Genomic DNA, 70277 nt, shown 5'->3' on the forward strand with positions numbered 1-70277 from the left:
GGACATTTAGCGACAGGAGATGGAGAAGCTGCATCACACAGATCTGATGCAGCTTCATCTGTCTCCAGCAGTGTTTTACACTGTCATTTAGTCTCTCTCACACACACACACACACACACACACACACACACACACACACACACACGCAGAGACACACACAGAGAGGCACCTTAACACAATTTGCTGATGTTGTCATTACTTTTCGAGCCACAGCCCGTGTGTTAGATGTTGTTTTAACTGGAGCGTTGGGACTGACATGTGAGGAGAAGTGGCCTGAGTGGATCGTTTTGCTGCACCTTTGATTCACTGCAGTGTTATGATGTGGAGAAAGGATGGATTTTGCAGCTCGCTACCTCAAACCTGTGAAACATGTTCAGGAGAAACCGATCCATCTTCAGCTCTACTCGACGGAAATGACTGATATGTTGTACTTATGTTGTGTGAGCTGGTGGTTTAATAAATTTAGATTTTTTTTAATCTGTTTTACTGTGAGTGTGTTAATATGAATGTATCTATGCATGTACATATTGTATTATTTACACCTCTTGTAATCTTTGTGGCATATTTTGTGTTGACTTTGGAAAGCAGTTTTATTATTCAGTTTTATTATATACTCTTATTATTATTATTATTATTATTAGTAGTAGTAGTAGTAGTAGTAGTACTAGTAGTAGTAGTAGATTTAATGTTACTCAACAGTCTGTAAATTAGGATTTTGGTAAAGTGATGCAATGTTGCAAGTGAAGAAGAGAGGTCACCTGATGCTTGTTCTACTGGCTTTATAATAGCACCACCTGCTGGTGAGTTTAACTTATTACACTAGTGTGGTAAATACCTGGACATGCAAACAGAAATTTATATAAACAAAACAAACCGGATGTAAGAGGAGGAGGGCATTGATATACATAAAGTGTTATCAGTTAATAATGATATTCTTTTGTTTAGCTTGCATGGACCCATATTTCTTTGACCATTTTGGATGTATGTGAATCTCATCATTTGGATTTAGTCTTTATTCTGCTGTGAAGCCTCACACTCTTCAGACTTCTGCCTCTGCGACAATATTCATTGACAAATGTACATCGACTTGACGACCTAGATTCAAACCTCTGTGTCAGTAAACATCTGGCCTGCTGAAGGGTCCTTGAGCAAACATGACAACACTATAAGGATTTATTTTCTGTGGCTACAATTTGACCTGCAAGTGAAAATTGACAAAACAGAGAAAATTCAATATATGACAAAATGTATTTATCAAAGAAATTGTATGTAAATATAAAAAGGACAACTGGCATAAACTTATATAATGTTCTTACTTTTGCTGCTAGAAGAAGTGTGGTCAGGGTGACTAGGGGATAAGGGGCCTCTCTGTTTGGGGGTTGCAGAAACATTGTACTACAGCTGCTTCTTTTGGAATGTCTTGTTTGTCTTCTAAAAACTAACAGATCACTTCTACTGAGTCTGGATGATCTGGGACCTGCTTGTTCTTCCATCATTTTCCAAGGAGTCTCCTGAACATGAACTGTGGCCCTCTGTGATCTAACATGTGACCTATGACCTCCTGTAGGTCTTTGTTTGTCTGAGCTGACAATTTGTTTTCTTGTGAATTATTATTGTTTACACGACGGGTGTTTGACCCATGTTCATGTGCAAAATAAACATAAATTGAACTCTTATTTGCCGGTGAACAAGTATTTAAAACCAATAAACAGAGATGGAAGTGGGTCTTTCAATTTTTTTTAACATTGATGTGTCAAACATTTTATTGCTGATTCGAGAACAGTATACTGAAGGATGTTTTACTAGCAAAGGTGTGGTGACCCCCTCCACCCTCACCTGGACACTAGGTGTGCCTGTGAAGTCAGTCAACTCGTGTCTTCTCCCTCCTTGGCACAGACATTGAGCCGGGCTGTGACAAAGGTTTAATGTTTAAAAGTATCATAGATCTTAAAGTGATGGTTGTGGATTTGCTTTGGTGTTTCTTGACCATTTTTTGTGGTGAATTGTCAGGCAACTTAAGTGTGAGTCTCGACCTAAAGTAGATTCAGTGATGCCTCTTGAAACAAAAAAATCCAGTTTTTGAAAGATTGCTTCCCCGAATGCTGAATGACACAATAGGAAAGTGTTATACATCACACAACTTCACATATCTCTGAGAGAGCACAAAGGTTTGGTCCCAGTGTGAGACAACTGTTGACCCAGTATGACAAATACAAATTGAAAAGCTATGCTGCAACTATTATGTCCAGATAGGTAACACAAGTTGCTGGTTGAGTCACAACCTTAACTGTGTTGAAATTACAAACAGGAAATAGCAGGTGGCGCAAATAACTTACAATTCATACAAAGCCAGGAGCATGGGTTGCCTTGTATAACTAAAACATTCCCCAGTGTGTTAATGTTACATCAGCAGCTATAATGATACAGGAAACAAATATGAATTACTGTATATGCTGTTGTTGTTTTATTAGGGACCAAGCAACGAACAGAGTGAGATAAAGTAAGGCTCTATTGAAATTGTAAGGATTATTATTGTTTATTTATTTTTTCAGGAAAATGATTTGGGTTTTTGTGGGGCTTTAACATGCTGAAATTCTTACCGAAATTTGCAGAAAATTAGAAAGTGGTGAAAATGTACGTGTTCTGGAGTAATTTTAATCATTATTATTACTATTAGGATTATTCACATTATTGTTGTGAATATTATTATTGTTTTATTGTTCTTATTGCATGAAACATATTTTAGAAATCCCCTGCTACACTGTTGAGCTGCGATGATGAGTATAATCTGTATAAAAACTGGATTATACTGGATTATGTTGTGTTATGAAACTAGGCGTTAAGCATTAGTGTGTGTTTCCTGTAACATGAAGATGGTGTGACCTTCATCACTGCTTCAACCTGCTTGACTGACTCGTGAACACTGGAAATGATGAAGAGGAATTCGCGCTGGAAAAAAGAACGAAGCATGATGCGCACACGCTCCTCGCGCCACATCCGGTCTGAGTCCAGACGGGACGTGACTGGCAACATGCGCCGCCGTGGCCTCAGGCCCCGCCCCCTCAGCTCATTGCGTATGCGCGCACGTAGTGCTCGGCGGAGGAGCCTTTAAAGAGCCTCGCCCCCTTCCGCAGCGGCACTTCTTTCTGCGGAGACAAGCTGCCCACCGGGAAGAGGAAGACCCACAGTCCGGATCCAGTTCTCACCCGCTCTGCTACTCGAACCTCAAGGTAAGACCGACACGACACCGGGCTGTGAGCTGCGTGCGGCTCGCTCGGGCTCATCCGGGACTTTATCCCCAATCCATTTCCTTGTTCAGGGATCCGAGCTGATAAAAGAGACTTCATCAACCTGATGCGCATTTTTTAGGATCATCCCGACAGACCAGGATGCCAGGGGGGATGTGGCGTCCATGATTATCGATTGATTGGTTACGGAATCACTATTTTTTTTCCTGCTCACGCCTTTTTCCACATGGGTGTAATAATGTGTGCACTTTTTTTGTTTTAGAGCGATCACTTCAAAATAGTCGAGGCGGCATGACGCAGGCCTCCTACCCCCCCGCAGTGTCTCATATAACACGAGATGGATGGAATCTAAATAATGGACATGCGCCTAGAATAATCATAGAGTCACTGCCTAATAGTATCCACGCGTAAAAATGCAAAATATCAACATTAGCTGCTAATATGATTATAATAAGTCGATATAAGAGCCCTTAAGTGATCGATCAGTACATCACAAGGTATTGGATCAGTACGTCAGAGGATCGTGCTGATGTAATAGACCGAATTCACGCGCTGTTACACAAGTGCACGTCCGCAGCTGGTGTCGAGCTGGAACGTGAGAATGAAACGCGATGTACCCACCATCATGGTCTGTGGGTGGGGGGGGGGGGGGTGGGGGGGGGGGGGGTGGGGGGGCAGGTCTTATAGTGAAGCGATGCTGCTGGTGATATAATATCAACACTGGTGTTTTAGTGCTTTGCCAATTTTTTTATGATCACATCAATTATTAAAAAATATGGCTGATCATTTCATTTTTTTTTTTTTTTAGATTAGGCAGCTGGAAAATTACATTAACAGAAAAGACAGTTTTCCCCCAACATGTGGAATCTATGAAAGAAAATGCAAGTTTGGATGAAGTCATATTTTTTGTAAAATCACATCATCCAAATAGTGACTTGAAAGACTAAAGCACCGCTGTGATACCTGACACCCTATCAGAGCTCAGTAAACCCTTAATAACTTACCCTGCTGCTGGGGTCTGATAAAGTAAATATCATTATGTGCCGGGAAACATGATCATATGCAGAAAGCTGTGATAGTCGTACAGTTGTGTGACACAGTCCCAGAAACTCATATAATCCAAGGACTGGCATTAAACAGCCGTCTCACTCTCACTCCTACCAAACACATCACATTAAGTTCTTTCAGCTCCTAATAATCCTTCTTGTAATCCTCATTCAGTGAAGTTAAGTGGTAATATGGCTGTTTGTACAGGCAGTGGTGAACATGTGCTGTAATCCTTTACTGTACGTTAACAAAGGGTTTTCTTATCACTCAGCTGACCTCAGGGTTCACGTCCTGCTATGTAATAAGCCTTCAGTTCGCTCTGAGTGAGAGATAATTGGATAGAGGGACATATGGTATGACTGTCCCACCTACCATGTCCTACTGTTGTGTGCAAACTCACCCTGGAGAGGTTTTGAATATCCTCTTGTGGAAGGTATTACAAAGCACCACGCTGCCCCGTCAGGTACTCCACATGTCCTGTGTGTCACGTGACCTGCGTCTCTACATCAGAGACACGACGCCATCACGCTGGTGATGTAAGAGCCTGCAAAGCGGGGCAGCCCACCCGCCTAGTCCTAGCCCAGCCCAGACAGGAAGCATAAATGGTAGAGTGTGTGAGAGTGACGTCAGCTGGGGACGGTCTGTACCGCACGCCAGTGGAATTTTCCCAGACAGTGGTTGCTGTGGAGACCTGGAGAGGGGTCTAAGGAGCAAATACTATCAGGAAACCATATAAGGAAGTAAACATAATGAGGAGTGTCAGACTTGGGAAGTTTATAACAGGAACTTGCGGTTGATAGAAGTTGTGTTGTGTGGTCATGAAAGAGGGAAACTTTCACGACCCCTTTACAGAAACTCCCTTTTCTGTGATGACAAAATAAAGTGAATCCAAATCGTCATGGGATGAGAACGTGCTCATGCGTCCCAGCTTGTGAGGGAACTTTAAATAACCACCTCATACATGATGCATCTCTAACCCTCCCTCCTTCTCCGCCTATTACACTCTGCCTACCTGCTTTATTTCTACGCCCTCTCACTGACCTTGTCCTTTCCCTTTGACTATTTCTTCTTCCCACCTTCACTGTGCCTCTTTTATTTGCTCTCAGATGTCCACCAAGGAGAAGCTGATCAGCCATGTGATGAAGGAGGAGCCTGTTGGCAGCCAGACCAAGGTGACGGTGGTGGGCGTCGGCATGGTCGGCATGGCCTGCGCCATGAGCGTCCTGCTGAAGGTGAGACGGGAGAGAAAGAGTTGATTTTATGTGACATATCATTGTAGTGTAGTGGAGCCAAGAGAAAACGTAGATGGTATGAACACTGTGAAGGTAAATCTATGAAGGAGGCTACAGAGTTTTTAAAGTAGTAACTAGAATGAACCTCCTCCAAGGCCCAACAGTCGCCTTATGAAACCACATTTAAATTCACTGGATTCTGGTTTTTATTTGGATCTGATATAAATTATGGCTATGGAGTAGATTAAATTAACCTGAATGAGAGCAAACCCTCAGCATTATAGATGGAATAATAAGGTTATGCAAACTAGTCCCTGACCTGAGAACAGCCAAACCTCTCTATTGTTTGGTAGAAGGAGGACGAAGGAGTGGAATCTTGGCACTTCCCTTCTAGTGTCCGGTTCCCTTCACACTAATATAGCCTGATCTTAGCGAGCCGAGGAAGAACAGAGGCCAAGAGAAGCCAGGGGTCATTCATATTATAATGCATCTTATGAGCCGATACATGGCTCCATATTTATATTCTGTAAATAGATATAAAAGTGAAAAATACCTCTGGGAATAACAGAGATCCTCCACATATGGCACAGGTCTCAGTGTAGCTCCAGTCTTTACTAGATTTGCTGTAACACACGGTACAAATTGTGCGTTGACTTGTCAGAATGTCTTACTCTTTGTCATGTGTACCATCAGGACTTGTGTGACGAGCTGGCTCTGGTTGACGTGATGGAGGACAAGCTGAAGGGTGAGGCCATGGACCTGCAGCACGGCGCCCTCTTCCTCAAGACGCACAAGATTGTGGCCGACAAAGGTGAAAATTAACAAATATTAACCACAACTTTTGCTGGGAACCTTTTTTATTTTTTGCTCACTTCAGTGGCTGCATCAGAACACTCTCTCTATCCATTGTTTAGACTACAGCGTGACAGCCAACTCCAAGGTGGTGGTGGTGACTGCCGGCGCCCGCCAGCAGGAGGGCGAGAGCCGACTCAACCTGGTGCAGCGGAACGTCAACATTTTCAAGTTCATCATCCCCAACATCGTCAAGTACAGCCCCAACTGCATCCTGATGGTGGTCTCCAACCCAGGTGAGGAGGGAGTGAGCGTGAATGAGGGGGGGCCGGAACGTGTGAGAGGAGAAAGTGCGGTACGGTTTGAGATGTTGCTGATTCATTCTTCTCCCTCCCAGTGGACATCCTGACCTACGTGGCCTGGAAGCTGAGCGGCTTCCCCCGTCACCGTGTCATTGGCTCTGGCACCAACCTGGACTCCGCCCGCTTCCGCCACCTCATGGGAGAGAAGCTCAACATCCACCCTTCAAGCTGTCACGGCTGGATCATCGGAGAGCATGGAGACTCCAGTGGTACGAAGATTCAACGATAAACATCATCCGCTGTGAATGTTTGTTGGTCTACAGCAAATCATTTCATATAGCTTCATCATTTGCACGTTTCACAATCTCATGTGTGTTTCTCATAGTGCCCGTGTGGAGCGGCGTGAACGTGGCCGGAGTTTCTCTGCAGGGCCTCAACCCAAAGATGGGGGCTGAGGGTGACACCGAGAACTGGAAGGAGGTTCACAAGATGGTGGTTGAAGGGTGAGGACCCTTTCTTTTCTTTTTTTTTTTTTAAGTGAACCGGCATGTAGCTGAAACATTTCCTGCTCACACTCTGCCACCTGCACGGACGATATCTGTCCAGCAGCTTTATGGCTGTAATTGTATAAAGTCGGAGCCATAAAATTAAAACAGGTCTGTAGGGCTCAATGGGAACTGATCACCACTATTCATAAACATAAAGACTAAACGTCCCAGCAGGCTCAGTTGAATCCAAGCGCGCAGACTTGCTCAGGTGAGGAATTTTAACATGGAACTGAGCCCAGAGACAAGCAGAGGCAGGCATTTCTTTATTATCATTACAGCCGGGCTGCCACAACACACACAATAGATCTGCTGCTCTCTGTTACACAAAACTACATGAACTCACTTTAACATCCAGGTTCTGCCTTAATGAAAGAAATTACTATATTAATTCCTGACTAAAGAAAGGTTACTTAATCACCACTGATTACTTAAGTTGTATCATTCCTTTGATTCCAGTGTCAGCCACTCTTCACTTGATTTAGGTCAAGAGGGAGTTTGTCTTTTTCTTCAGTTAATTCCAAGGCTTACGATGCTGAACTTTATATACCGGATTTTAGTTTTTGGTGCACTGCCTTCCTCATAAATGATTAACAAGAACCAGATATAGTTACAGCATGAGCTGCTGTGTGCACAGCAGAAATTCAGGAGTGGCAACTACAAACTTTCCCTACAAAACAGCATTAGAACCTGAATAAACAGGAATTCAGACAGAGTAACTTTGTTCTTAATACCAAATCTGACTGAAGCTTGATTGTCTTATTCGTCCATGAGACATGGCCGTTCTTCTCACTTCAAATTGTTTTATTATCCTTTTGTTTGTGCACTGCAGAGCCTATGAGGTTATCCGGCTGAAGGGCTACACTTCCTGGGCCATCGGCATGTCTGTGGCTGACCTGGTGGAAAGCATCTTGAAGAACATGCACAAAGTTCACCCCGTGTCCACACTGGCCCAGGTGAGGTGCCGGGCAGCAAGTCGGACGAATCCCAGATCATTGTATTCCCGCTGTTGACTCATTTACCAAACAGTGTGCAGATGAGTAACGGGTTGGTCCTCCTCTTCCTCTTCTTCCTCTGCTAGGGAATGCACGGAGTGAAGGATGAGGTCTTCCTCAGCATCCCCTGTGTCCTGGGCAACAGCGGCCTGACAGACGTCATCCACATGACACTGAAGGCCGAGGAGGAGAAGCAGCTGGTGAAGAGCGCTGAGACCCTGTGGGGTGTACAGAAGGAGCTCACCCTCTGAAGAGGAAGGCTCTGAATTCTCAGCTCCACCCGCAAGCCAAACCAAGCTCTGAGTGGTTGATCTCCACCTGTGTCCCGCACGGCAATGGACGAATGAGACTTTTGAGTATCTATAAAAATGTCCACGTGTTTGTAGCTAAACCAATGGAAACTAGATTTTAGTTGACATGGGTATCATTATCTGTTGCTGCCTTCCTTCCTCCATCACTAAATATTCAGAGCGGATCTCATACCTTTTAGCCTTCGACCTCAGTCAGTGATGAAGTGAGGGGGCATTTACATATTGTCCTCACTATACATCAATTGTAAGGCCTTTGCATATTGAGTGTAGTGTATAATTCTATGTACTGTATGTTTACGTGTACTGTTGCTGTTACTTCTGTGCACTCCTCGTTCGTATTCTGTGGCCGTTACTGGTTGTTTTTATTTCCACTTGGGAATCTCTGTTAAATTTTTAATTTGGAAAACAATGGAGATATTCCATTCTCTATGACTTAGGCTTCCTAGAGAGTCGATTTCAATCATTGGACTCCTTTGATACCAAAGTCACTTGAGACCAGCGAAGCGTAGCAGTTTACTGGTTGGCACCGAAGCCTTTGAAATCAAAATAAATCAAAAAAACACACAAGTGCACTGACAGAGAAATATATATATTTAAAAGGCAAGCTGTTACAAATGAAGGCCACACTGGAGAGACTTAGAGGGGGTGCCAACAAGGTAAACTGTCATAATGTAACAGAGACCCAATGGGAAAGATTCAGCTGGAATCCTGGTTATGAATCATAACGGAAGGTTAGAATCCTGAAGGTGTTGTACGTGTGCGCACCCTAAATACCCTCAAAGGGTGTCTGTATTTATTTGAATCCTGTGTTTTGGGAAATAAAGAACATTGAGAACTATACTATTATTTATGACGTAAAAATACAGATGAGATCTATTTATGTATTGATGTTTAAACATTGGATAGGGTTGATCGATCCCTCACAGACTCTTCCTGTCAGGGCAGCTGAATGTTGATTCTCATTTGCCCCGTAACATCAAATAAATCTGCCAGGATGACGATATTGACGTGTGCTTTGTCCTTTGCTGTGTTTGTCGTGCAGTCCAGCGAAAGGCAGCTCATGTTTACATGGCTGCTGAATCAGCTGCTCTCTGTGCAAATCTATGGGTCAATACATGCAGCGGATTAGAAGCTTCTGTGCTGGAGAAATCTGGTCACTGCTGCAACAACTATTCATTAATGCTTCTCTTGGTTGTTTGTCCAACAAGTGTGCATGACAGAGATATAACTATAAGAGATATGACTGTGATCAATAAGCCATCAAACAGTTATGAACTAGAAGTTGATTAAGTAGAGTGCATACTCCCACCAAGGCCCAACAGCTATACCAAATTCTCACACTCACAGATTAGTCCTCTAAATAAGGATTTTCATCCAGATCCTTAAATCAATCCCTGAGAAGATGGTGAATTATGAAAAAAAAAAAACAGTTGCAATCTGGCAATGTAAAAGAAAATAAAAAACAATTTCTGGATCTGCCCCTTTGTCCAGATCCAGGCTAAAATGAAATGGTTTTTCTTTGGCTTGTCTCCATTGAAGTTTCATTAAAACCTGTTTGGTATTTTTTCCACGATCCTGCTGGAAAACAAACTCAATGACTAAAAGGGGCAAAATAACCTCCTTTGCTTAAAGTAAAAAAGTTATACTGGAATAATGATCTCAGAGAGATGAAACTTGAAATCAGATTTACTTTATTTTTACTGATTTACATAAATCTACAGATATAAAAGAACAGGTGGTTGATTTGGAAACAAAGAAAAAAAAAACAACAGCAGATATTCTATCATACAATTCAAAGTGCATTTAGTAAAAGGCTAATTTAAATGAGACCTGTTTGCAAACTTTACATAAGTTAACTTTTTTTGATTAGTACATAGTCCTTTTTTTATTTGTTTTACCCTCCAACGTTCTGGCATATTCACAACTTTTTTTTTCTGAAAATCTAAACTTCTCATCAGGACTGAGAATAAGTGGACAGTACAAGGGAAATAGAAAAGTTAAAAAAAAAAGATTTCCTTTTAGAGTTAAGTTTGTCAAGACAGCCACCTGCATTAGTTAGAGACAGTGTACAGAGTGAGACGACCACTGTACGAGACTGACTGGTTAATGCAGTCAGAGGGTAGACCTGAGCAGCTGACATGCGATCAAACAGCCTCACTCACACCATCACGGAGACAAAACACAGATCAGGGGAAAGATAAAGTGTAGTGTGGGTAAGTGGATGGGTTGCTCACAAGAATTCAGCTCATTGATAGACCCAAGGAACACAGAAACAAAGTTCAGGGCCACGTTGATCATCACGTCTACTTGAGAGGAGATTAATTTGACTCCATGGCTACTGAACATGACCCAGACCCCAGGCAGAACTAAATCCTGAGGCTGAACCCCCGTCCTTCATGAAAGGTTGCCCTGGGTATTTATATCACAGCCTAACCTTTTTCATTATGAGGGGTGTGGGACAGCGGACACATGGGGCTCTCTACAAAGCCCCTCGCCGCTAGCCCCTGACAATTTGTGCTTACTAGCCAAACTACTTTGTCTGACAAAGAGCAAAAACCTGTGGACCAGGGTGTAATGCAGCATAAACATGTCGACACAATAACGCACAACCCAGCTTCACCACAAACACTCACACACATCATACACAGAATAAGCTCGCACCTCATTTTTACCTGTATGGCGAAAGTTTTTTGTGTCAACGACAGTCAATCATTTGTCTTGTCTGGTTCATGACTGCTGATGCATAATGATCCCAAAGAAGTATTTGGTCAGATCAAAATATAAATGATGTACAACTGTGGCCATACAGTTTGAAATTTCACTGTTTGACACACAACAGTCCAATTGTTGTTAAGCGTTGCTGTTCTGGTTTCTTTCAGATTTCATAGTGAATTTCTATAAAAAAAGGATCAGCGATTTAAAATAAAAGAAGACGTTAAAGGAGGGAATAAAACAAAAAGGGATAGAAGGGAAAGGACGAGAGATTGACGATATGAACGCTTCCAGGTAATGTGTGGGAATCAGTAGAGGTCGCTGAGTCCAGCAGTTTTGCGGGCTTTCTGCATGAGGGCACGAAGTTGGAACTGCTTCCTGGACAGGAGGCGTACGTGCTGTAACAGAAGAGAATAGGGGGGGAATGTAAATCTCAGGATAAAAACGTGCTAACACTTGTTTCTCTTTTTCATATTTCTGACACGGGTGGTCACCTTTAAGAAAACTTCCAGGTCGATGACGCCCCTGCGGAGAGCCTCTCCCAGATAGAAGATAGTATCTTCGATTGCGTTCTCCTCAGCGTACAGGTTCAGAATCTGTTTGTAAAGAGGAGCCGTTGGCACAATGACGTCATCAATGTCATTGTTCTCTGTCTGGTTCTCCATCTTCTCCAAGGCCTCGCTCAGCTCCTCGTCCTTTCTCTTCAGCAGCTCAATGTTTCTGTCAACCTCCGTCTACAAACAAAATTACAACCATAAAACCAATGGTCAATTTTGGTATTATGGAAAAGATGTTGATAGTGGACATATAAAATACATATATAACTCTCACCACTTCCTGATCCAGTCTTGAGACCATCTCCTCCAGTTTCTGATGTCCTTTCTTCAGGTCTTCCTCTGTTCGCTTCAGGGCGTCCAGTTCAGCCTGAGCTCTGTCCATCTCCTCCTTCATCCTCCAGCGAAGTTTGTCACTTACTGCTGAAATCAGAGATGCGCGGATGGTGTCCTCTCCAATGGTGCCATCCCGGCTTGGACCTTAAGATGAAGAGGTTAAGAAGCAATGAGACGCAGTGATTGAACAGTTGTTTATCGTCCAAAATGTCCTCACAAACCACTGGGCAGACGTAAGACAGGATGAGTGTCAGACTTTTCTTAAAACTGTAATTGACAGTAGATGCTCATGTTAAATGGACTGCATCTATATAGCACTTTTATAGTCTTGATGACCACTCGAAGAGCTTTACCTTATTTGCCCAATCACACATATATGTACAGTATTTCTATTTGCAGAGCTTTTCCGTTCAGATGGAACAGCTCTCAGGGACAATTGCACAATGACACTTTGGCAAGCGGAATCAAAGAGACGGGAATCAAACTACTTACTGGTTATGTGACAACCCACTCTACCTCCTGAGCCAATGTTCATTTATAAAGCTCATTACTTGGGTAATATCTACGGTATCAAGTATCATTTGAGTTCCCCTTCAGGTTGCGAAAACAGATGCACAAAGCTTGTGACACATCTGAATAATTCTGAATAAGTGAAAAAAAGGAAACTCCCGAAACTGGTGTAATCCAACAGAATGTCTGCAATAAATTGTACTTTTCTTAACTTTAAGGCTGTAGTTTAACAGTATTTTACCTGATTACCTAATATATTAAAAGGCATTCAACATTTATTAATGTTTTTTAGTGAAGCTTGATATTAAAGGTGCAATATTTTGTACTCTACATATTTACTGTAGATATAGGTTTTATAAAAGCCCATCGCAAAGTACATCTTCAAAGCTGCCATTTACCAGGTTGTGTAAGTGTAAAAGCACTGATGGATGTCTGCAGGGTCACGATCACTTCACGAGCAGTCTGGACACAGCACTACAAATGTCAGAGTTGATCTGCCTTGAGATCAGGGCGGTGGTCACTCAAACGCATTTCACAAAATGTAGGAGGGAGTTTAACTCCTCCTGCACGCTGGTCCCTAACCAGCATTTCAATGGTTCAAACTGGTGTTGGGGAGCAGCAGATGGGTTCCCTTATCAGAGGTCTGTCATTGTGATGCAGTTACTGTTCCAACTCTAAATATAGCACTGTGCTCTACTAAGGTTTAGAGTGTGGGGAGCAGGAGGGGGCTGTTCCATTTCCTTTCGGGTTCATCCTACCCTTTGGCCTTTAATGTGCCCCACTCTAGTTACAGGGATGACCTTTCAGTGGCAGCTCATCATAATCAGAAGGTGAGAGAGTCGGAGTCAGAAGGTCAAGTTTCTTGATTTCTAGTTGACTAAAGACCACGGAAAATGGTAAAGATATAATTTTGTCTGGTGTGAATTGAACCTTTGGTTTAATATAAACCATTGTAATACAATTTCACAATAACCCAGACACTGCTGTAAAATGAAATACTATCTACTAGTTTCTGAGTGGACAGATTCCTTAAATTGTTTCAATCCAGTGCAGATTCAGACCTTCAAATGCACCCTTGATATAAGGAAGAAATAAAGTTCCCCTGATCCTAAATGTAACACATACCAACTGTGGAGACTGGGGTCTGGGTGGGATAGTGTGCAGGGCCGCCAGTGGCTGGGTATGAGTTGCCCACTGGGAACTGGTATCCTGGATAGCCTCTGCAAATAGATACATGATCAACAGATAGCAGACGCTTTACATTATTTAGTTTCAAAAGGGTTTGAATTGAAGTTTAACTTTATGATGCAATTGGCCTGGCTGTACAGTTTCCCAGTAACAGATATGCATGCAGGTGCAATGTTACAGCAGAAACCAAACAGACAAGCCAGGACAGGTTTCTTTTAGAGAAATAGAGCATAGATGTGTTATCTGGATTGAGAGAAGTTAGAGAAGTGCTTGGCAAACATCTTACCCCGGGGTAGCGTTCGGACCGTATGGTGACGCTGCGGGCATACCAGGCATGTAGGCGGCTGAGATAGAGAGTGATATGGAAACAATCAGGTCCCTTGACATACCGAACATAAAGGACACTCACCCTAACAGACACATGAACTGTCAGATGTTTTAAGGATGAGCTAAGAGCGCCATCTGGTGTATAGAAGATTAAGTGTACATATTGAACCAGGGTTTTTAGGATGTAAATTCTCTGACGAGCACCATATGACTTTGTAGAAAAGGGGTCTGTGGATTACCCTGAAAACTTTTTTCTGTTTACAATTACAAAAAAAAAACAAGTCACTCACGGTTTGGGGGTCCAGCTGCCTGGAAAGATTGGTAAGGGGCTTGTGTAGTGGGGCGAGAGAACACAGGAGGCTCCTCTCCAAACACCACAATCATCACCTGAATGAGACCATACAGGTCTGACTGGGGCTGTAGGAGAAACAGTGATGGTTAAGTTTTCCTCACCAGTACAAAAAAAGCACTCATGTCGTAGGATCAACAGGAAAGTCACAGCTAACATTTTTATCTGGAGCTCAGTTACATTCATGGTCCTAGTCACTGCCCCATTTTAAAATCAGAGGTATGACTTACTTCTATACTTTACAGTAGTCTATGTTAGAGCCTACATCCATGGATTTCCAAAAGCCACTGCCACAATGAAACGAAATGTATCTATGCCTTTTTCCCCACATATTAGCATTGCCTGAATAAACTATATTTTGATATGATGATTAACGACCTCGCACTCACATGCTTCCACTCATGTAGATAAGGCAGGTAGATCTTGCCATTGGCATCGATGTGCTTGCCAGTCTTGATCATCATCGCGTTGGTGGGTTTGACAAAACAAATGGGAGGGTTGTAGGGGTATGTGTCAAGCATCCACAGACACACTGGGATGTTGTAGACATTGCCTAAAAGAAGCAAACTCACAAAGTAAATATTGACCCTGTCAAATCTCAACATTCTCTTCTTTCCCCCCTGAATGTTCATCCAAGTGTTTTTCTATTTTAAGCCATCCTTTTGCTGTCGGTTTACCAATGCAAATGGAAATTAGTCATGTATTATTACACAGCAAATATGATATGGTGCATGTGAATTTAATACATTTCACAGTGCAGCAGATCTCCTGCAACTTGTCTCAATATCAGACAGGGTAGCAATGCAATCAAACACAACCAAGAAATTAAGAACAACTGGATTCAATTTAAAGTGGAGCCAAACCAGTTCATCCCATATGAGACTTTCAGGCATTATAATATGCATTATTTCATACGTTTTATACAAAATTTATTAGTATTTTCAAGTTCTATATGTTTGATTGTAGTCGTGCTATCTTTTGCAAATTTCAAACAAACTTTGGCAAAAATACCAAGCCTCAATTGTATTTCTTTGTCGTAAGGGTTTGATCACAACCTCAGCATAACACATAACAAGAAAATACACAAAAATACAAAAAACTATCAAAGTCAGGGGTAGTTATTGCTCTGTATTTGTTAAGTGTAAAGTACGCCAAGTACTTTCGGTTTACGTAAAGTAAAGTGTAAGTGTATTGGTGAGAAGCTCACCAATACATGTTTCAGTAAAAAGACGCATACTATGTCCTAAGTGGAATCAAAAAACTTAATGAAGAACTGACTTTTATTGCAGATACATATGCTTCTACATGTTTATGTGTTTTGGTTTGGTCGACCTCACTTGTCCAATGCTTAAAGTATTTGGGCCAACGATTGAGAAGTTTTACAAAGAAACTAAATTTACTGATGGGACGATGTGCAACGAAATTTTTAAGAGAAACTGTTTTTGAAGAAAAGAAGAGTAACACTCTTTACCTCTGTAGCTCACTGGGACGGTGCCTGTCAAGCTCATCAGGTCTCTTGTGGAGCCGTCGTTAAACACTGAAACACAAGAACATCCCATGTCAACAACAAATTGAGCATCATACAATCATATAAGATGCACCCAGTATCATTTCATTTACCATAAGCATCCATAACTGGCTTCAGGTCCTTGTACTGGGAGATGACGTTGGTTATCTCACGAACAGTCAGATCCCTGTATTTGTATTGCTGGGCAATGAAAACACGGACAGAGAAAAAAACAGGTATGTCAGTACAAATTAAAGTAGAGACACAGATGCTGAAAAGCACAGAAACTTTAATATGGACGAAACAAATATTTAAACTTCAGACAAGTACACTTATCAAAGTGGAATTGTATTCATTAAGACGCCAATATTAGAAAAAAGATGTGTATGTTGTACAAAAGCATGACACGTTGTGGAGTCATAGTCAAAATCATGATTTTAATAACATTAGTGATGTTAGCAAATATGCTACACAGCCAGGGAATGTAACAGGTGATTATTGATGGTTCTTCCCCAAACCAATTACCATGACCTTAGCGAACCTTGTAAAATAAACTATTTAATATACTCAATCTGTAGAGAAGCATAAAGCAAGACTCACTCCAGGAAGTTTTAACTGGCTATCTAGCTAATAGCGCCGTGTTTGACGTCAGCAACTTAAGCTAACTTGCTAATGCTGTCTACATCAGTTTAGCTGCGGTCTTACCTTCAGCATTTTCTTCAGCGCAGCATCGTTGACAACCGCCATGTTTTCTAAGTATCTGTTTAACTTCTCCCACAAACGAGTTTAAGTGAGGACTGTCTTTACTCTGTGGGTCTGACAGCTAACACAAGCTAACGCCAGCTAGCAGGACTTGACTGAATGCTAGGCTAACGTTAGCCCAGCCTCGGGCCCGACTACAGCTGAGACAATGACTCGTTCTCTGTGTGGGATCCTCCTGTTCAACACGGGCTGCGGAGTGTTGAAGACACGTCTCAACGCAGTGAATCAACCGAGAACCTTTCAAACGGAAAAACGGCGAAGAGAGAAGCCGAAAACCAAACACACGATCGTCAACAGAAGGGACTTCCGGTGGAGCACCTGACTGCTTCCGGTAAGAATGATACGATGGGGCTGACTGCTTCCGGTCTGCCTGTGACGAGGTTACAGCTGTGGACATATGACCACACCTAGATTTGTCATGTTGTAAAATGTCCTGATGACTCAGAGGAGGTGAGACACTCCCCCACGTCACCTGTACCTTTATCTTGAAGAACACAATGTTTTCATACTTCCCTCGTTATGAAAACACAGTTAAATGAGGCGATGGTTAAGTTTTCTTTACCAGTACAATAAATGCAGAGTCATAGGATCAACAGGAAAGTTACAGACACATTCATGGCCCTTGTGACTAACCCTAACCCTATAATTTGTTTCTTTATAGTTTGTATAGTCTGTGTGAGAGTCTAGATCTATAGATAACCAAAAGTCACTGCTGAAATCAAACCTAAAAAACTTGCCTGTCAGTTTAGATCACCATCGTCACCCAGGGAAGACAGAAAGAATATATAGTCCCGACAGCAAACTTGAAAATGAAAACTTAAAAACACTTTTCAGATGCACTAATCACAGTGTTTACTCCAAGTGGAGAAACTAGACTAAAGAAAGAGTTCAGGGAGCTTTAGAAGTATAAATTGAAAAAATAAAACACCATTTAGACATTTGTAAATGTGAATTTGTTTAGCAGCCAAAGGAAGATATCTAATATTTAATTAAGGCATGGTAATATGGCCAAAAATACATATTGCAATAAATGTTTTTATGCAGTTGAAATCAATAATTATTAAAGTGAAATTTCGATTTCTCAGATTAAAGACATATTGTTGCTACTGAGTGAGAGAATGACCAACTTTTGATAAACAAGAAAACATTATTCAAATCTGAATATGATCAATTAGGCGTTACATCTCCTCACTGTGCTCACATAATGAACATAATGACACGTATTAAACTCTCATTGTATTACTGTTGGTGAAAATTATACGGTGATAATCGTTTTATTGCTCAGCCCTGAATATAATATGGAACCACAGCTGAAGCGTAAAAGAAAACTTGACCTTTGCTGAAAATGATTTGAATATCTAAACACAATGGGTTTATTTCTTCATTCCTATTGACAAGAATTAGACTTTATTTACAAGTATTCCTATAAACACCGTTTCTTTTTCAGTGCCATCCAAAGTGTATAATGAATTCAAAAAGTTGTTGTTGATGTGGATTTTTAAACAGAACATCTGGCAAATGCACAAGCCTGACTCTTCTGTAATAAACTGTCGTATGAGGCTTCACCTTGATTTGAATTACAGTCTCTTCTCTTCTCCGGTCAAAAGTCCACAAGATTTATGGCCGAGGTCACAGCAGGTGCAGTGAAATCACAGCTTTATGAGCCGCCAGTAAAGTAATTCACGTCTCTCAACACAGTTTTACAACTGCCAAAGTGATTCAGCTTTTAAAAACACACACAAAAATCTCAAAACATCAGATGCTTTTTACCCTCGTAATCGTACAAAATATTCACAGCATTGCAGTATTTGTCTTAAAAATCATGAACTATAAAACCATCAATGGATACCATCTGACACTGAACACGGGATAAGACACACAACCGGTTTTACACAAATGATCGTCACGTTCCAGAGAACACTAACAGTTGGTTTCATATGCTTGAAAGAAAGGTGGACCGTCGTCTCTGGGTAGAGACAGATACGAGCTCCCATCTTCCCTTGAGAGAACCTCTGCTTGTCTTTGATACTGCAGCTGGCCTAGAAAAAAGAATTCTTGTCAATCATAACAAAGTCATAAACACAAGGACAGGGGAAAGGGGATTTCAGTCATTCAGATTTATGAGGGGTTAAACTAATAAGAGGTGGCCTAGATATGGATCTGGGATCTGTCTTATCAACATGAGCTTGTATCTGGAGCAGGGATGTTTGTGTTGGTTTGAATCAACATGGCGCCTCACTTCTCTTCCGGTGTGAGCGTTACTTACACGAGGCGTGTCCAGGCTCGGAGGGAGGCTGCATGCACACGGGAGGGCAGTCTCCGAACGCGACCTGCATCACCTGCAGGAGGCTCATGAGGTCACACTCACCCTGACAGGAGGACAAGGAACATTCACACATCTGTAGCAGCGCCATAAAGTGTCACTCTGTAATCCTGATCTCATTGTCTGTTTCTTTTATTTTAAAATGCAGCTCTGTAAATGAATATGAGATCATGTTTCGTGTTCCTCACACTCTTCCAGTCCTCCAGGTAAGGCAGCTCCACTTCTCCGTTGCTGGAGGTGTAATTTCCTCTGAGTATCATCATGTCTTGTGTGGGCTTGATGTAGCAGAGAGGAGGAGTCTGAGGGTAGCTGTCCTCGAGCCACAGGCACACGGGGATGTTGTAGGACGCGTCTTGTGCGACAACAAGAGAGAGTTGTGTTTAACTTTACAAATCAAGTGATTTCAGTTTGAAATTTATCTCGTTTTCGTATCTGCCCTTTCTAGTGTTTGTGTGCTGTTTCGTTTTGCTGCTCACATTTGTCTCAGCATATATGTATATCTAAATACCTTATCTTACATAATTGATAAGGTCTATATAATAATAACTGTTTTAAATATGTAACTTGTTATTTGACTTCAGCCTGACAACTTTACACCAGGTAAAAGCAAGGGCTCTTTGTTTACTCTGGCATATTTACAGCGTTGTTATTAATATGCCAAAAAATGAACTTGTTTCTATTGAGTTACTAAATTAAAGTGATTGTTACCATTAAATTCGACAGGAAGGGTTCCAGTCAGACTCATCAAGTCCTTGATGGATCCATCATTATAAACTGTGCAAAGCAAATGAGAACAACGTGCATCGTTACGTATGAATTGAAATGATCTCACGTTTAATAAGATAAGAAACAATTATTTTGCATCTCACCAAATTCATCCATCCTGGGCACCAGCCATTTGAAGTTGGTCGTTGCAACAAATATGTCATGAGCCACATGCTTGCGAAGATAATTCTTAAAAAAAAAAAAGAAACTTAATCGTAAAGTTCAGTAATTATGTTTGACGAGAATTCATTCTGGCTTCAATTGATGATGATCATTCTTACCTTCGGCAGCATTTTCCTAATTGAGCCCTCGCTGTACGACATGATCACGATTCATCCACAGGGTTAGGGTTAGGGTTTTGACTTTGTATCCCTTGGATCATCGACACTCAACAACACTCGCCTCGCCTCCGTCTGTCTGGTTTATGGACAACCACTCGTCTTTTATGACTCTTGAAAGCCAGTGACAGAGCAGCTTCACCATCACACACGTCATCTGCCCTCAAAACTATTAACTGCGCTTCATGGATCAAACCAAACAGACTGGGACACAGTGTAATGTTGGAGTAACAAACCAACATGGTTTTACTTTGACTATATTCATGATTTATGATCTGTTTTCTTGGGACAGGATAAATACTAGGATCCCCCTGCTAATGTGTTTGTACCTTTACACTTAATCCAAAGTGATAAGGATCATTGCAAAGTGCAGATCAATAAGGATATATTAACCTTTAACCTCTATCAAAGTAATGCAGTCCAGTGGAACCATATGGGGGAAACAAAGTTGAACTAGTTGTTTTCATTTAATAACTCAGAAGTTGCTTATACACTAAAGTGAAGTGAGACAAATATCTACCAAATATTGAGCCAATACCAAGGCCCCTATTAAGTTGGATAAAACAAACTTTAGTCAATTAGGACGTAAGGGGAGAGAATCAAATTTTTTGTCCATATATATATAAATGTTTTGCTAAGTTTCAAAGTAAGATAGGTGGGCCCAGTTCAAATGTACAATCAACAGTAAAATCTCCTGTGATCATTGCTGCTGACGGTAAAACTAATGTGCAAACACAAGATTTACGAGCGTCCTCTGAACCTTCATCACGCCCTGTACCTCCCACATTGTGTTGATACAATTTAACCCGTACAATACGATCCTGCCAGGCAAGCAGGGACAATACCTTTCTGAATCTATTATTTATGCTGTATGGGAAATCAGTTAAGCCATTTTTGTAAAAAAAAAAAAAAAAATCAATAAATAAAAGTATCTGTCTTGGTTGTTAATACTCTCAAAAACAATACACAAAACAGCCTGTAGGTGGCAGCAAATCTTAAATTAGAGGGGAACTTGTTGTGACGTGTGACGGTTGAAAGTTCAAGACACGGTTTCATCTTTAACATCTTTATTCCTGTCCTGCAATACATTTGCCACATTTTTTTTTTAAAGAGTAAATACATCTTAAATAGCTAAACAGTTGACATTTTCACAAATTCCTTCCACGCCTCCACTCCACAGTTTGCAAGGGGGAGAAACGAGCCCTTGAGCACACTGTATTCCTTGTGCAAAACTCCCAGTGGTCCGTACAGTCGTTGTCATGCTCGCCAGGTTTTCTGACACATATACTTGTGGTCTGCTGGCTAGAGTATCACCGTGGAAACATGACGCTGATATTCTAATGTGATGGGAATTTGAATGCATAGATCTTTTTGGAATTCTATGGTTTTATTATGAATGTTTTGTTTAGAGGTCGACGGGGGAGAGGACAAGCCCGCTATTTGGACTGTCACTACATGTTATGGGTTTTTCTTCTTCTTCTTCCATTAAAAGTTTTGGATTACATCTGTTGAAAAATAAAAGTTGGGAACACAGCCCCAAAGAAACGGACCAACTCCTGCATTGTTTCAGTATTGTAATTTTTTTTTAACACAAGGCTTCTCGCAAACAATATCTAAATACTCCAACACATTCACAGTTCATATCTGTCGTCTAAGCAGAGAAATGAACCCATAAAAAACAACTTGACCACTATCATCCACACATCAACTAGACTGGTCATATTTTTAAGCAATGTTATGTATGGAAAAAGAATCACTTCACCTGTACAAAATCAATACAAAATAAAAGTTCTGTTCGAATGAGGCAGTGGCAAAATAACATTTGACATCTTCTGCCTCCAGTGTTTGGATCATTATTACACATGACCAATTCTCAAAACTGTGAAAGTTAAATGTGTATTAACTGCTATAATTTGTGTTAATTAACATCATATATTCCAACGGAACAGGAATAAAACTCCATGGACATGAGAGCAAGACAACTTGGCTTGTACTGGACGTTGTCTGAAAGAATTTGCTTTAATTTGTTTTGTTTTTCAGTCGTGTTAAACAGGATCACATTCACATGCTTTTTACAGAGAACCCCCCCCACCCCTCTATTTAAAAATAATAATAATAATAATCAGTGTAGTGTTTTTATGGGCTTGTCCTGTCTTTCAATTTCTGTACAGTGCATGTCTAAACTCAACACACCTCTATATCGTTTTTCAGTTGCACACAATAAAACATGAACAAAACAATGCAGCAACCAGAACATGGTAATCATCTCAGGTAGAGCCTGCTGCACACATGAGGTACAAACTAGATAACATAAGGCCAAGTGAACACAGAGCAATCTTTTTTTCATTCAGGCAGCAAGTTAATGCAGTTGTGGAGAGCAACGAGATAGTCAGTGTTAACAAAAAGGAAGAAGCAAAGCTATGATAACCCAACATCCACCGCTTACTATGCACAACAGCCCTACATATAGAGGATAAATATATGGTTGTGACATGATTAGCACCTGACTTGTATTTGTGTCTTTGAAGAGCTGAGGTTGCAGTGACAGAGGAGTAGTTTTGAGGATAGAGTGGCGTGAGGGAAAAACTGAAGTGAGGCAGGACTTGTGCATTACGCCCTGCGAAGCTTTCTGGTGACATCCGTAGCCCTGGTTTCCAGGACTGTCCCAGGACTGAGGAGACCCTTATCGGACCCCCCCCACACCCCTTATCCTGAGCCTTATTAACCACAAGGAGCGATCCTTGGAAAATCTAAAAACTAACTGTAATCATCATGTTGCAAATAAGTTATACACGCTCTGCAGTTGCTGGAAAGAAAGCTGGAAAGAAAGTCACCCAACACCACAATCTGCGTTTATCCATATCTACAGGTAGCCTCTCCTGCAACTGCAATGATGACAACTACACTTTCATGCACTGTACCTCTCGCCCCCTCAACCGAAGTGAAACAGGAAAATAAGTAGTCATGAGAGGTGGTTTATTCCCAATACTTTGTGTTCATTGGACAGTTAAGAATCCTATTGCACCAGAACCTACGTACACTAGCTGTTACTATTATTATTAATTCACAAAGACAACTCTTAGCAAAGAAACATCTGCGAGGAGAGAGGGCAGCTGAATTCTTGAAATTCATCTATCTCTATATTTTCCATTTGAGATATCTACCCTGAAAAAGAACTTCTATGTCAGGCCAGTCTTGGAAAAAAAAAGTCAAACCAGGCATTGTTGGAAACGAACACCCTCGCTCACATAGTGCTCAGGGACTTTCAAAATCCTCCAATCACCAAAAATGTTCCATATCAAAAATCAAAATCAAAAAGACTTTTACCGCTAGGCTAACTGTTAAACAACAATGACAAATAATAGTCGTTCCCATGTCAACCTCCACCCCCGGTAATCAGTATGACGAAGCCAATCGGGGGAAACCAGAGGCAGTTGGAGTCAGGTGGAGATGAAAAATCTTGTAAGAGCTGTTAGGGTAACTAATTGTCAATTCCAGTCCTTTCCATTTCAGTCAGTCGGTCCTTCCAGTGGTCAGGCAAAGGGGAGCGGGATTAGGCAAATGTAGGAGGGCGGTTGGTGACGCCCCCTTTAAGACCAGTGTTGAGACTGAAAACAATAAGTTAGCAGAAAACGTGTGGAGCTACCCAGCGAGGCCGCACTGGAGTTGACAAAGAGTCATTAGTGGTGTTGCTCACAGGTCGACGAGTGGACCAAAAAGAAACAAAAAAAGGGAGCAGACCAGGCTTGTTCGGCCAGCCACTTAATAGGCAACAATCCCAAAATCCTCCTTTCCATAACAGGGTCTATGGTTCAGTCAGCTCTGGTGGTTTCCTCGAGAGCGTTTTTGCTTCAATCGTCCTCTTTTTGAAAAAGTTTATATTTCATCATTGAGTTGTTTTTATCTTCCTGCCTTTAAGTCCATGCTGCCACTACGCGCTGTAGCATTTATTCTCAACGTCCAACTGTCAGCTGGGGACACAAGAGGCGGACAGAAGTTAGTTAGGTTGTTGTTACTGAGGTGCAACATGTGTATAAAGCTTTAACAACAGGAGCAACGAATGCATGATTCTTCCTTAAGTGAATGATTAACGTAATTTCATTGTTTTCAAGAATGTGACCTGATGAAATACGTTGGGATTCATTGAAAACCCAAATGCAATCAGAGACGTTTTAAAAGTTGCGTTTCAGACAATTACAGACAGACTACATTAGTGTTTTATTTACGAGGATGTGCCTGCTGACCAAGGCTCAGTGGGGAAGAGACATGTTGGTGGAGGAATTTCTGCAAGATTGTCAGCTTTATTGGTTCTTTCAAAACATTTCCACAACTTAAGGGAAAAGGCAATGACTTACAATAAAAGCCAAATGTTTGAGCTAATTTGTCTCTATCTGCTTCAGTTTTTTTTAAACATTGGCAATCTGACAGCTCCTGAGAAATCACAGGTTTTAGGTGGGTGTTTTCAAATGATGCTTAGGTTTTAGACTTTTGATTTGGCGCCCGAGATATTAAAGGTTTTTCTTTTTACATGTGATTTATACGATGTTTAAACAAAGACATACTGTACAGAAAACTTTGAGACAAGGCACACAAAAGGTTTTTGGGAGAAATGTCTCACCTGCATCACGATACCACACAGCGACAGCTCATACAGTCCTGACCGCTCTCGTCAGGTGGGTTCAGCTTCCTCAGTTTATGCTGTCTGATCTCTCTGACCAGTGTGTAGAAGGCATCCTCCACTCCCTGCAAACACACACAGACACAAAAACAAAAAACAGCTTCAGCAAGATCTGGACATTTTTGGTAAATCACAGGTCGAGCACGCTAACAATCCAGAGTTATCGCAACATTACGATGGCAATCCTGATAATTTCAGACACCCTCAATCAATAAATTATATCTTGAAGTTATCGCCTAGTTCTTTTGTGTAATCTAGCTTCTGAATGAATGAATGACTGTATGTACCTACAAGTGTGAGAGTGGGAGCTGTGCAGTGACTTTACAAGGCCTTTCAAATACTGTAGCTCTGTTCTCAAACCAAGGTAACCTGGCTATGAGTCACTGCCTGCGGCATAATAAAATGTTCCCAGCAACACAAATCACATCACACCGTGGGGCCTTTCTCTGCTCTTCATGTGCGTGGATACATAACTCAGACAGACAAATGGACAAAATAACATATTTGACATGGCTTATACCAGGACATTTATTGAGTGGAGTATCCATAAAATCTGGATATTTAGAATTTGTGAGGGATGGTGGGAAAAATTGGGCAAATTTGGAAGTTTATAGCTTTGTTTGTGTGTGACGGAGAAAGAGTGAGATGCCTCCATGAGTGTGCTTCTGGTTCACCACCTACCTGTCGTGTCTTGGCAGAGGTCTCGATGTAAGGGATGCCGTAGGAGCGGGCGAGTTCCTGGGCTTGCCTCGTGTCCACCGTGCGTGCTGGGAGGTCACATTTGTTTCCGACAAGCACCATGGGAACATCATCTGAGTCCTTTACACGTTTAATCTGTTCTCTGTGGTTTTCAAAAACAGGAAAATGTGATGAGGAGTTTCATTTTGCAAAATGAATGCAATTTCCTTCGCCTATCTTGGCGCTGGATTTAATCACAGTGACATCTCTCTGGGTTGGAAACCTCCCAGTTTCCTAAACAACAGCAGCTAACCACCAAGGGAGCTCTAGGACCCTGAGGAAGACCCAGGGCCCGCTGGTGCTGGGCTGTGCTGCACTGCTGAAGGAGGGAGCCGGAGAGGAAGGGAGGGAGGGATGGACAACAGGCAGGCTGCGAACAGCATTACCTCATCATTACAGCAGCCAGCGCCAAATGCCAGGCAGCCAGGGGGAACTGAGCGAGAGGAGTGGGTCAGATCAATCAGCTCAGTCCTTTCTCCCTCAGCCACAGTGCAGCAGGATGCATCCACCACAGCGAACCCAGCCCATCTGCAGTCAACACTGCTGATGCTGCTATAACCACCGTCAGAGCAGACATGATACCCTCTTCCAGGTGCACAAAATTGACGGCAGATATTTAAATAACTCCAACTGGGCCAGCACTTATTCTAGCATTCAGCCCAAGATCCATGAATGCTTTCACAGACTGCACAGAGACACTAAAAGTTGTGTTAAAGCTGTGGCCAGAACAGGCTAAGCTGCAATGGCAGAAAGTCAAACAACTGGTGTGTAATAAACACTGCAAAAACTGTAGAGGAGATGGCAAAGTAAATACTCAGCGTCTCACTCGCCTTGTGCATGACTGGCAAGTGGGTGTCGGATGTGATGAGAGAGACAGAATAAGGCAAAGATAGAGAACACACTGTCATCTCCATCTACACACACACACACACTTCTCCTTCCCTGTCCTTGGGAGTGCTACCTCTCCCCGCTCTTCTAATTGAGTCAGGATCGATTTCATTGGCTTCATGCTGTAATCCTTCAGTTGGGGGCTAAGCCGTGTTAAACGCTACAGCATGACATCAACCCACTGCTGCAGAGAGCTGGCACACACACGGATACACACCCCTCTCCCTCCAGAGCCTAACGGGAGTCCCTCTGACACACACACACACACACACACACACTCTGCACTGAACCTTACAGGAGAACAGAAAGGATTCTGTGTCTGAACCCCATCATGACTGGTCTGTTACCTCGCCAGTAGATCACATCCTGCTCAATAACAATGTTTTGTCTCATAACTTGTGACGGCTTCTGCTCTGCGTCTTTCTTTCGCACGTACACACCTGTACTGGTGAATGTCCTCAAAAGACTTGGTGTTGTTGATGGCAAAGACACAGAGGAAACCCTCCCCTGTCCTCATGTACTGGTCCCTCATGGCGCTGTACTCCTCCTGACCTGCAGTGTCCAGGATGTCCAACAGGCAGGTCTCCCCGTCAATCACAACTTGTTTCCGGTACGAGTCCTGCAGGAAAAAGACGGAACAACTTTTCCAGTTTGAAAAATGCACCAGGAGATTCTGCAGGTATCGATATCTTTTTCATGTATAGCTCCTGCTTTTTATCCTGAGATATTTGTATTCTTTAGTTTAGCATCTGTCATGTGTGACACTGGCTGATAAACTCTGGAGAATGTCAACTCACAGACCTTTGCATTCTCACATACAGCCCCTTTCAGAAATGCTCTGGATATCCGTCAGAAATTATCCAGAGTTCAGTGCATTTCTGAAAGCAGCTTAGAGGTGGTGAAGACAACAGTGAACTGTGTGAATTAGCAATCCTCAGAAATCTGACATAAAACAGATAAGGTGGGATTTGAGTCAACTGTGGGACCTCCACTGATGATCACATGTATTAGGTTTATATCTGTTTTCAACTACCTGTTCTCTTCCGGGTCAAATGACCATAAAGAGATCAGAGGATCAGGGTATCCGAGCCAATGTTTAGCCTTCCAACACACAGCCACAAAAACATGGAGTGCTGTCCCTTTGTTTGTTAGAGCATAGGGGCCAGGAATGCAAATACACAAAAAGGACATTGTCTGGCCAGAGGCAGGCGTGGTGAGAAAGAGAGGGAGAGAGTGGAGACAGAGGATATCCAGGAGAGAAAAGAGAGGGGAAAACAGTCTCACTGGATTCCCTCTACTCTCTGCAATGTCCTATTTTCATGAAAACACCAAAATGACAAAGAAGGGCAGTGTAAATACTTCGTCTTTAAACAAAATTTGAAATTGCATCCCAGCCTGACCATTTGGAAGAATTACATTTATCAAATTATATTAACTTAGTTTAGACTGAGCTGTCTCAGGGTTTACACAATATTGTTCAGCAGTGACATGGGTTTGGCAGGAAGGAACTTTTTTTTAAAGAAAATGCCCAACCCTTCTGAGGCCCTCAACAAGAACAGTGTGTAGAACATGCAGGAGAGGACCGCACCTCTATGGTGGGGTCATATTCATCCACAAAGTGGTTCTGGATGAGCTGGATGGTGAGTGCACTCTTGCCCACGCCTCCAGCTCCCACCACCACCAGCTTATACTCCGTCATCTTTTCCGCTGCTGCTCACCACACGCACCACTGCTGGAGAGAAGAAAGGGAGAAGGTGCAGGTTAGCACACTGACAAAAATAAAACATAGACACACACATTATCAGAACCACCCATACACACAGATATTTTCTGCCGTGATGCAGCTCAAAGCCACCTGTACCGACAACAAATATATGTAGCCATTATTGCCTAGTGGTGAGAAACATTAGTGGTTTATGTGTGTGTGTGTGTCTGTAGTGGGGGCTGAGGTTGAGACCCTCAAAGGGGAATGTGAAAAATGTGCTGAAGGTACTCAATGTTCCAATCCTCTCCCGCTCAGTGTTAGCAGCAGAGTGTGTGTATTTATGAGAGGGAATGATGGGGGGGAGAAAGAGAGAGAGAGAGGAGGGGCATGACACAGGCAGACTGATCCTCATCACTCAGGCTTCACATTACTCATGTCTCTTTTGAACCGAAGGTGATAGACACCAGAGCCAGTGCTGTCAGATAACAAGAAAACAAAAAACACACTGCTGTTACAAAATATCACTGAATAGAATTTTTTAAAAGCACTAAAACGATGTATACCTTGGAGTACCTGCACATCACCATTTCAATAATAATTTAAATAATGAATCAGTTCCCTATTGCCAACAACGTTGGGTTTTTGCTGTGTGCCATGTTAGTGGTCGCTTTTCCCCGGTTATTACAGAGGGATTGATCCACAGCAACAGAACAAGAGGCCTAAAAGAGGCCTCCAGGTGTACCTTCGGTTGCCCTCTGTGGACCCACTGAGCGCACTTAATAGGTCTAGTCAAAACCCCAAGCATAAGTCAAAGCATTTTATTAAAGAAACATGTCAGTCTCTTGAGAAACAATAAGTGATGTCTATTTTCTGAAGGTAAAACTTACACGGGGAAACAATACCTTAAACAGGAATGTATGGACCTTGGGTATTTGAAAACGATAACGATAAAGTAAAGCAGTTCCTACATTGAGGTAAAATTAACATTTGCATTTTGAACAATTTTGGAATACAAAGTTCTGCTAAATAATTAAAAAAAAAAACTAATAATGGGAACCCTTCTGATATATATTTCAGGAAATAGTTTTGTTAAAGCATTTAATATCAGCTTCTGACATTGGGGGATCACTTAGAGATAAACACAGCAAATCTTTATGTCTGAAATGGAGACACACAATCTCCCAAATTTAGTGACAACAAAATATTTCAAATGCTTTAGAGTCAGCTGTCATTCTAACCCTATTTACCCTGCTTTAACTTTTGCATTGAAATGCAACATTCAGCTAAGTAATGGTAAATTTGGGGCATTTCAGTTTCAGATGTGTATTCTTAAAATATATGACGTCGACGAGGTGTCCTGAGTAAATGTGGGAATTTTGCAGAAAAGCTTGTGGTATTTGTGTTATCATTTTAAACTGTCGAGTAAGCTGGAAGCACACAAGTATAAACATGCATGGACACAAGCCCACAAAAAGGTACACAAATACACCGAGCACCCCGCAACACTGCTGGCCAGTGAAATTCCAGGCATGTTGCGTCAACTGGTAGAGTGTAGTCATATGGGTGTTTCCACTACATACAGTGGCTAAGTGTGACTCAACTTATTTGCAGAAAAAAAACTATGACCTTAACATGACCGGACACCAGCAGCCCAGCGGAGGACACGATGAGTCATTGCTTAGGCGACAACAAGACTTTCACAATACTGAATTCAATGCAAGCCAGAACTAGTGTGACCAAACCTACAGCCAGCCACAAGTAAAGTAAGTTGGAGGCCCATAGCAACTGCAGGAACCTGCCACAGTTATTGTATTGGCCAAATTATTATTGAACAAATAACTGTGCAGCCTTAATATTATGTATTACCTCCAATGGCATACAGGAAATCACTGGGAATTCCTGTATCTCTAAAAATAACTCAAGTGGCAGTTGAATTTCACTTTCTGTTTTGACAGTAGCGAGCAAAGACTCTGCTCCAGATGTTTTTACACTACTCTATTTTGACAGCATGCGGCCATAACTTTAACAAGAAACCACCCTAACACCCAACACGCCCTACATTCCTCAAAAGCTGACTTTCTCATGTCTTACGGTTCAGAGTAATGAAAAGGTCACGTTGGGTTTAACATCACAGCTCATTGACAGTGTCTCACTTTGCTGAATGTTCCTGAGGTGAGCTGCAGAGGAAAAACACCAACCAGCACCACCTGCTACAGTGTATTATCAATCTGTCAGGATTTCATGAGCACCTCAGGTCACAAACGCTTTTTTTCTTTGAATTCTTCAGGGTACCAACTGTCATCCCAAAGATAAGATGCATCACATGTAGCTCACTCAAGACGAGCTGGAACTTTTGTCTAAGTAAAACATGCAAAGTAAACATATAAAGTTCTTTCAGTCCTGGGATTAAGTAACGGACTTGCTAGTGATTTTGTTTCTGGTTGTTAACAGAAACTGTGCGCACCTCTGTAAAAACCTCTGTTTGGGTTATTTGTGTGCAACTCTGCTGCAGCAGTCTAAGATTAGCCAAGACTTAGACTGGCTCACTTGTGGTAATGATTGACAGGAAAAGCAGACTGGTTAAGTGAAGACACGGCCATTTAGCTGCACACATTCAGTCACAGACACACATACGTGTTCCAGCGACACATCCTTGATCCCACAAACCTTTGCTTCATTCGCCTCAATGTAACAGGTAGCTTTGAAGGCCCTTCAACAATTTAAACAGCGGTTTGCCTTTAAAATAAACCTGTGTCTATAATTTTCAAGCACAACAGGGAGGGAAATATCCTGACCCCTCAATCCTGTGACCAAACATTTGGCTTGCTTTTCCCTCACTGTAAATAAATCAACCTGGTACACAGTGCTGCTTTCCCTGGCCGGAGTACAGAGACCGTGTGGAGCCGCAGGGCCAGCGTTGCCGCTCAGAACCTGCTCTAAACAAATAAACAGCAGCTGTGCGAGACTGGTGCAGGGCAGCCAGATGCTGGAACACCTTCGGCCACTGGGGGCAACAAGCTCAAGGCAGGGGAGGAATTTAAATCAGGACTCGTCAGGAACCACATGTTCAAATCAGAAACATGACACAAATTAAATCCTTCTCATGATCAATTATTCTGCTGCTATTTTTCCTAATTAACTGATTAAATGTCCATCAGATTTCCCTTGCCAGTATAAGACAGCTTACACATGCCATTTGAAAAAAGGATGCCAATACCATTACAAGCCCAGTTTGGTTGATAAGGTCTTGAACCTTCTTTCCAAAATTCACGCTAACACATCAACACATGCTTGAACATACTCTGACCAGGAATTCCCCACGCATTAATTCATCTGACACTAACAAGCCAGTGGTATTAGTAATATTCACTTCTTCCCTCAATAGTCGCTTTTTCTTACGAACTTTTATGCCAATAAAAACAGACAATTAAAATGGTGAGTTGTAATGATGGAAAGAGTGGGATGCGTAAACAAATAAAAACAAAATGAAACTGACACCTGCCCTTTCACAAACACCCATCGCTCTCTGACGTGGTTGGTTATAGCGTCCCATCTCCATAATCAGATTTCGAGTGTACACCTGCCAAGCGTGTGGAATAAACAGCCTAAAATGCAGATTCAACTCATGCCCACCACCACAAGACTGGAGGAGGCAAAACAAGACAGCCCTCCATCTCCTCTCAAACTAGGCCACGTCTGCAGCTGATTAATAATACACACACACACACATATGGAAATTAATATGAAAAATGATCATTGACAGACATGCTCTCGCTCTCTCAGACACACTTGTTGTCTTTTATGTAGATAGAGAAAAGGAAAATCAATTTTTTTTAGGATTTTATCCAAATACGAGGACTAAGCAACTTTTTGTCAAAGTTCTTTTGTTCTGTGCACTCAGATGCTATCCTGTCCCATTGCCATAACCCCCGTTTACTCCTCTATTATATTACATTGTAAATGATGAGGTCACGAATAACATGTGCACACATGAACAAGCACTCATAACAATAACTAGTAAAAAGATGCACACAACTACAATGATGTCTCACTATGCTCTATTTTCCTTTATCAAAAATTCTGCACATTCTCCCGCTGTTTATATACAAGACTCTGAAACAGGCAATGGCTGCAGACTTGTCTACAAGTTGGTCCCCAACATCTTTGCATGGCTGCGCCCCTCTTGATCACAGAGGACTACACAGTATGTCTGTGTTTAGAGTTATTTATAGCATGCCACCTCCAGCCTGGGAAAATTAACAGTTCATTTTGAAACCCTAGAGCCCCGCTTGGACCTAGAGGATAATCTTACATGACAGCTTACGGAGGGTGCGAGCACAGAGCAGCGAGAGAGGTGATGGAAGGAGAGTGGCTGGGGCGGGGGGAGCAAAGGAGCAACAAGGCTACTCTTACTACATGCCAAGGGCACAGCAAACCACAGAAGGGAGGGAGTCGCCCTGGAAACTGAAAAATAAGTAAGGAAATCAATAATGAAAAAGTCAATAAAAAAAATCTCCTGACTTTTTTTCTGTGATTCTGTGTACCCTGGAAAACGGGCTCCATCACTTTACATGTCATGATGCAAGAAGGAGGGCACACAAACGGCTGTCTTCCCCCGACATGCATGCTGCTCCCCATTTAAGTGCTTAATTGGTTAAAGTATCCATACTGGCAGAGCCACATGCCCACTGCAGAGATAATAGATTTTTAATGGAGCGGTGATGGTAAGGAGACCCTCTCTAGGGAGGTATCACGGTCGAATACTGAGACTCCAAGACCCATCATAGAGCCCCGATACCCCACCGCACCCTCCTGGAGCTCTCCAATGACATCATCCTCCTAAACAGCATCCAAGCATAAGTGTTGACAAGCAGCCGGGGAATCACTGTTCTGCTCTCGGAGGCCAATGAAACAAAAGTAAGTGAAGTAATTATTAATCATTAGGTGTATGTGATAAATCCAGTTAGATTATAACACATTTTTAACAGGACTACCCATTTAATACTTATCTAAGACAGTGCCTCCTGTAGTTTTGCTCATAGGGAACCTCAGTTGAACCCGAGTATATTGAGAGAATACATCCGCACACTTAAACAAGTTGCTCTTAAAAGACACTGGGGTCTGTGTGACCTTTTCCACACTGGGTCATCCTTTTAGCCTGTTGGGCTGGGTGAGATGGTGGCGGCAGCAGCACAGATGAAAAGGTCAGCTGACCTCCACACAAAGGCCTGCCAGTTAGAGGAGCCATGAGGCTTATCATCCGACACCAAACACCCCGAAACTCATCAGTGGTCGTCTTTTGTTGTTGTTGTGTTTTTGCTGCAGTCGGAGGAATGAGTAAAACTTGTCAAGTTGTGTTTGAGTGCATGTGAAAGCACAGAGGGCCACAGAAATCATACTGTGGGTCATGTAAACAAAAATTGCCATCTCCTCACATGTAAACATGAACTAGATTTGTGAAAGCAGTATTGAAGTAGCAACTAACAAGAGCAACTCTTGCTTTGGGTTTCACCTGGACACCACTCGGGCTCCAGCTGCTCCGAGAAGAGGACAACAGATCAACATGACACCTCCATCACTACATGGACTGTCTCCAGCTGTTTTCCAGCTGCCTTGACTCAGAACCACAGAAGCTGACGTCAAACTCAAACGACAAACACTGGTCTTCCTTGATGGAATCGAATCCCCTCCCATCTGTAGACTACAGAGAGACTTAATATAAAAGTGTTAACATTTCTACCTTTGATGGCAATACAATCTAAACCATTATTCTCTGGAATTGCAATAACTAAAACATTAATATACCAAAAAGCAGAAGTTTTATTAATATTTTGGTTTAAGCTCTGAATAATTTTGAAAAAAAAGTTAGTGCTTGCAATTGAGGGCTCAAAAGAGAACAAGTATCGTCTGTGTGCATTGAACGTTTTTCTTGCGTAATCACCTATTTCAAGTCCCTCTAAGTCCTCATTAGACTTCACAATAACAGATAGTATTTCCATTGCAGTTATAAATATGGTGACAAAATCCATCTTTTGACCTCAGTCTACTGAATACCACACTAATACATTAAAATAAATGATTAACTATCTGCTACGGGGATATTGGGGTGAATTTGGGCGGCTATGCCTCAGGAGATCAAGCAGGCCGTTCAGTAACCAGAAGGTTGCCGGTTTGATCCCTGCCTACCCTACTCTGCTTGCCAAACTGTCTTCGGGAAAGATACTGACCCAAAACATTGACCCTGCACACAGATGTGTGAAACTGTGAATGGTGAAGCTGTACTGTAAAGAACTTGTAACATTTTCCAGAGTAGAAATTCATGTCAGACATCCTTCTTGTTGTCTTGTGGAATATGGGGTTCAGGGCGTGCACCAAAAATGGAAATATTTGTCCCAATCCATGTTCTTCCATGCAAGCTCGCCACAACATGTCTCTCAAATATGATGCTATAATAAGCAACAGTGATGTTAAGCTTGATAAAATAAGATATGAATCCGTCAGTGACAATTAAATGCCAAAAATGTAACAGAACACACTTTACTTTGTTTTCTATGAGAGCCTTCACTTAGATGGTTTTAGTTCTACTTTTTATAATGAGTTGATAACAAAATGGATTCTGAAAAACACTGTTGTAAGCTAGGGATGAATTAATTGTTTTGTGTAGCAGCCACTATGGCAGTAATCTGACTGATGGCCAATGACACATCAGTGCTTTCTTTTCAATCACTAAAGAGTTGATACAAATCCATGTCAGATATGCTTCTTGCTGTCCTGTGGTGTGTCGGGTGCAGGTTGTGAGCCAGATTCACATTATGTGTCTCTATGCCATTTTCTCAAAAATGATGCTATAATAAGAGACAGTGGATAAAATAAGATAGGACATGAACCAGCCAGTGACAATTATAAGCCAAAAAAGGAACAAAACACTCATTGCTTTGATTTTAGTTCTACTTTCGTATTTTTACAATGAGTTGCTAAAATAAGTTATGCAAAAAAAATGTAGTAAAACTAAAAGCCAGAAAAGACAACATGCAGAACACTCTGACTGATTCTCAATGAGGACCCCAACTTAAGATTGGATTCTACTTTTAGTTTAAGTCGATTTGACAACACAATGGACACAACGACGTAGCCTGTTGTCAGCTCGGGGGGGATGAATCTATCGTGTTGTTGTTGTGTCATGGCTGGAACCTGACCGACGGGCCGACCGCTTTCTTTTCCTCGCTTTCACTCTTCACGCAGCTGCACCATCCTCCGGAGCACGACCCGGATCCCCGTCAGCTTCATAAAGCGCCTTGTAATGGAATCTGACTTCCGCAGTGATACGTTCGGTTTGACTCGGTGTGACGGGGCGTCACCCTGCCCGTGTGAGTGGACACTGTCGGCGGCTGCAGCCTCGCACTCAACACGGTCTCCGCCCGGGGGACACACACACCGAAACGAAGCCTTCTGGTGGTGGTGGACGTGTTCATTTTTAAGTGCGTTCACTTTCGATTATCAACATGAGACGGAAAATATATTTTAAAAAATCCACAGCGGGCTAATGAGAGTCCCTCCATGGGTTCAGTTCCTCCACCCAAATGCCTCTTGGCTATCAACAGGGACCCCGACACAAAACAACACAATGTGGGATCAATATTTATAAATCACATATATTCCGTGATACGTGTAGTGAATGGGTGCAGGCGCTAGCATTGGGGTTGTGTGGCTAGCGTTAACGCCGGGGCGTGAATACAAACGTTAAGGCAGCTAGCTTAACACGTTTAAACCCGCAGTCATCTCCAAATGTACCCACACAAAAAACACACACAACACACAGAGGGTCGTTATTTAAAACAGCCGACATGTATTCGAGCCAACAGGGCCACGGCGGATAGGAATGTGCCCGGCATACTTACAACAAGCAGGGGTCTAATTAGCGACGTTTGCTCGGTCCACCACCGGGGAGGAGGAAAAATCTTTCAAGAGGAAACTCAATTTTCTTGGTTTGGTTTTTTCTTTTTTTTGTGTGTGTGTGTGTTTTTGTTGCTTCCCCCGTCGTCTCCAGTTATCTCCCGCAGCTTCTTCGTCTTCTCCTTCCCAGCTCGGGCAGCGATTTTTGCGTTTTCACTGGGTACAATGCGCCGGAGAGTTCCTGGGCTCTGTGGGTGAACCGAGCCCGCGTTGAACAATGTGCTCCCACAGACAGAGAGAGGAGAGCGGGGATGAGGAGCGGGGGAGCCCACGCCCAGCTCCATCACACATGGACCCGCCCCGGTTACCGAGCATGTTACCGCCGCCTTCACACGCGGTGGGAAATACGGCGACTCGGCCCGACCTCCACCTGGGCTCGGTCCAAACCATATATACAGTCTATGGTCCAAACCAGTGGAGTGACCTGCCTGTGTAGAATGGGGCTATTTCTTGACCTGTGGTTAAAGCTCTGGAATCTACTTCAGATGTATTGTCAATAGTCAGATTAAACTGCTCATCAATAAACTGTCTCCTTTTTGATTGTTTGTGTTCTTATTATATACAGTTTATGATGACAAAACTTTGTGTTCATCCCACCTGGGTTATCGGCAGTGAAGAATGTATAGGATCTTGTCACACCAAAGTCTGCACTGTACTTTCTCGCAAAATTTTCAGTACACATGCAAAGTGTGAAGCAGATTAGACGTACAATTTGCAAGATATGTGTTCCACATATGGACAGACAGATGTTTGTGATATGTAGATTCACAAAGTGACCCCTAGATTTGACAAGAGGTGAAATCACAGCAGATATTTGCATGGGCTGTTTTTCTCGGCCTGTTGTCATGCTCTGGGTGTTTGTTCAAAACATATACAGTACCTCTTTACTGATGTACTTCCATTTCACGTACTTCTACTAATATATATTATTAGTAATTTACTCATTATTTTTGTATAAACACAGTCCTTGTGCAGTGAAATAGCAATAATCTCTGACATCATTTTCAGGTATAATAAAAATAACACATGATTGTGCCTTCATTTTGCTCTTGTTCACCTTGAAACCCCATCAAAAATACTATTTGTGTTTCATTGAGATATTCACCTACTAAGAAAATGGTTGTTGAAACACATAAACGTTCCTTTCATTAATTGAGATGATCCCAATTGCGACAACCTGAATTAAAAAAAAGCAAACCGTTCCAATCCCAGAGTTTACAACGAGCACTTGAAGGCAGCACCGGACCACCGGGATAGTATTATCACAGAGTTTTTCTAAATTAATCTTTAATAACAGTAGTGGCCTCTGAGACCTGATATCTGAGTCCCAACCTCACGGGCTGCACGGGTTTTATTAAACACAACCTTATATACATTTTATCAACACAACCATTTGCATGCACTACATTTCCCAGGGAGCCACGGTTCGCCCAGTTCCGTATCCAGGAAGTCGCCTGTGGTTGTCAAGTAAACTTTTGCCTTGAAGTGTTTTCAGCCTGTGAAATGCGAGGACTTCCTCTTGAAGACGCAGTTTTCTGTTACAGGTAAATTTATTTAGTGTTAAACTGCTACGTGACATTAGATTAAAATCACCTTTTGTTGTTATTAGCTCAAAGTGGATTATTAATTGATTCTCCATTGCGTTATGTTAGCAAAGCAATTTGCACTGCTTTGTTTGTGTATTTGTTGCTAGCTAGAAAAGACGTGTACGTTTGTGTCGTGCGTTTTCAGGAAGTCGTTAGAGATGAGTTGTTGTCGTGGGCCCGTGGCCCGGAAGGACCGGCCCGGTTCGGCACGGGTCCTGGTGACTGAGCTGAGTGGATCAGGTCACATCAACCCAACTCCTACCACAAAGCCCTGCGAGGACCCAGAGACAGCAGTGGAGCTTCACCTCTCCGCAGAGAAGCTGGTAGGTTCACACTGGACCATGAACAATGGCTGTGTTGTTGTGTGCGATGTACAGAAGAGCAGGCTGTTTGAAGGTGAGGTTGGCAGAGATAATCATTTCATACCCCAGGCTTCACATAACAGGTTCCATCAGAGCTATAGGTTTACATGGGAGACAAATACTGACTAAAAGCTGAGTAAAATAAAGACCAAATCCAGGTCACTGTCCAATCAGACATCCGTTATTCTGCTGTCGATTTCCTTTCCACACAGAAATCAATATGTGGAACTTGGGACCTCTCTTTCGTGACCTCGCTGGAGATCTGCGTAGACACACAAGAAACCACGCTGGGCAACTTTGGTAAGATGTAGACGACTATGGCTTATTATAAAGGCAAAATTACAGCTTACTATTTCAAACTTTTATTGTTGCAAAGTTTGCATATCTAAAACAGTTCATCTCAATAGAATAAGAGATTAAAACATCATATCAAGACCCAGAAGTCTCCTCAAGTTGCACCAGATTTCATACATCACTTCCTTACATGTGGATTATTCCTTGTGAAATCTGATTTGTATCTTTACCAAAATGTAACAGGACGCATACAGCATCTTTCCACCAAGTGTCGTTGAAGCTCCTGCAGTTGTTTTTGTGTAATCTTGCAAACACACAGATATACAAATAAACCAACAAACAAATGGGTGAAAACACAACATATCCTTGGCAGAGGTACTAACGATATCACTATAATGTACACTTTATCCTTACTAGATTTTCTGTTAATTGTGCAAACATGAATGTAAAAATGATCTAACCATTGTGGAAGATCATCTTCATTGTACTTATCTTTGTATCTAAAGTCCTAGATTACACAAGGAGTGAAAACATGTCACAATATTGTCTGTACATGTGAATCATGCCTAGCCTGTGGCTTCAGGTGCTACTTTCTCCAGCTAACTTAGGTTAAACGTATGATGCAGACATTTGAGAATTGAATCAGGAAGGTAGTTTAAAAGTGGAAAAATCTTGAAAAATCCCCCAATCTGATGTAATTAGAAAGAGTTTGGTTTATGTGACGATCTTCCAGGTGCCCTCTTGCCCAAGCTTGTTCAGCTGAAAATGAACAACAGCGCGATCATGTCAGTGAGGTAAGTGTAAAGTTGCATAACATGTTGCCTCCTCTGTAGTCTTGAAATGCAACCTGCTCCTTGTATCACACACACAAACAGGCTCATTTATCAACATTACCTCTTGCAATTTCACTGATTTTCAAGAAGTTGTAAATCCTGGCTTGTGTTTTGGAAGCAAGGCCAGCATGTCCAAGTCTTTCCTCAAACAGAAATGTAATTTTAACCATGAGCAGGGATGGACCCATTGGGATTACGGTCAGGCTTTACACAGGTCACATGGGTGCTACAAGAAACTACAAGGTTCTGGAAGCCATAAAAAGAGGGTCGGTTCAGGAGGGTTGTGGGATTGTGGTGCAGGTGTAGAGCACAGCTCTGCTTCAGCCAAGGTTTTCCAACAGGAAAATGTTTGTGTGCGGCCGTTACATGTTGGAGCTTGTAAACCACACGACAACAGACGTTGTGTTTAGCGCAGTCTAAGAGATAGATTCACATGGAGAACAGGTTCACACATCTGTCTCACAAAAGGACATAGTGGGCTTTGCGGTGTATCACTTTTCAGATTCATCCTGGGAAAAAAGACAAGTAACATGCACAGACTATTCCAGATTCTACTGCCAGTTTGATTTCAACCACAGAAATAAACTTCCAGAATGAGATACACATATTGTAAAGTGTCCTGAAAACAGGACAGGTGAAGAATTGTTTCCCAACAGACTGCTGAGGGATTACAGAGTACAACAGAGAGATAGGGCCTTGTGTGCTCCACCCTGAGAGTAGCAGAGCAGAGCCAGCCGGACGTGCACTGCCTCTGATAGCATTTCCTGCTCTGGGCTGTGGGAGCTGTAGTGGAGAGGGTGTAACAGGGTTGCAGATATACTGAATGAGGCTCTGGTGGAAGGGTCAGAGCAGGGGTGTGCTGCAGGGACAAGTGGGAGGCAGAAAGAGAGGGTTGCACATTCGGGAAGAGAAAGGAGCTTGTAGCTGCAGTGGCCAAGGGACTGGAGGGACTCATTCATGTTTCACAGTGTTGTGCAACTCCCTCTCCCTGCCTCTAAATCAACTTTGCTCTATTCTGTGTTCTTAGAGACTTGGGAACCACCCTCTCCCATCTGCAGGTGCTGTGGATGTCTCGCTGCCGCCTGCAAGACCTAGATGGCATTTCTAATTTCTCTTGTCTGAAGGTAGATTTTGAAAGAGGAAGTTCAACCACTCATCAAACTGTTGAGGGGAAGAAAAAACATGATTTGACTAGCATTACTTTAAAAAGGTTAAAAATGTACATATTGATTAAAAGAAACATATATCAAGTCAATGAAGTTTTCATATTGGTTTTTGAATTTGTTTCTTCCATCAAATTCCGGTAACATTACAGCATCGATACAGCCACTGTGGAAAATTCCTAAGTAATGATGTAATAGATCATGTTAGCGATCAGGGAAGTTTTAATCCTAGGTATCTGTGAGATGAGAAGATACCTAATCTGTCTCTCTGGCTCTCTGTTTATAACAAAACGTATGACTGCTGGTTTCTCTCTCTGTCACATATCACATATTTCCTTGGTTTCTGCCAGTCAACACTATCTGTTCATCATTTCCCTGTTTTTCCAGGAGCTGTATGTGGCCTACAACAGCGTGTCAGACCTAAGTCAGCTTGGCATGCTGGAGAAGCTGCAGCTCTTGGATCTGGAAGGGAACGATGTGGATGATTTAGTCCAGGTCCAGTATCTGGGGTTATGTGGCAAACTCCAGAAACTCACCCTGGAGGGAAATCCTGTGTGTGCTCGCCCAACCCCCACTGCCACTCAGGTGGGGTAAATATATATTTGTTATAATGTACTGTGAACAGAGATGGCTCTTGAATACGGTTATACAGATAAGTCTTATCTGTTCTTCCTGTATGAGTCAGCAGACACTGATACTTATTAACATTGTTCTATTGTTTGCTGCAAAAGTCCCAGATCAATAGGTCATGACCATCAATTGTGGCCTCATGCAAGGTTGATAATGAAAGGATAATATTGCAGGAAATACATCTGATGGAGAGGTGTCTGGGTTTTTATTGGTTTTCTATTTATGTGTATATTATCTAAATTACAACTACGGTATACAAAATGATAAAGACTCTGTAATAGCTTGTTGGTTTCACGGCCCTTTGAAGGAACCAGTACCAAGTTGTGCAAGGTTCATAGTCACAGCAATCTGGCAAAAGATAGAATAAAAACAGAGATTAGGAGCTGAAAAGAAAAATGCTTGAGCAAGGAGGATGGACCACGTTCCTGCTAAGGAAGTGTTTGTAGAAGCCAACTTACAAATGCAACTCGTGTTTGTGATGTAGGTACCATTTAGTTTGTTGTGTAGCCTGTGCACCAACATCGTTAGCCTCCGTGGCTTCAATAGCTAATGGCCCAAATGTCATTAGCGTGTGCTGAGACATGAAAATATCAATGATCTCATCAATCTGTATCTGGGTCTTCGACGCACCAGAGAGGACAGTGGGAGAGGAGGAGGGACCAAAATATTCACTAGCCACATATCAGAAACACTCTGCATGTGGAGACATCATGACACAGTGTTATCTGTCATATGTGTTATATACTGGTCATTACATTCATAATTTGATGTAGATGTCTAGCACATAAAGTGGCGATAGAAGCTGCATTTCCACCTTCCATGGATTCGAGACACTGTGTGCTTTTTTTTTTTTTTGGGCCACAGTGAATGTGTTTATTTACACCCACCAGCCGAGCATTAATTAGGAAACTGGGGCAATGAAGGGAGATGCTGAGCTGAATATGCATTAGGCCTGTGCTTTGTAGTGACTGAGGGGGACTCGGGTTTGCTCTCTTGCTCTCTTTCTCTGTATCCACGACACACACACACAGATATACACTGCCTACTTCCTCTTACTCAGCCATCATTCTCCCCCTCTTTTCTCTCTCATTTCCTAGTTGCCACCCTCTCTCTTGCTCTCTTTTTTTTCATTTCATTCATTGCAACAGTGTGGTTTGGTGAAGGGCAGGAGTACCAAGCTACAATTCGATCGCTCAGGAGCTCACTGATTTACTGACTCTCTCTCTCTCTCTCTCTCTCTCTCTCTCTCTCTCTCTCTCTCTCTCTCTCTCTCTCTCTCTCTCTCTCTCTCCCTCCCTCCCTGCCCCGTCCCCTCATGGGCCTATGTAGCTTCCCCTAGTGTTTAAAAGTTAGATCTTACAGATGAGTTAAAGCTTCACAGTGGTCAAAAACAAGTGCAAAAAGATCATGATGGCTATTTAATTCAGGCATTATTTGATGCAATATTAGCTTGTGATGCTATTGTTACATTTAGCACCTGCCCTGTGTTCGGACCCCAGAGATTTGTTTGACTGTATAAACCAATACTTTACTGAATGTGGGTCAAAATAATGTATTAGAGTCAGCTGACATCTCCTTTACAACATATCCTGGGTCTTTATCATATCTAGGGTCATCCTGTAGTCCATATTATACAGCTATTTATTATTTAGTATATCTAAACTATTCCGTACTGCAGTTAAATTGAATAAGATATAGGTTAGAGGAGCAATTATTCAATTTTTGGAGCCAAATGGAATACCAAGCACATCAATAAGTGGATGAGTCGACGTCAAGGGCAGATTTGAGTAGTCTGTTCATTACATTGGACTTTAACTATAGTACATAAACTGAAATCACTAGGAATAGCTCTGATGTTTTATTTACAGTATGCAATCCTTAAAAACACTGCTACGTAATGCACTCATGGCTTTTAGTGCACACAAAAGACTACATACAATTAAACTGAAAGCCTGTACAGTTAAGTCACAGTCTGCCTGATCTTTCCTTTTGTCCCGTTTCTGTCCTCAACATTTCACTCTCTCTATACTCTGCTTACTCTTCCCAGACGTCAGACTATAGATATCGGGCTGCAGTGAGGGAGTTGGTCCCTCAGCTTCATTACCTTGACAATATAAGGGTTGAGGATGACGGTCTGAGCTGCAGCGGCACCATGGGAGAAGACTGGGCTGTTCTCCGAAACTCCATCAGAGACTGTGGCTCCTCCCAGAGCGCCACTGAGGACGGTGTGTGCATTTATATGTTGTTTTGAGTTGGTCTTGGCAGGCCAGTTTATTACAGTGGTGTATTTAATGGGCCACTCACTTTTGTATTTGTAGAGGAGACAGCAGAGGGTGCGAGGCCGGACAGCAGACCCAGCTCAGCCAGGTGCCCTGCTTCCAGCCGCTCCTGTGTCTGGCCACTCTCATCAGCGGGCTCCAGACCCCAGACTGGCTCCAGACCCATGTCAGCGACCAGGTCCAGTGTACTCTCCCCTCCTGGATCCAGACCTGGTTCTGCAGACTCTGATATAGCAGCAGTGGAAGCAGAAACCAGCTTCCTGACACATGGTAAACCAGTGTCTCTTATCTGACTGTTGTTTCTTTACATGAGATCCAACCACGGTCTCTCTAACCTCATCAGTATTATAAATTATTTGTAGCTGCTATAACTGTTGTGGTAAAGTTACTGACCAATGAGAAGCATTTCCATCTTCTTCACAGTTTTCTTAGTCATTTTATTTTTCTTCTAAGTGGTATCACCCTGCACAAACATGATCAGCTCCAGTCTTTACTCAGCAGTGTGACCAAGAGGAAATACTTATAATAAAAGACTTTGATTTTCTCTCATCCTCTAATCTGTTGACTCTTGAAGGAGCTGGTAAGATCGTATACTGTGGAAACCCAGTCCAAGCTATTCGAGCAAGGCGCGAGAAGTTGAAGGTAGGTGGTGTGTGTTCGAACAGCAGAATTCCTTCAGTGAAAAAAAACACTTTGTTCCTTAAAAAGGCAAATCTGCACCAATCCATCATATCATGCACACTGGGTCCCGGAGAGCAGAGCATTTAGTGTCCACTGAAAAGCCTCTATGGGCTTTGACAGGCCCATTATGGCTGTCTGGCTTCAGCAGCTTCATCTCTTTAATGTCGTGTCAGTATATGAAGAGAAAGAGCAAAGTATTAGCAGGAGGACAGAGGCCTGAGAGAGAGGACAGGCACAGCGGTGGCAGGACACAGGGGAGGGAGATGTGTGAAGGGTGCAGCGGTGTCAGAGGGATGTGACAGATGGAGCCCTCGCTGCCAACGCCATGTGATCCGTCACACTGGCATGTCCACACACACACACACACACCGCTGCAGTCACCCCGTCTTCCTCTCTCCTGTCCCTCTTGTTCAGTGAGCCCCTGTTGTGTTTGTTTTCCCTCCTCGCCGTCTGCCCTTTACCCAAGTTTATATCCATAATTGATGCACTCAACTCTTGGGCCTCTATTTTTCGGCTATGTTCTCTGGCCTCCTCTGCCACCAACACACTCATTCACCCCGTCGCCTCTTTCTCATAGACGGCGCCCACCAAGTCTACCTTTACCCCCCGCGACCTGCTCATCCACGTGCCAGAGCACACGTACGACCTTGAGGAGCCTGGTGTTCGGGAACGTGGTGATGTATTCGCTGAACTCAGAGCTTGGCGGGAGCAGCACAGCAGGTGCTAACTACTTGCACAGCTCCCTCTCCTTAACACTAAATTATACTCTAAATTATGCAAAAGATAATACTTAACCTCCATCTTGCCATGACAGACCATTTGAAACAACAAATGTCGACTCCATTTTTCAGGCGTCTCCAGGCCATAGAGACGGAAAGATTACCACAGGTCCTGGCTATTCGACACAGCGATGAAGAACAGGAGGGAGATGATGATAATGTTGATGACGATGAAGAAGAAGGTTTTGATAGGATGGGGAATGACAGGAGTGATGAAGAACGTGGAGGGAAGAGGCGTGGTCAAAGCCAAGATTCCTCGTTTCAGTCACTCTCCCCAGGTGAATACCCTCTGAACGAATGTGCTTTATGTTGCTACTAAAAGGACTGGAAACATGAGAGAACCGATGATTTTCTTTCCGAAGTAACAATAAAGTTAATAAAGATAGACATAAAATAGCAGGAGATTAATGGCTGCTCCTGAACCTTTTGTAATGACTTTTTTTTTTTTACAGACCTGCATCACAGAGAAGCCGTATCCCCTGACGTGGCTCTGCTGTCCCTGTCCTCAGACACCTCGCTGTCCCCTTGCCCCCCTGTCAGTGCCACAGCAGCTCCCGGTAATCGCAAACCGCAAGGGTTTCGTGCACGTCGGCTTCGACTCAGCCAGGCCGACTCAGAACATTTACCTGTTTCCAGCAAAGCAAGGTGCTTCCACCAGATAGGCACAGCAGCAGGACACGCAGAGCAGGAACTCCAGCAGGTCCAGCAGATGACCAGGACGAGGTTACCTCAGGTTGCACACATACATCGCCTGCCACCAACAAGTGCCCCGGCTGAAGGGCATATGGATCCATGGTATGACATTGTTTATATGTATCAGTCTATGAATTTATACAGTATAAATTTCTGCTGTTTAAAACTCCTTGATTATTTTGCTGTTAGAATAATGGATCTTAATCAAATAGAAATTCCATCCATCCATTAGTTTTTCCAATCCCAGCATACACTGGGCGAGAGACAGGATCAGTCTGTCACAGGCCCGACACATAACCCATCACACTTACGTTCACACCTACAGGCACCAAGGATTCATCAATAATCTAACCTAGTTGTCTTTGGACTCATGTGCCACCCTGAAGTTACTGGAGTTAATCTGTTGAACACTTCTAGAAGAACTACATGTATTACTTCCCTGTGTTCACATAGGGTTGTTGTTCTAAAGAAAGTTTCCCTATCCTTCAGTGTGGACGTGGACTCTTCCAGTGCACAGTCCGGCAGCAAGCCCCGCCACGTCCCTCCGATGCCCAAGCTCCCACACAGGCCGGCAATCACTCGTCCTCACACAGCCAGGGCCGCGCTGCAGAAACATCACCCACACCACACACTCCAGCCCTGCAGAGGGAGCTCACACCCTGACTGACAGCAGAACGCTGATGCGTTGCCAGGGACAAGTATGGACAATGTGTTATTGTTCCTTATCATTCAAAACATGGAGTAGCAGGGGAGGCCATTGAACAGGACTTTGTTCTGAACCTCACTTGCAACATGTTTTAAGGTGTATCTGGGATTTCAAGTATTTTACCATGAGATGTTCTTTCTCTCTTTTGTAAATATTGAAAGTAGCAACTCTGCGAATGTAATTGGAAGATAAGATATAGTGAAATAATTGTGTTAGCTTGTATTAAAATAAATAAGACTTTGGAAAACATTTTTTATATACTTTACATTCTTTTTCTTTAATTACCCCTGAGTGGTGAGGTTTTGAAAAAACTTAAGGGTCCAGACTGTCCAGATAATCATGGTGTCATAACTTATGTTTGCCACTTGGAGGCACTATCTCTAAACATTAAATGAAAAACTATCAATCACTTTCACCTCCTTGAGCAAACAACCCCTCACATCCACCCCCTTGAAAACCCATGATTCATTCTTTTCCTCCCTGTGTGAACACATCTACAGCATCAAGTGCGTGATTCACATTATACAAACACAAAAAAGGCAAACATTGACTGTTCCCTCTGCTGGAGCAGGAAAAAATGTTGTATTATGTATTATAACAGGAGTAATGGACTGGATCATATATTTGATTATAATTTAAATGTTCTATCTGTGTCATATCCTCTTGTTTTCCAGGAGTTATGGGGGAAATACACGTCCAGTATACTGAAGGACCATATCAGACAGATTCTGTCCTGAGGCACACACACACACAGAGAGGCACATTTCACACCCTAATAGTTCTTCAGGGGCACATGATGCTTTTTGTTTTGGAGTTGTCACAAAGATTTTTGTCGTGGAATTCCATTTCAGGGAAAACCGCTACAACCAAATCCCTGACGTCTCCAACTTGCCCGACCTTATCTGAGAATACCCGATGATAGCACGTGCACACACGCACTCTAAAATACACACACTATAAAACACTTGCCATATTTCTGTCATCGAGGCCTCAGATCTCTCCACACATGCAGGATGTCAGATGAATCAAAGAAAGAAAGCACAGGCCCGTCATTAGACCTTGAGAGCACTAATACTCCTGCCAACAGCCCTGGATTAAGAGGTGTACGCGTGTCAGACACAGGAATGTATGATGTGTGTGTACATGCAAGCACAGACGCCTACTCAACCAGGAGACAGGTCTTATATAACCCGTTAGCGTCTTTGTTATCTTCTAGCAAATCTTTCCATCATACGCCTTTGAATGTTTTTTTTCTCACACAGCTGCTTCACTTGTGGGATTGTTTCTCCCCTTTCGCTCCCTGTCAGGTGTTTCCAGGCCCACTTCAATCTCACTTGAGCTATTACGTCTGAAGACACAGATGGAGGTGGATGGAATGAAAGATGAGGCCTTTTATGGTGTCATGGTGGGAGGGTGTACACTCACTCTCCTGTAATTTCTTGGAAAGGGGTTATTCTCATATGTATTCAGAGCTGGAGACCTAAAGTGGCATGTGAAAACTGACTTTCCCTCCCCTAGTCAATACCAGTTATTACCTCCCTCATTTAGTTGATATGTGGTGAAAGAATTTCGCTGCACTGATGCCTTATGGAATGATAGGTTTTCTTTATACCATTTTTAGTTATCCATATTGTCAAGAGAAGAAACGATCTAGTCTTAACAGCATGCATCGTGTCTTTTAACTAATAAACTGTGACTGCATCTGGAGAAGTCAGGGTCCATGAAGATGCTCTCTTTGATCAAAAAGCTAAGCTTTGTCATCGCATCATCAATTTGCTTTGGATGATTATAAAAAAAAACAGGCTTTAGATAATTATTTATATTACCATTTAAGTAAATATCACAGATAACAGAGTAAAAACCATCAAATTAATACAACTCTCTGTCCTATATACTCACAACCACACACACACAAACGCACACACACACACAGGTAAACAAACTGACATTTCTAACACACTGAAGCAGAGGAAACTGTGTAAGCCCCATGCTGTGGGTACAGGGAAAACAAATACCACATGTGTTTGATATGAATCCATTCAACTCATGATGGTGTCATGTGGGTTGTACTTACATTCCTCTAAAGTCTCCATCAAAGCTTTCAGAGACTTAGCCACAACTGAAAAGATGGTTGTGAAGATCATTGACAAACCAACCTACATAAAAGCCTGTATAAACTAATATCAGAGTATAACTTTTATCAGAGAAAAGGAATAGGTGTATAAGTTAGATTTTACACTATGATGAAGATGAAGATATTATTGACTTGAGTTAACATTTTCCATCAGGACAGATACCTGGAAACACCTACAGAATTAGTTGAGACAGGCCCGGCAGAAGCAGTTTGTACTTTACATGTTCTTGCCAGAAGGAAAATTCCTTTCTCCTACAAAATATTTAAGCTGCATAACTCATTTTCTGTTGACACCTTCACAGCCAAAGGCAGAAACACAGTCTTTAATGGTATTCAAAAGGCACGAATGTACTGCATTCACAGCTGGAATGGCACCCAGTTTGGCACTTTCCTCCAATGTCAACTAAAGTAATAAAAACAATTCCTGGATCCCTCTGTTTGTCCAGATTCATGCCAAAATGTAGATTACCATACATTGGCTGCACAAAATAACACACACTCACATTCAGCCCCCTAAATATGTCTTCTTTTCTGCCCACCAAGTTCTGTGACATATTCTCTGGTAAATGGGAGAAGATGTTAAAATTTGCCATGTCCACAGTGTTAGAGAAAGTGATGAAAAGATTCCTGGATACATTCCCTGACCTGAATACTCACTGATAATTTAATAGGTTTTTATTTGGGTCATGTTCCACCGCTCCAAAAGATGTTTTTGGAATCAGTTGACCAGTTTTCGCAGAATCATGCCAAATATCCTCCTTTGCACAGGTACTTCTTCCATTTAACGGCTTTCTGAAATAAGTTTACTTCAGAAAGTGTAATTTATCAATGCAATAAAATTAATTAATGAAGTATTCATCATTGTATTAATGGCTACACTTTTCCTGTTATACCTGAATTGTGCCATCAAGGTTGGTTTTCCTTCCACATGCTGCAAACTCATCTGAGGATGGTTCTGTCATTTTTATTTTTGTCTTACTTAACTGAAATCACCCAAAACCAAACTGAATATACCTTTGTTTGTTATTTGAATAAAGAAAACAATCAATGATTTAAAAAAAAAAAACACTTGTCTAGGGATAACTCATATCAGAATTAACTACCAAGGAAATCCTCTCACTTGTTGTTTTGTAATGCTGAATGAATTAAAAAAACCTATAGCTGCATTCACTTCTCATTCTGTTTCAGGGTCATGTGTTCATACGGGCAGCGTGAGGCAGTGGGGATTACCTGTAGTTAGAGATACAAAAAGAAGAAATACAGCGGGTCTAAGATAGCAGCCTGTTTTCTGGCCTACTAATACTACACACATGAATTTTAAATGAATATGTTCCAGGGCTTAACATATTCCTACAGAAGAAAGCCACTAACAGCTGTTGTAGTTTTTTGTCGTTCCCTTTCAGCTTTTTCCTCTTCAGAAAAGCTGGTTTCAGGGCAGTGATTGTAATTTGTGGGACAAATACAGCATTTATTTTTGTCTTACACATGTTTGCAAAGCCACACGTCGCACCACAAACAAGATTAGTAAATAAAGGAATCTTTGGTTCAGAGAGATGAAAGATGAAGGTGAAATATTTGCTTTTAAGTATTGTAATCTTTGATATTTGCACATATAGGAGTCTGATGACACAATATTTGATCTTTTGGTTCACCAGCTGGTTTCTTAGTGGTTCAATGCTGTATTATCTCTTAGAAATCTTTCCAGTTTACACAATCTTGATCCCCAAAAAACTAATCTTGTTGAGATGAGTGATGATCGACACATGGGTGACTTCCCTTCCCTTTGTTTAGGAAACAATCTTTGCTTTTATGAATGGTTCTTTCGGGTGGTGAAAAGATTATTACAGACACAATTATAGCCTTCCGCTTCAAACACTTCTTGCTCATCAGAGCTAGAACACACGCTACAACATGTTGTTTATTTTGAAAAAAGCATCCCCTTCACCAGCACAGTTTTTGTCAGACATAACAATCTCCTCTACTGCAAGTGCCCCAGCCTCAGGTGAAATCACCTGTAGACTGCAAACTACAAGGACTCTCAAAGCGTAATCCTTGAAAACGAACCAAGCTAAAACTGTAGTTAGTTACGAATTCATTTTATAATGGTAACTGAAATCTAACTGCTGAAATTTCAGTTACCTCTTAAGTGAGAGATGAGAGGTTCTCATACTTTTTGGAGTCAGATTACATTTTGCTGTCAGTTCTGTGAGTGTGGGATCTTTTCAAGAAATGCACTTTCACATTAGAAATATGAGGAGTTAAGACTTTTGTATAAAGTTGCCGTGGAAATTCATCTCAACTACAGTATGTTCCTCATAAACAGTTATCAAGGAAAGTCAGTAATTTTTTTGGAGCTAAATACGTACAAATGCATGCAATTTCTTGTTCCTAACAAAAATTAACATTATACTTTATACATTCATACTTTATATATTTATCATGTTTTCAAAAAAAGAAATTGACACTTAATCCTTGAATTTATTGTCGCAATTTTACATACATAATTGTATATATTACTATGTATATAATTATATTATAATAACAATAATTAGCTATATGTCATATATAAGATGAATGTAATTGTATTTTATTTAAATTGTAATCAAGCTATTTGAAACCCCAGTGATACTATCGATTCTCACCTTTATTGTGAAATCTCTGACCGGACGCTGTGGTCTTTCTGCTTCCTGTTTGTCTGGCTTCCAGCGGAGTTCTGACGAAGTTCTGTCCAGAGGATGAAAGTCTCGCTCCTCAGCGGGAACGCAACCGACCAACTCAACGTCTGTGAGTCATTTAAAATGTTTTATTGCACAACAACACACGTGGTGTAAACGTCTGTGGACTGTCCGAGCAGAAGCGACGCGTTGTAAAGTGAGCGCTGCACCTGCAGCTGGATGCTTCGGGCTAACCGACGAAGAACTGACCCTGTGAACTTTTTTCTCACTGACCGAGTTCTCGTTGTGCAACTCGTGCTGAAGTTATGAACTGACCCGCTGTCGGTGGGTTTACGTGGCTCTAATGATGTGGTTGTTTCCGCGTCACTGTGATTTATGGTCCGTGTCTCATTTGGCTTCCACAACCACGTTTGTTCATAAGTCACTTAACGTGGAGCTAGCTTGAGCTCAGCGATGCTAAAGTACAGCTGGTAATGTTGTGTTTAAACTCTGGTATTAAACTTAACGAGGCTCCACGTCACAGTCTAATGTCAACAACCCTCCACGCAAATACACACACTGATTATCGTAGTCAACGTTTCAATCATCAGCATCTGCTGTGAGATTTTCACCACACAACATAAAGAGAAAACATGTGTTGTGATCGAAGGTGGATTCAGATATTGACAAATTGGCCATTTTACTGATTTATCACAATGAATTTAACATTTTGACTTAACTGCATCTCTTCTTATTTTCATTGTTGATCAGTCCCTCAGATTAATTGATGGTAAGAAGCTTTAGCAGTTCGGTTGATTTAAAAAGACAAATATATCATTATTTTTCTGTTGATCAACAAATAGACTCTGTGTGTGAGCTTGACTTACCTAATCTAACATTTACGTCTCTACCCCTTAGGGATGCCGTCATCTCTATTAACCATATACATATCTGATTGCATATATACAGTGAGGCCTCATGTTAATCAGTTTGTCTACATCCTTCTTTACTTACCTGTTCAGTATCTCATGTGACACCAGGTATTTGTCTTCCTGATCTTGTTTCTTGTACTTCCTCCTCTTCTCATCACATCTGTACATTCCCTCTCTTAGTTCCTTGTGTTTTTATAACAGTATCGTTTTCTTCCCCTTTTTCTTTGTCTTTTTTTTAACTTCACGATTCAACTCAGCTTTTGCAAATGGTTTGTCGCCGCCATGCCCCACGCCGCCGCTATTTATTATCACTTTTCATGAATATTGGATGTAAGTTTTGAAAAACGGAAGCCGTAGTGTTTTTGCAATTAGTGTGTGGTCTTCCCTGTCCAATTAGTTTCCAGAGTAATCCTTGATGGATTATTCAGATAGACTTTGCAGGAGAATGTGTGTGGGAAAGAGTCTGAGAATCCATGATGGGTCATCGTTATGCAGAACTTGTAGAAGATTAGGCTCTTTAAATTTAATTTAAAAGAGCCTAATATTTCGGATCCTGTGACTGGATATATGCTCTGTGTAGGCGTCAACGTCGATTCAGCAGTTTCCTGCGTTTGAGGTTGGCTGGAATTAAATGAAAAGTCGAGTGGGACAAAAAAGTGGCCGGTAAAGTGAAGAGTTACTCAATGTCTCTGCCCCCTCCGCACTATGACTCATCTGTCCAGCTGCTCAGCGCCAGAGCAAAAAGGCTTTTCTACCAGCTGAGAATCAAACACACACACACACACACACACACACACACACACACACACACACACACACACACACACACACACACACACACACACACACACACACACACACACACATACACACACACACACACACTGATACCCAATTTTCATCTCGCAGACTCTAAATCATTGCAACCCCCCCTCTCACCCTTCTTCTAATGTATCAGCTTTCAGGAATTCAGCGAGACTTTCCACATTGTTTAATCTGTTGCCAAGTATCAAGTTACATTTCTTTTACCATCAAACAAGTGTAAGTATAGCGCTACGTGCTTCTTTTTTTGCTTCGGCTGGACATGGTAGCTCAACACGATGCAGGTTAGCGGGGGGGGGGGGGGGGGACAGATTGCAGGAAGGTAATCGGTTTTTGGGTGATATTTTCTGATTAGATCTAATCTCCAGGTTGGCGTGTTTTTAATATTGCAAATTATCTGCTGTGAGCCTGGAGCTAGAATGTGCCTGTTATCTATTGACATGCCGCTACAGGATAGTTAATCCTCAGGTAGTCCTTTCTGTTACCTGTTTTTGGAACAAATCAATAGCAGGGTCTCAGACGTGTCATCGCTGTCCAGGCTCCGGATACTATCGGCTTTATCGCCTCCTCTCGCTGTGGCTCATCAGCTGTCCTGTCACATTCGCTCTGTAGGGAGGTAATTGGGGCCCTTTTTACTTGGTAACTGCTTTTTCCGAGAAGGAGACGTGCCTGCCGCCTCGGCCGCCGCCGCCGCCACAGCTGAAGTGGGGTAATTTTCTGGTGCTGAGACGATGTATTACAAGGCAGATGATTGTGTTCAAGTGTACAGTGCATTGCAGAGAAAGGGTTGGATGTGAGACTCCAGTCTGAGTAATAAACCTGCTGCCTAACATTGATAGACTGTGTTGTCTCTCTGTTCTCTTGGGAATTTATGCTGGAGAGCCTCACTGTAATTTAGTTTACTACCCTTGGCAGATGCCAGGGTGCAGAGTAAAAACATGATGAACTTCACACTTAGGGGGATTTTATATTGTGAACTTTATGTGTACTACAGAAGACTAAAGCAAAAACAGAATTACAAGATGTATTTGTACAACAGGAAAAGCCCCGGCCTGAGTGTCGCAGCAAGATTAATCTGGTGTCGGTGGTGAGACTGCCTTATGGAAATTCATTTTCCAGTCTCTCTTCAGTGGTCTGATGATACAGTATTGAATCAAATTATTTATTCTGAAAAGGGATTCGTGCATCGCAGGTTTTTGCAGATGATGTAGCTCTGCTGGCTCCTTTGGGCTCTGACCTGTGCCGTGCACCAGGTTCTGTTTTGAATGAGGATCAGCATCTCCAAAATCTGGAGTATTCTTATGGAAGAGAATGGAAAGCTACTTCCTGCCTTAATAGGAGTCTGGTCTTGAGACATGGATGTATGTAAGATGGAGATGTTGCACCATCTGCAGTGAAGTAGACAGCTCTTACCCACTTCTAAATCATTTACACATGTTTGTTCCTTGCCATTATCATTTTTATTAGCCAGAGAGAGTGATTGTATTTTCCTCTCATTGACCAGGCATGACCTATATTCTGGTCTACGTGTCTTGCATTGACAGCAGGATTCTGATTATAATAAACAGTGCACCTGAAGAAGGAGGAAAACCAAACAACAGAGATTAGATCAAAGTAAGAAAAACCTGGTTGGTCGTTTCACACGTAAATTTGATGTTGATCACTGAGCCTTAGCTTTATCTTTAACACTTGACAAGATCAGCCCCTTTGAATGATTACAGAGGAGCACGATGGATCCAATGATTATATAGCTCCTGTTTATACATCAAACAAGAGACAACACTGCATTCATCATTACCAATATGGTCTCAACTCTGATGTAACACATCAGTCCCACCTTGGTCTGTTGTATTTGTGGTTGCAGAACTGAACTGGATAAGATGCAGCAAGAATGCTTTTCCATATGAATTATTTAACTTTGATCTATGAAAAAAAAAGCCCTTTGAAACAATGAAAGGAATAATTAGATCCAAACATTCAAACACCCCTTAAATTTAGCTCTTTCTTTGCCTCACCTATTCTACTATATATTTTCTCTACCTTGAGTTCCATGAACTCTGATTTTAGTATTTAAGAATACTTTCTACTTTTCTTTGGTTGACAGAAGTATCCCTATGACAGGAATTGTCAAAACATCTCAAATAAATTGCATTATCCTTGGGTTGTCTTTGAATATGAGTAATGTGAATGTATTGATAATGTTGTGTTTCTGCAGCACTAAACCAGATGGTCCCAAAATTTAACAAGTTTAGAATATGCAGTAGATTAAATACTTTCCCTTAACTCTTTCTGTTATTAGCCCCACTTTAAATATTCCCCACACTAAAAACAAAAAATCTAAATAATTCCAAACTTCGAGTTATAAGTAAAAAAAAAAACTTCAAGCAAAAAATGAGACCATAAAGGGGATTTCCTCTTGATTTCACCACATAGACCCTGAAGTCAGTGAAGAGATGTAACATTTTTACATCTCTTAGAAGAGCATTTGTTTACATATTGACGGTCAACACGGTGAAGCTTTGCACACAAACAGATATGAATGGCCTGATGTGAAAGGGGACAGGTGCTGTTTGAGGGGAACCACCTGAAGATGAAGCTGTGTCATTAGTGTCACAATGCCCTGATCAGCGTTGTTCCTCTCAATAATCAGAAAAAAGCTGCTTGGTGGGAGGCTGCTGTGGAGATGGAACTGTGAGGAACATAGTTTGTGAGCTCAGTTGTTGGATGAGCTTCCAAATGCATAAACAATATCTATCTTTTTCCCTGTTTTTATTTTTCTTCTTACCAAGCTCCCTTCTTTATTTACCCTTTATCACCCTCTACCCCCCAGCACTACTTTTCTCTTCCCTTCTCACTCCGTGCAAAGGGAGTGGTGTCGGGGCAGTCATGTGACTTTTTGTCTGAACACAATTGCCGGTGTTTGCCATTGGCCGCTTTTCTTTGAAAGCGCGTTGGTTTCCCGGGTGATGGGGAATGGCGACACCACTTCACTTTTCTCTTCAGGCCCCCCCCCCTCCCCTCCCCTCCCCTGTAGTATTGCTCTGAGCCGGTCGCTCTCAGTTGCTCCGTATCGTCCGCAGGCTGTGGTGGATCAGGTAGCCGGTGAGCACAACGCACAGTGACAGCGTTGTTGCTCTTCCTGCTTTCCTTCTTCTCCTTTTTCCTCATCAGGCAGGTAGAGAGAACACTAGACTGTGAGGGGTGAGTAACATAAAGGGCTTTCTTTGTTGAGTTTTAAGTGCTTTTACTCTTGAGTTTACTTTTTTATTAATTAAATGTTTTAGCTTTTTTTTCTGGTTGAACACGCGTCTCAACTTGTTTTTTAATCCTGCAAAAGCCACTAAGGATTAGTCATTGATTAAACACTGACTAGTTGTTTAAAAGTAAAACAAAATATTGGTCACTGTTTATTTGACAGATGCTCTTATCAGTTGCATTAGTCACATTGGTGACAGGATTTGACATGTTTAGGAAAATCTTGGCTTAGCATTTTGAGAGTGTGTTTTCTCAGCATTCATCTCTTGTCAGCCGTATCATTGTGGCGTCTTCTAATTTAGGTAAGCGTGTCTAGGACATATGGTATCTAACCATGGTGGGCTTGTCACATGGTTTTTAAATATCCAACAGGATAATCAGGGACTAAAATCCTGTGGAGATTACACAGACAAGACGGCCCAAAGTTATAACTCTGTTGTAATGAGAGATGTTCAGTAGGCTCAGTTCTTTTTATGTCCCATGAAAGATTCAACAGCTGTGTGCGCGCGCTCTGCTCCGCTGTGCTCGTCAGGGCTTCAACACAATATGGGTTGTGTTCTGGAAGCGGGGGCCACTTTGTGAGGATTCTCTCTGGCACGGTTTACCGTCCTGAAGTGGCGTCCTTTAAGTTCCCCCGACTTTGGCTCCACCAACCAGGTGGTCGCTGCTGTGTTTGGTTTCCTTGACAATGCTGAAAACTGGCTCCCTGCCCCTCCCGAGGATGCACTTCATCTGATGACCTGGAGGATCCCTTGCACGTACACACTCACCCCTTCATAAAAAACAAACACACTAGCATCTGTTTGCTGACACTTGACCCCTCACATAGGCAAGGGACGGATGAAAGAATAGTTTGCCAGAGGCAGATGAATTGATTTTTCTAAGAATAATGTTGTCAAATGTGTTTGGCTGGTTGGGTTCACTGATATTTGTTGTTTATATAATGGATTGTAAATATTGAGAAAAGCACTGACTTAAGTAGCTGCTGTGTAGTTCACTTCTCCAAATTAGCATCCCCTCAGGCTATATTCTGACTCCCTTTGAGGCTCTCACTCAAACCATTATGTCTGGCTGTTAACCTTAGACCCCCTCAAACAGGTGAATAGTCTGGAATCTCTTTAAAACCGTGAGTGTTTTAAAAGATTATTCATCTGGACTTGCTAAAATGATAAAGCCAATTTACACACATCAGCCACAACATTAAAACCACTGGATGATTTTGTGTAGGTCCCCATAGGGACACCGAACCCGCTCCGACCCATGTCCTGTGGCATCAGATCCTTTATTCTTGTCCTGGTCCGGTTCTGACTTTGACCGCTCTACTGCTACGCATCTCCATTTGCTGTAAGCTATGATGAGCTGTGCTTTCACAGCTATCAGTTTTCAAATATAGTCAGCATTGAGATTTGTTCAGCAATCTGTAGTTCTTCTGTTGTACTGCATCATGCAGGATAGCCTTCTCTTCTTACAGGCTTCAGTGAGCCTTGGGTATCCATGACCCCCTTAGTTCACTATTCACCCCTTCTTTAACCCCTGCATACAAAACCTTCCATTTTGAGATGGTGTGATCTAAAATCTGACTCTCAGAATTGGACTCATGGTGATTTGCTCAGATCTTTTGGCTTGCAATTTTTTTTTGCTTCCAACCCATCAACTTTTGATTTCACAAATTGAAACATTTTCCATTTCAAGTCTACTACATGTCTACTACGGTCAGGCAACCAACCTGACCATGCGCATTCACTGGTGGTTGATGTTGCAACGGCAAATTGTTCGAGTGTTGACATGTTTTGGAAAAAGTGAGCCGGAAGCAGGGTTGGAATGGGTGTCATTGATCCACAGGCTGGTAGCGTCTAGCTGATGCAACTAGGAGGATAGAGGCGCTGAGGCCTTGTTGTTGCTTCCGACAGGCGGCCATGATGTCACCGCTGCTGACCCGACAATCCTAACATTCCTGCTGATAGGGCTTTATGCAGACATGGAGGAGAATATGTGCAAGACACGTGGGAGAGATGCACAGACTTGCACACATATGGCCTTTGTCTAATACTGATTAGTAATCTGGCATATCCACCCACAGACGCCCACACCCACGTCATGTCATTAATTCAGTGTCACGTAGATGCCCACTCCAGCACACGCTCAGACCCTCCACCATCAGGAGAAAGATGGTGATGGCAGTCTCACCTGCCTCATTAAAATTCAACAGGTTTTTAAGTGTCTGTACTTGAAGTTCTGGTGAATCAGTTTTGCATATGTCCTCTGCTACAAACCAAAATGTCTGATGTTGATCATTGTTTCATCCGAGAGATACAACATGCAATGGTGTCATCATGTGTTTGTGCGCATGTCTGCCTTCTGTGTGTGTTTTAGAGCATGATCGTAGCTGCAGCTACAAAAGATTTTCTTACTGTAACACAGCTACAGCTTCCCTTTGATCCACTAAAGCCACAAAAGGAAAGAGATGACAGGCCTGGTGCAGTGAAAGCTTTTAAGTGCTGTTGTTCCCGCAGGTGTTTGGATAGTTTATTCCCCCCTAGACACCAGACCAGCATTGTAAACAATGTTTTGAAATAACCAGCCAGAAAAGTGAAGGTAACATCGCAGCTTAAATGGGGGGCACAATAGAAAAGCATGTAGACTTGACAAACAGATGTAAGAAAACATGGTAAGACAAACCCACTAAGGCCTGAGGCACTGCCTGTCGAGAAAGGTGCAGACAGACAGACTGGGCTTCATTGAGTGTGTCCGGGGGGCCTCTCCCTTGCTCCGTGTGGGGCTTATGAATCCTTTGTTTACCTCCAACCCCTGACCTGCACCCACCTGATAGCTCCCCTGTTACTAACCCGCATTTCCTGTCCATTGAGTGCCCCACCCCAATTTATTTTGCGTGTGCGTTATTACCAATATGATTAAATCTGCAATCCCCCCCCCCATGTTGGCCAACATTTTGTTTCTTCACTCTGTCTTTGTGCATCGACCAGACTCGTTGCTTGTGGGTTGGGTCCCTGCTCTATCCCAAGAAATCCATGAGGCTTGGAGCTGTTGTCTCTGGCAGGAACTCCATGGTGACTCAAAATAGACTTTCTTTTGTTCTCTGACTCACCTGCACTACTTGGATGAGAGAGAAATGATAAGATGGGCGTGCAGACTCGACGTCAACATCCCAATCATCTGTGTGCATGAACAAAAGTTAAGGGCTTTATGACAGTCACAACATTTTCCCTGTACTAATCAGACTGGCTGTAGCCTATTTCCATTTAGTGATAGGAAAACTGCCAAGCAACAGAGTGTGACTCTAATGGTACAGTTTTATCTCAAGAGACAGAGAGCGACTTTATATCTAGAGGCAGATTGAAACAAACTGGCTTAGCTAGAGGGGATGAAGGACACGGTTTGAATAGTGAGATATTTCCAACAGGACCACTTGAAAGCAATGAAGGGACAGTGCTGCAGCTTATGAACAATGTCCAAATTGATTTCAACTCTAAAAATAGCTGTTCATCTGCAGTAGCTCTTCAAGAATGAAACACAAAGCCCTGTTAGAGATAGAAGTGTTGTTGTTGTTGTTGTTTTTCAAATGATGGTAACTGTCGTTGCCAGTCCTGACTGATTCTGAGTAAAGAAGGAGGGAAGAGAGATGATGGAGAAAGGGTGCCAGAGTGTGGCCAAAGTCCTGACGACTTGGAAGCTGCTAAAAGCCAACTGAGATACTCTCATGTGCTTTGTTAGTCTGACCTGAGAGGAGTCTTCAGAGAGAACAAAATAAGGCTGTGTGTTTTTCTTTTCTGGCCTCTTTTCCATCCCCTGTTTGGAGAGATACAACATTTGTTTATCAGCAGTGTATATAGATCTAGTTGAAAGCTCTCTTCCTGTCATTTTCACTTTGTACTCCCCTGTCATCTCTTTGTCTTCACCTTCAGCCTGGCAATGCGTTTTCAATACAAATGCATTTATTTGTAGAAGAATTATGTAGCGACTCACAATTGCTACTAAAACATGAATCATATTCTGAGCCACGTTTCTGAGAAGAAAACAAAAGTCTTTGTCTGTTCCCGGTGTGGGTTATGCTATATTTATGTTTCAGCAGTGCAATTACCTTCGCTTGGGAAAGCCATCACGTCTGTCATAATGATACACAAGGCATTGCAACACAACCGGAGCAACAGCATTTGCCTGACCATAATGAGATAGCAATGCTAAACTTAGGCTTGTTTGGGACAAACAGAGCTTTACTACCTTACGTCGCTTGCCATGAGTTTGAAAACCGATGTCAACAAAAGTTCAGGATTTTGTAACTTGTTTTTTTTGGCATCTGAAAATAGAGAGCTCTCATTTCGTTCACTCTCCAGGCTTTCGTCTTGACCGACCTGCTGTCCACCTGTTGAAAGCTGGTTTTAGCCGAAAGCTGAATAAACAGAGAGAGGAGAAGGGGTAGAGGTTTCAATGGGGGAAGTTGTGAAGGGGCACGCCGTAGTAGCAACATTGTGCTATTCATTGTTGATGAATAATGGCCAACAAAGACACTAGCAGCATGTATTCCCCTCTCTCTGCTCCCCTCCACAGAACCTATTGAGCTACTGCCCAAGCCAACCAGTCTATCTCTCAGCTTTAGAGCCATCTTCTCTTTGGGCATATGTATTCCTACAATCAGGTGCTAAGCTCTAACTTAGTCGTGGGCAGTGATAGAATGCCACCGAGAAGTTGACTACAGAGCTGAGTGCATTTCTAGGTTAGCACAATTGGTTAATAAGTTCAAAAAGGGAGAAGGATTTCATTCCCGAAAGCGTTTTTTTAAATACTTTCGGGCTCCTCTTTGTTTTCTTTAGCGCCTTTGCTGAATGCAGAGGGAGGGTCGGAGGAGGAGGAGGGAGGGGGGGGTTACAAGAATGTTTGAGTCACGCAGAAAAAGAGGGATGATATGTGGGGGTCTGACAGGGGAGGGTGGGTTGAAGGAGGCACAGCAGTGGGAGGTACCCTGAGGAATGCCTGGAAGGTGTCAGGAAGGTCTCGGAGGCTTTGGACTGATAATCCTCCACATCACATTATAATACCCTCACCCACCCTGATTTCAGCCCTGTTGTCTGTCTGTCTTCAGACTCTTAGTCCAATTCCATGATCCATTGTATTTTCCCATTGGCCCACATTGCCTCATAGTAATAGTGGATGATAATTTACCTTCAACATATTAGGTTGGTGATGTATATTAGGGTCCATTCTCCATATACCAAAATGATTTTAGAAAAGAGCGACGATCTTTTCTTAAGCAGACATGTCAATGGCATGGATGAACCCCAACCTGCATTAGTTTCACAGGCCATGGGCCATTGATTATGTTGGACCCAGCAATAAGGAAGACATATTACAAACATTACATACTCATGTGTTATACAGAAGTCTTTAAATTAATTTCATGTGGGTCTCGCAATGGAAAAGCACATGATCACACTGAAGGGTGATACTGTCAGGATCCATACCTTTTACTTACTTCTCTGCTGTATCACTTCTCCTTGGCACCTTAGCCTTTTCTCACTGTGGCCTCTGGTACCTAAGCCATGCCTCAAGAAACTCTCACCCCACTTCTTATTTTCTAGAGAGTGGTTTAAGTGATTTGTCAGACAACACAGCTCTTAGATGTGCCAAAAGCTTTGCTTTATAGACAGATCAGGGAAACGCTTCAAATAGATTTGAACGGACGCTTCGTGGGCCTTTGTGACTCAGATGTCCACAAGCTTCAGCGTTCTTCTCTGGGCTCTTTTGTATGCGTGATTTAATTGAATAAATTAATGCAATTATTCCAAGTAATCTATTTTTGGAAGTCCTGCTTTATACAGAGTGGTCACTGGTTATGAGTCGCCGTGACTGCGTGTCCTCATTAGTCTCTGAGAATACAATGTGATGTCAGAGGAAGGTAAACACATGGTTGAAGGAGGTGTTGTCAATGGTCTGCTGCTGCTGAATCATATCTGGATTTCATAACTACATCGGTTTTATGCAGTATGGTATATTAAATCAACAAAAAAAAAAATCTTTAGACTTTTCCACAGTTGTTTTTAAAATCTCTTCATATATTCCCACCTGGGACCACTTTGTTAATTCTGACCCCTTCTAATGCAATATGTTACGTTTTTTTTTCCGTTCAGTTTTTAATTATCAAATGTCTTTGCCTCACATAAGGAAAATTAGCAAACAAATTAAAGGAAACTAAGTAGCTGTTTGCAGAAGCAATTACAAACTTAATTAAAATTAAATATTTAAATATAAACGAGACTTGTATTAGCATATCACATAAATATTGGTATCGGTGTCTATGGGCTGATCAGTAATATTAAATTGCAGCACACGAAATGGTGAAAATATTGTTATGGTAACCACTGATTTCCTCGTTGATCCACTGGAGACAGCACAGGCCAGGTTATCTGTTTAGCTGTCAAATTTAGGGCGTCCTTATCAAAAACATTTTTTTATGTAATGTGCTTATGTAAATAATGAATATCCTCTGATACGTCTGGAGATTTACGATCTTTAATTTATCTAGCACTAAATGATTCTGTTTTTAGGATGTCATGAGGGACATTAAAGCCCGACTCTCACTTTAATTTACATCTAGGACGGCTGCTTTGGTATCATGTCCAGTCTTTGGTTTCAGGTTTGGGGGAGGGTAGTAAAGGAGAAATTAAGGAGTCCAAATTTAAGTTTGAGGGAAATGAGTAGATAGAGGGGGGGGGGGGTCTGACTCATGCTGAGAGGCTCCCAAATGTTCTGCCTGACCCATTGGTCGCGCATGTCTTGTCTCTGTGTTTGTGTGTGGGAAGTGACTGTGGTGATAGGAACAAGGTTCCGGTTTGTGCCACTGACTAACACATGAGGGATGCGCTTCTGTTATTGATCAGGCCTTTGTTTTGTACATATGTCGCTCCTGTGGTCATAGTTAGATTGCTTCGTTCTCTTATTTCCCCTCAGGGCGTTGTCCAATACTCACACAGCAACAGAGACTCTGTAATAGCACCTGGTCGGCTGGACTATGACCTCATTCCAGGAAAAGGAAGAGAGAATCACCTGACGGCCTCATTTGTGTAATCAGCTGTTCATGTGACTGGAGGCCAGAGGGTGTATGTCTAATGCCTTAGGTCATAGATTGTACAAACAGTAGAGACTCATGTGTAAATACACTTGCATGCAGAGAGTGTCTCAAGTTTAAGTTGCTCTTATCTCTGAGTTTCCTTACATGACATCCTCTGTGTCATTGGAGAACGCAGAATGAGAGAATAAGAGAGAAAATTGATAGGGAGGAAGAACGTCAAAGCTTAAAACATGCTTTCAACTACCTGGAAAGGAGGAGGTACCAGATCTGTCAGCACAGTGGGAAAGGGTGGGGAGAAAGAGAGAGGGAGAGGTAGATAGAGAGAGAGAGAGAGGGAGGAGTGACTGGGCGGGTGTGTTTCTGTGTGGGTGAGAGACAGAGCGAGAAGGAGGAGGGGTGTAGAGAGAGAGAGAGAGAACTCGAGCAGTCTCAGATCTTGGCTGTGGCGAGGACGCCCAGCAGAAGTGCATTCACGAAGCAGCAGGGAGAGGGAGGAGAAGGCGCAAGACGGAGCCGAGGAGAAGTCACGACACTCTTTAAACCTCCTCCTGTGACCACATCTGACTGCCTATGACCTCCGCTGGACTCGGCACACTCCTCCACACACACACAGACACACACATAAGCCACTTGCTGCCTCGCACACCAGCTGCACAACCGGCTCTGCTGCTCTGTCAGAAGTAAAGGATTTCCCCGAGCGAGGGCGAGAATAAAAACAGACGGAGGAAATTAAAGTCACAGAAAAGAAGGATAAGAATCCTCTCACTAGGTGAGTGTACGAGCTTCTTCAGAGATCTATTTGAACGTGTCCTCGCCTGGTTCAGGAATCAGTGCTGGGAAGTTTCTGTGAAGTCTAATGATGTTTGTTGCCTTGCTGTATGTTTCAACATGCATGCGAGAGCTATTATTAATACTAAGTGTCAAGCTGTGTTTGTAGGTTTTTAGTGAGTGACAGAGAAACAAAGGCAGCCCTGTGCTATGTCCCCGGGGGGGTGAGCTGTGTGTGCTGTCACATGTACCTGTTGACGTTAGACCTGATATCTAAATGTTCCTGTTTGGGACAAAGGGGCTAAAACCTGTTTGGGGGAAACTTCACACTTTTGTGCCCTCATGTGTTGTTGTTTTTTTGCCTCTTTGAGCATGTCTCAAGTGCTCCCTGTGTGACTCAGGCCCTATGGGCATTTTTGCTGTGAAAACATTCACCGAGTGTTATAACCATGAGACGAGTGCAGGCTCTCTCTTACACCGCTCTCCTGTCACACCGGCTGCTCCTTTTACCACTGAGGGATTAAAGATTCATTCATGGAGGTCACGGGCAGAGTTCAGTTCTCTCGTTGCCTCTGCGTGTTCCTACTGCGCCCCCCCCCCCCCCCCCTTCTGTTAACGTGCCACAAATTTCAAATCCACCAAAACCGCTGTGAAGTCCATTTAAGCACTGACTCATTATTATGCGGCGCTGGCAGCTTGTTTAAAATTTCCCATCCTGGTTTATGTGTCGGATAGTGGAACGTGGAGCTCATTAGCAGGCTGTATTTGTTATCCAATCAGGGCAATCGATCCAATCACCTCTCCCACGGGAGCTGATTATTTTTTTCCTCTCTTGACCGACTGTGAGAGTCTAACAGTTATACCTCACGTGCTATCTCTGTTTGTGTGATGCACTTGGTTCTAGGGAGATAACATCAGTGTAATAGATGGTCGTACGGGAAGGATCCAAACGGACAACTATGAACTATAATTGTGTATCGTAGCTTTAACTTTATTTATTTTATCTTTGTTTGTCATCTGCACTTTGTATTCTGGATGAAATATACTCTGCATCTAAGTGAGAAATCCTCAAGTATGTGTATTTATTGATTTTACAATGGTTGATCCAGGTTTTTGATGGGACAAAGCAGTGATGATATAATATACTGCTAAATGTTCCTTATTTCTTCAAGTTCTACAAGTTCTGAATCTGAAGTGAATACCAGACGGCAGCACAATGATGTGGTTGCCGGCAGGCAGAATTATAAAACATTACATTATACAACTTTCAACTTTCTTCACAGCCTTATTTAGTTACCACTTCTTCTCGTCTTCCCTTTGTGTCTTCCTCTCTGCCTAGATATTTCTTTCTTCTTTCACATGAATGAGCCTGTTTAGCATGGATCGAGCCGAGTGTCCTCTGAGAGTCATCGTGCCTTGTTCTCTGCATGTTGTTTTCACTTGCTGAAAAACACAGATGAAGTCCCTTCTTTCCTAAAATCATCCGTCTGTCTGTCTGCCTTTTTTTGGGGGGGGACCGTGTCTCTATCAGTCTATCACTCAGCTCGCATGGCAAGGGAAACAAGTCCACCCATGCACAGCCAGATCGCTCTTGGGATTCTTGATGGGAATTTTGAAAGTCATTCTTCATGCTGTGATGTCTTAATTTCTCGCTGTCCTTATCAGGAGCGTTTCCCAGCTCCTGCAGATGCACTCAGGGCCAGAGGTTAATTGAAAACGCCGTAACAGCATGTCGGTGAAATAATATGTTTGCATGTTTCGGGTCTGGATTATTTCCGGAAAGATGGTTTAGAACCATTTCCCTCTGTAGCTGTCTTTTCCTGATGTGTGGCTTTGTCTCCCTCTCCCTCTCCGTCTTTCCATGCGTCCTTCCCTGCCTGTGCAATGTGACGGAAGGTAGTGCCGGTCTCCACTCATGTCGGGTCCATTAGGGATGAAAGCACACTGCGGTGATAAAAGATTGATCTAGTCTTTGCTTCACAGTCACATCCCTCACACCCTGCTCCCTCATCCCTTCCTCTCACCCCTACTTCTAATCCAAAGTCTACCCAGTTTTCAATTCATCAAATCATCTGAACTCCTTTAAATAAATCATCTTCCCTAAGTTTGCCAGAGCAAAGTTTTTCCTCACAGGATTTTTTTTAAAGGGGAACATTCTGTTTTTCTCGTGTAGGATGCTATACTCAAGTTCTCATTGAAAATATCATCTCTCCTATGAAATACTGTGGCCAGGATATTTAAAAACGAATGGGACTCTCCCTCCCTCATTCCCCCGGTGTTTTTGTTGTACCAGGAATGGTAATATGTACTTGGCTTGCAGAACCAGTGAAAGACTGGCAGCCAGCCCAGCATACACAAGCTTTACTCTACCTGTTGTATCTGAAGAGGCAAAGACAAAAACAGCAGACCTGTAGTTTGTCAGCTGGAAGGCTATAATTACTGAGAGGAAGGAGGGAATTTGGGGGAGGAATTTCAGTGTAGCTCTCCTTTTAGCTCTTAAGACACTCAGAGTTTAAGAGCACCTGAGAACACAACTTTTTTTCTTGTAAAACTGATCAGAAATGTCCAAACCGATCAGAAACTACTTCATTTCTTCTGATCCCAGCTGGTGGTTTTATTACCCTTTCAAGCATTGTGTTATTGCCAACTGGCTTGTCTGGATCTGGATCTCTTTTGATTTATCCAACATGTGCAAGACACAGAATGTCCTCACAGAGCTTTGCCCCACCTGAGGACATGTTCCCAAATGAGTCCTGCAGGGCGTAAAGTTCACCTGAGCTAAAATCTTCTGATTTTATGGCTCATCTCCACATCCATGACTCTCAATTCTTCTGTGTGTTGGGATTGTAGAGAGGTAAACATCTCTGCAAGCCCCCTGGGATGTCCATGTGACTGTGTTTGCGCACAACCATGGATGTGTGTTTGTGCGCCAGTGAGCAGCAGGTTGCTCCCTTGTTCAACCAGCCATGCCTCTCCGCTCACAGGGCTCTCTGGGCAGTAAATAACATGGTGCCTCTGCCAAGTGCCCTGGCCGGATCCAGGAGGGGGGGTCAAGACGCCAGTAAGAAAGAGAAAACGTCTGCTTCGGGGCTGCGAACAAATAATTCAAAAGAAAACTGACGGGAGAGGAGGGAGGCAGGTGGATTTGACAGACTCATCCCTCAAGCTGAGAGGCGTGATGCTAGACCTGTCATTGAATGTAGATGTGTTTGATCAAGCACATAAGAAGAAAAACAAGCTTGTGTAGATGGCAGCCACTGATGCACAAATGCACATTGATGAGCAGAAGTGCACGTGTGCAGTAGAGCCGGGCGAATCTCCTTCGTTATGATTGATGGGAGAAAACAAATGTGGATTAAGAGGGAGCATGAAAGTTTGGTTTGGTGGCAGGTTCCAAATGAAACTTTGGAAAAGCTCTCACCAAACGATCAGGGAAATAAAGTGAACCTGTGACTACACAAGTCCGCACTTGTTCACTCTGTAACATTTACACTGAATACATTCAAGTGGCATGCTTTCATCCATGGAGATGAACAGATAAGCCAAATTCTCAGTGTCAGGTTACCCACTCTCTGTGGTTTACGATGCTGTTTGACTCAGACCTGAGCGCTGCTGAGCTGAGCTGCTTGAAGTCCAACCTGGAACCCCATCAAATGTCCCCCTCCAGGTTTAACCTTGCAAGATTGACATGATTGAGCTGATATGGTATCTAACAAGGAACAGTTCCTTTATGTTGTCTTCTCTGCAACGCTAACCGTTGTAATTGTTGCTATTGAATCACGAACACCCCCCTTAACTAACACTTGTCTTTGTCCAGCCTGTCCTTCATCATTTCCTCCCCCTCCGACCATTTTGCCGTTCCCAGGGGGGGTCACCGAATTGTATCTCATATGTAAACTCAGCAACAGCGGCCTCGTCAGCATTAAGCTGTGTGTTTATGCATGTGTATCCATGCCAAAGATCACCATAGTGATCTCTTGAGTCAGATGGTTTAAATGCAGCTTTCTGGAAGAGGGAGAGGGAGCCTCGGACAGATATACTGTCTTAGTCCCAGAAGAGACGCTCCTAGGATACTGGGAATCGGCTATAAATCTGCGCCCTGCCCTCCTACCTGTTCCTTACTCATCGTGGCTGTCCACGTATCCTGCCCCCCACCACTGCTCTGACAGACTTGATGGTTACTCCTCCTCGGAATAATGACAGGGAGAGAGTTGTGTGTGACACCCCCACATCAGACTATAAATCAGGCCCATTGCGAGGCCCATCCCGAGCCTTGTGATCCAAAGGCAAGAGAAACAGATTCCACCCTTAACTATTTTTGCATTTTAAATAGGTCAATGTAGGGTGTGGTGTCAACTTTTAACAGTTTATTTTGCCTTTAATATGTCTGTAGCCTGGTGCATCAAAAAATGTCACGAATCAAAAGCGGTAATTAAATGGCGATTGTTTTTTTTTCCCCCTTGTTTACTATTTTTTATTCACAGTTAACAAATTTCAGTCCCTATATAACAGTTACTTCTTAAAGTTGAGCACTAATCCAAGTCAATTGAAATGGTGCTGACTGTGTTCACAATACAAAAGCTTTATTATTAACTAAAGTCAAAACAATGGGTCACAATATCATGACGTACTGTGCCTTCCACAATGCTTGCCTGTACGAAGCCCCCCCGCCCCCTGCACAGAACCTATCTCTGAGTACACAATGGCATTTTTGTGGAATGAATCTCAGTCACGAAAAGATAACATCTTATCTGTCTGTGACAGAGTGTTGCACGGTTTTGCTGCAATAGGTTACCTGAAGGTTGATCTCCCTAGCTCCATGGTCGTGTTTACCTGTATCCTCAGGTATGTTGGCACTCCCTAGGTAAATATTGGGAGGATGTGAGAGTAAGATGTTTTGCGTATAGCTGACTGACCTCAGCAGCAGTGTGTAATCTTCACAGCCTTGTGCTCTCTCTTGAAAATACCTGGCGGTTGTTCAAAGAGTGACCCATTCAGGATCTCTGGGTTTCGGTTTCAAAGTCGAATCTAATCAGCTCCAGCGGTGAAGTGATCGCATTAGCCACAGTGGTAGTTTGTGAACTTCCCATGCTGTTCACGACCTCAGATTGATGTGCTCAGAAGGAAAGCGGTCGGAGCTCCTGACTTTCATCTGTGTAAACAGTCATTCAGCAGATGGGTCTGTGTTTTCGTTTTGTTGGAGTCTTATGTTCTTGTTGGAGTATTTGCATTACAGCCTTGCAGAAGAATGTGCACCTGCTCTGTTCTGGATTGATAACTGCCTAACTTGACAAGACTGAACTTTAAGTTTCCTGTATATGGCTGTTAACACATGATGTGACAGCCTGAGCTGCGTGGGTTATGTAAGTGTTAGGCTTTGAGCTCACTTATATGACATTTCTCTTTTTTGTGTGTTTTTTTTCCTTGGGCACGCTGATGGCAATATTCCCTTCAGCTTAGAAGGGGACTGGCAAGTGTATGTTGCATCATGGATTGCATGAAATTAAAATATGATGTAACACCCTCCCCAGTCTCAGTCACCGGCAAAACAGCCTTCTCCCAAATTCCTCATCCACATCCAGTTGCTTGGATTGAATTATTGAGCCCTGTATTTAATTTTTCTTCCTTTCTAACGTGGAATAATATGATTTCATTATGATTGAATTGTTTTTGTCCTATAGCCCTTTTTTAATTTTGTATGGCACTTCAAAAATGAAAGATGGCAAAAAAGAAGAAAACAAAAATGTAAGTGAATAATTGATATCAGCAGACATGGAAGAGACATTTGAATAAGTTATGAGTTTTAGCTTCGAACTTGTGAAACCGGAGGCCACGGCATCCCTGACTCGTCCAGGACACAAAGCATACACGCATGCAGGGAAGTGAGAACAGAGCAGCCATGCAATCACCTGCAAAAAAACTACAGCTATAAATACTGTTTGGTGCTAAATTTAAGGTTACTAATTTTCTCTCTCTGTAAATTGCATCCTTTTTAAATTAATAGGTTCACTTCCTCCGTTACATGTTGCATTATTCCTCCTTGAGTTTCAGCCAGCCTGTCTGTGCTTCAGCTGTGTAGCATATTATTTTGGCTATACTTATAACATGTGTCATGTATCGGATGTGTGCGTTATCTACGTGCTCTGTATAGGACTTCGGCTGGGAACAGAGCGCTGTTCTCCTTCCCTGGCGAGCATTGCTGAGTCAGGTCGACAGTATATGATTACACATGGGTGCCCATCTGCAAGCTGAGAGCCCTTTTCCCTGGCTCACCCAACAATGCAAACTCCTGTGCACCCAAACCACTCGTCCCAGGCTGAGCCCTCAGTGGAGGCCAGCTCCGCCTGGCCTCCTGCAGGCTACGGGCAATCTAGCAATTATCATTCTCACCTTTAGCCGCGAGCGCTGTGGGCGGAACCATGAGTCAGTGCAAACAGACTTCTTGTCTCTAATGCTCTGGCCTCCGCTCAGTTTCCAGGATAGAAAGCATGTGCAGGAGGAGCGCCAAGCCAGGTAT

The 70277-nt window shown here is 42.5% G+C and overlaps 6 protein-coding genes across 10 annotated transcripts in view; 3 read left to right on the forward strand and 3 right to left on the reverse strand.

Annotated features, from left to right (window-relative positions):
• Positions 1-3071: 3071 nt before the first annotated feature.
• Positions 3072-9475, forward strand: ldha (lactate dehydrogenase A4). Its single transcript, XM_062390898.1, has 8 exons — positions 3072-3230; positions 5402-5527; positions 6221-6338; positions 6442-6615; positions 6717-6890; positions 7007-7124; positions 7999-8122; positions 8248-9475. The coding sequence occupies exons 2-8, from the start codon at positions 5402-5404 to the stop codon at positions 8410-8412; spliced, it is 999 nt and encodes a 332-aa protein (XP_062246882.1). The 5' UTR covers positions 3072-3230; the 3' UTR covers positions 8413-9475.
• A 671-nt stretch (positions 9476-10146) lies between these two features.
• tsg101a (tumor susceptibility 101a) lies at positions 10147-17599 on the reverse strand. The gene is made up of 10 exons (XM_062390897.1): positions 16661-17599; positions 16069-16156; positions 15920-15985; positions 14838-15001; positions 14390-14516; positions 14059-14116; positions 13710-13804; positions 12016-12218; positions 11679-11918; positions 10147-11582 (listed from the first exon to the last, which is right to left on the reverse strand). Exons 1-10 carry the CDS (start codon positions 16700-16702, stop codon positions 11493-11495), a joined length of 1173 nt encoding a protein of 390 aa, XP_062246881.1. The 5' UTR covers positions 16703-17599; the 3' UTR covers positions 10147-11492.
• Positions 17600-18066: 467 nt separating this feature from the next.
• zgc:123278 (uncharacterized protein LOC641569 homolog) lies at positions 18067-20218 on the reverse strand. 2 transcript variants are annotated; one of them, XM_062390901.1, is made up of 6 exons: positions 20087-20218; positions 19910-19994; positions 19749-19814; positions 19229-19392; positions 18984-19086; positions 18067-18751 (listed from the first exon to the last, which is right to left on the reverse strand). In XM_062390901.1, exons 1-6 carry the CDS (start codon positions 20126-20128, stop codon positions 18651-18653), a joined length of 561 nt encoding a protein of 186 aa, XP_062246885.1. In that variant the 5' UTR covers positions 20129-20218; the 3' UTR covers positions 18067-18650. The 2 variants fall into 2 exon arrangements, with proteins under 2 accessions (XP_062246885.1, XP_062246884.1); XM_062390900.1 differs by having other exon boundaries at positions 18067-18756.
• A 1484-nt stretch (positions 20219-21702) lies between these two features.
• On the reverse strand, positions 21703-36343 carry LOC133955259 (GTPase HRas). Of its 2 annotated transcripts, none has more exons than XM_062390004.1 (6): positions 36051-36343; positions 28036-28176; positions 26888-27066; positions 25503-25662; positions 24762-24886; positions 21703-24114 (listed from the first exon to the last, which is right to left on the reverse strand). In XM_062390004.1, exons 2-5 carry the CDS (start codon positions 28144-28146, stop codon positions 24767-24769), a joined length of 570 nt encoding a protein of 189 aa, XP_062245988.1. In that variant the 5' UTR covers positions 28147-28176; positions 36051-36343; the 3' UTR covers positions 21703-24114; positions 24762-24766. The 2 variants fall into 2 exon arrangements, with proteins under 2 accessions (XP_062245988.1, XP_062245987.1); XM_062390003.1 differs by having other exon boundaries at positions 28036-28179.
• Positions 36344-37849: 1506 nt separating this feature from the next.
• On the forward strand, positions 37850-46341 carry lrrc56 (leucine rich repeat containing 56). The gene is made up of 12 exons (XM_062390343.1): positions 37850-38014; positions 38266-38353; positions 39081-39141; positions 40208-40304; positions 40731-40928; positions 43021-43198; positions 43292-43522; positions 43827-43894; positions 44511-44653; positions 44785-44990; positions 45165-45507; positions 45895-46341. The coding sequence occupies exons 1-12, from the start codon at positions 37850-37852 to the stop codon at positions 46070-46072; spliced, it is 1956 nt and encodes a 651-aa protein (XP_062246327.1). The 3' UTR covers positions 46073-46341.
• Positions 46342-50923: 4582 nt separating this feature from the next.
• Positions 50924-70277, forward strand: part of rassf7a (Ras association domain family member 7a) — a 32578-nt gene continuing 13224 nt past the window's right edge. The window contains exon 1 of one of the 3 annotated variants that reach the window (XM_062389882.1): positions 50924-51029. The gene's annotated coding sequence lies outside the window, so the exon portion shown is untranslated. Of the gene's footprint in view, positions 51030-55733; positions 55855-63374; positions 63762-70277 lie in introns of those variants that run through there. The other 2 variants (XM_062389883.1, XM_062389881.1) reach the window with 2 other exon arrangements.

This window comes from Platichthys flesus, chromosome 6 (assembly GCF_949316205.1).
Source record: "Platichthys flesus chromosome 6, fPlaFle2.1, whole genome shotgun sequence".
In the NCBI taxonomy this organism is placed as follows: domain Eukaryota; kingdom Metazoa; phylum Chordata; class Actinopteri; order Pleuronectiformes; family Pleuronectidae; genus Platichthys; species Platichthys flesus.

Bases quoted from the DNA above. Each gene is read 5' to 3' on its own strand.
- ldha (XM_062390898.1), top strand. From the start codon at position 5,402: ATGTCCACCAAGGAGAAGCTGATCAGCCATGTGATGAAGGAGGAGCCT. The intron at 6,339-6,441 runs GTGAAAATTAAC...TCCATTGTTTAG, and splicing joins CAAGATTGTGGCCGACAAAG to ACTACAGCGTGACAGCCAAC. The intron at 6,616-6,716 runs GTGAGGAGGGAG...TCTCCCTCCCAG, and splicing joins GATGGTGGTCTCCAACCCAG to TGGACATCCTGACCTACGTG.
- tsg101a (XM_062390897.1), bottom strand. From the start codon at position 16,702: ATGGCGGTTGTCAACGATGCTGCGCTGAAGAAAATGCTGAAG. The intron at 16,157-16,660 runs GTAAGACCGCAG...TTCATTGCCCAG, and splicing joins CGCTGAAGAAAATGCTGAAG to CAATACAAATACAGGGATCT. The intron at 15,986-16,068 runs GTAAATGAAATG...CTTGTGTTTCAG, and splicing joins GCCAGTTATGGATGCTTATG to TGTTTAACGACGGCTCCACA.
- zgc:123278 (XM_062390900.1), bottom strand. From the start codon at position 20,128: ATGTCGTACAGCGAGGGCTCAATTAGGAAAATGCTGCCGAAG. The intron at 19,995-20,086 runs GTAAGAATGATC...TTTTTTTTTAAG, and splicing joins TTAGGAAAATGCTGCCGAAG to AATTATCTTCGCAAGCATGT. The intron at 19,393-19,748 runs GTAACAATCACT...TTGTCGCACAAG, and splicing joins CCTTCCTGTCGAATTTAATG to ACGCGTCCTACAACATCCCC.
- LOC133955259 (XM_062390004.1), bottom strand. From the start codon at position 28,146: ATGACGGAGTATAAGCTGGTGGTGGTGGGAGCTGGAGGCGTGGGCAAG. The intron at 25,663-26,887 runs GTGTGTACGTGC...TGAAAACCACAG, and splicing joins GAGGACATTCACCAGTACAG to AGAACAGATTAAACGTGTAA. The intron at 24,887-25,502 runs GTAGGTGGTGAA...GTGTGTTTGCAG, and splicing joins CCTCTGCCAAGACACGACAG to GGAGTGGAGGATGCCTTCTA.
- lrrc56 (XM_062390343.1), top strand. From the start codon at position 37,850: ATGAGTTGTTGTCGTGGGCCCGTGGCCCGGAAGGACCGGCCCGGTTCG. The intron at 39,142-40,207 runs GTAAGTGTAAAG...CTGTGTTCTTAG, and splicing joins AGCGCGATCATGTCAGTGAG to AGACTTGGGAACCACCCTCT. The intron at 44,654-44,784 runs GTGCTAACTACT...TCCATTTTTCAG, and splicing joins TGGCGGGAGCAGCACAGCAG to GCGTCTCCAGGCCATAGAGA.